The sequence below is a fragment of the Antennarius striatus genome, chromosome 18, assembly GCF_040054535.1.
Source record: "Antennarius striatus isolate MH-2024 chromosome 18, ASM4005453v1, whole genome shotgun sequence".
In the NCBI taxonomy this organism is placed as follows: domain Eukaryota; kingdom Metazoa; phylum Chordata; class Actinopteri; order Lophiiformes; family Antennariidae; genus Antennarius; species Antennarius striatus.
Genome location: NC_090793.1, coordinates 2358074 through 2429228, shown reverse-complemented (window position 1 = coordinate 2429228; position 71155 = coordinate 2358074). Strand labels below are relative to the sequence as shown.

At 42.9% G+C, this 71155-nt stretch overlaps 4 protein-coding genes and 3 long non-coding RNA genes across 10 annotated transcripts in view; all 7 read left to right on the top strand.

Annotated features, from left to right (window-relative positions):
- Window positions 1-1304, top strand: part of LOC137612021 (uncharacterized) — a 6276-nt gene extending 4972 nt beyond the window's left edge. The window contains exon 2 of the long non-coding RNA XR_011038818.1: window positions 1-1304. This exon is cut by the window's left edge and continues 3945 nt beyond it. This is a non-coding gene — a long non-coding RNA (uncharacterized lncRNA).
- A 1137-nt stretch (window positions 1305-2441) lies between these two features.
- LOC137612020 (major histocompatibility complex class I-related gene protein-like) lies at window positions 2442-6077 on the top strand. Of its 2 annotated transcripts, none has more exons than XM_068340317.1 (6): window positions 2442-2600; window positions 3414-3680; window positions 4357-4635; window positions 4824-5126; window positions 5219-5341; window positions 5438-6077. In XM_068340317.1, the coding sequence occupies exons 1-6, from the start codon at window positions 2528-2530 to the stop codon at window positions 5557-5559; spliced, it is 1167 nt and encodes a 388-aa protein (XP_068196418.1). In that variant the 5' UTR covers window positions 2442-2527; the 3' UTR covers window positions 5560-6077. The 2 variants fall into 2 exon arrangements, with proteins under 2 accessions (XP_068196418.1, XP_068196417.1); XM_068340316.1 differs by having other exon boundaries at window positions 4315-4635.
- Window positions 6078-13075: 6998 nt separating this feature from the next.
- LOC137612135 (uncharacterized) lies at window positions 13076-19641 on the top strand. Its single transcript, XR_011038823.1, has 2 exons — window positions 13076-13137; window positions 14098-19641. It is a non-coding gene; the product is annotated as an uncharacterized lncRNA (long non-coding RNA).
- Window positions 19642-20771: 1130 nt separating this feature from the next.
- On the top strand, window positions 20772-23904 carry LOC137612134 (BOLA class I histocompatibility antigen, alpha chain BL3-6-like). Of its 2 annotated transcripts, none has more exons than XM_068340503.1 (6): window positions 20772-20930; window positions 21512-21778; window positions 22171-22449; window positions 22521-22940; window positions 23033-23152; window positions 23265-23904. In XM_068340503.1, the coding sequence occupies exons 1-6, from the start codon at window positions 20858-20860 to the stop codon at window positions 23384-23386; spliced, it is 1281 nt and encodes a 426-aa protein (XP_068196604.1). In that variant the 5' UTR covers window positions 20772-20857; the 3' UTR covers window positions 23387-23904. The 2 variants fall into 2 exon arrangements, with proteins under 2 accessions (XP_068196604.1, XP_068196605.1); XM_068340504.1 differs by having other exon boundaries at window positions 20773-20930; window positions 22638-22940.
- Window positions 23905-31063: 7159 nt separating this feature from the next.
- LOC137612199 (uncharacterized) lies at window positions 31064-37328 on the top strand. Its single transcript, XR_011038830.1, has 2 exons — window positions 31064-31130; window positions 32091-37328. It is a non-coding gene; the product is annotated as an uncharacterized lncRNA (long non-coding RNA).
- Window positions 37329-38457: 1129 nt separating this feature from the next.
- On the top strand, window positions 38458-41716 carry LOC137612198 (BOLA class I histocompatibility antigen, alpha chain BL3-6-like). 2 transcript variants are annotated; one of them, XM_068340601.1, is made up of 7 exons: window positions 38458-38615; window positions 39148-39414; window positions 39981-40259; window positions 40331-40342; window positions 40448-40750; window positions 40843-40962; window positions 41059-41716. In XM_068340601.1, exons 1-7 carry the CDS (start codon window positions 38543-38545, stop codon window positions 41196-41198), a joined length of 1194 nt encoding a protein of 397 aa, XP_068196702.1. In that variant the 5' UTR covers window positions 38458-38542; the 3' UTR covers window positions 41199-41716. The 2 variants fall into 2 exon arrangements, with proteins under 2 accessions (XP_068196702.1, XP_068196703.1); XM_068340602.1 differs by lacking the exon at window positions 40331-40342.
- Window positions 41717-59871: 18155 nt separating this feature from the next.
- On the top strand, window positions 59872-63299 carry LOC137612742 (BOLA class I histocompatibility antigen, alpha chain BL3-6-like). The gene is made up of 6 exons (XM_068341420.1): window positions 59872-60030; window positions 60844-61110; window positions 61564-61842; window positions 62031-62333; window positions 62426-62545; window positions 62642-63299. Exons 1-6 carry the CDS (start codon window positions 59958-59960, stop codon window positions 62779-62781), a joined length of 1182 nt encoding a protein of 393 aa, XP_068197521.1. The 5' UTR covers window positions 59872-59957; the 3' UTR covers window positions 62782-63299.
- Window positions 63300-71155: the final 7856 nt, after the last annotated feature.

The following is a 71155-nucleotide window of genomic DNA, read 5'->3' as shown; positions in this document are numbered from 1 at the left end:
CTCCTCCATTCTTATAGTTAGACTTATGTTTTGATATGTTTAATGGCTGGCTCCATTTTATTATTTTGTGTACATACTAAGTAAGCAGTGTTACCCTCTACTGAAGGGAATGGTTTAAGACCATGAGGCAGCTATGCAATGTCAATATGTGTTCGGGGTGATTACTGGTACTGTTTTGTATTGAGTCCTGGTGCTAGTAGCATCTTTACATATTAAAAGTGCACTTTAAAATGCAAAGTAAATTAATGACAAGAAGAACTGATTTTGGAAAACGAGTAATGTTAAAGGGGAATGCCAAAGAGTTTCAGAACGTGTTTATTGTTGAAATGTCTTGTGAATCAGTATGATATATTGGATGTATTTTGGACTGATAATGAATGTTCTATGGACATGTAAATGTGAATGTCTAGATAGACAGTGAAAGATACAGTGATATGGATGCTGGGTAAAATAATTCAAATTAAAGGACAAATGCAGACAGTATTGGTTAGAGAGGGAATTTATGGTGAAATGTGAATGATTGTGAATAAAATATAACCGAGAAGGAGCTTCAGTGAAAACACTACACTACTCCACTGTCTCCTTCATTTATAACATTTTAACCTGTTTTCCTGGTATCATATTGTTGTGTCCTGTTACGATGTGTTACAGTGATTGACCGACTGTGGGCGCTGTGATTAGATTGATTAAAAAAAGAAGAGAGAGAAGAAAAATAAAGAGTAAGCACGTTGTCGATACCGAAGTCTCTCGGCTGCATTCTACATTTCATTGGCACCGAATACCACACATATATCTGTTGTTGGGTGCCACATCCTGGTACCTGCAACAATTAGAGTCTGTAGGAAACGCACTACAGATACTGAGCAAACATGTTCAAACTTAAAGGGTGTCATTAAAATATTTTAACACGTTTTCTTCACATTTTTCTTCCTGGAGACGTAAAACAGGATCTTTCCAACAGAATCATCACAGCTGTCTTCAAACCACATCGCTGGTTTAACAGGAGTTGATTCAAACACGTCACCATCATTCCAGTTCAACACTTCTGCTGCTGGCTTGTTGGTGGTTCTTCCAGCTTTCCCGTCGTCCTATTGGTCCTCCTAGGGTCAGGTGACCTGACGCTACCTTGAGATGAGATCTGACAACCACTAGAGAGTTGTCTCTGCTGTTTATCCTCAGAAAGTCTTTCTCTGCTGGTTGCTGCTAATCTAACTAGTTAACCAGGTGAAGGTTGGATCAAGTTGTTCTGCTGGTTGGTTTATTGTCACAACAAATTCTGCTTTGTAATAAAATCCCACATTTTACTCGTGTCTCATCATTCTCACTTCTTTCACTTTAAACAACGATGATTGAATTTATGGAGCTCAGAGGTTGATCCCATGATCATTGACATGATAAATAAATAACATGATAAATATTTATTTTGATGACTTTTTCTCATTTCATGTTTCTGACTAATTCAAACGTTCCTGTGAACCAGAGAACTGAAACGATTGTTTTTTTTTCCTGGTGCTTTGACGCCACCTGCTGGTTGGATCCAGATCGTCCTGGAGGATCGAAACGTTCTTTTATTTCCTCTTTAAATGCGTTTGAATCTTGTTTTTGTTTGTCTCACATCCCAAAATCTCCTGGAGAAAACGTTTCTAACTACTAACTATGTTTACTTCAAAGTTTAAGATGTTTTAAAGGAATAAAGATAAACTTGTTTGACGTTAAAAGTAGTTCTACAGAATGTCATGAAGCTCAGCGGCGGACACGGACATCACGGACCGTGGGAGGCGGCTGGGGAACACACTCTGGAGAAGGAACGATTCAGCACCTCTATGACATGTTCTAGAATGACGAGACGGACTCGCTATTCAGAGGAGTCAGCGCGGGGGCGGGGGGGGGTCCATCCATCAGGACCGCTTCACTGGGCCTGTCTTCACCGGACGCGTCCTGATGCAGCATCAACGCTACGGATCAGATGATGGGAGCAGATGTCAGAGGAACAGGTGATGCTGACCTGAAGAGTTACCTGAAGGGAAACCACGTGGACTGGAGGTTCCACTGGATCGGGGGGGGGTCAAACTCATTTTTACTGAGGGCCACATCAGTATAATGTCTGTCCTCAAAGGGCCAGATGTCACTAATAAATGTCAGTAAATGTAACTCAGTGTAAAGTGACATGAATGTAACTACTCCTCAGTGATCAGTAACAAGAGGAGCGTCAGCTGATCAAACATCAACAGGGGGGTCACATTTGTGTGGGTCCAGCAGTTTTCAGCGTCCACAGCTCCAACAACACGTCACCGTCAGCAAACTGATCCCCCACCCCCCCATCGTCTGGCGCACTTTAAAATCAGCTCCATTCACTTTCACTTTCGATTCACAGCCTGTGACGTCACCGCTCAGGACGAACTGCCATTGGCTCAGAAGGACGGGGAAGTCCGCTGCTCTCCGTGTTCCGTCCTCACTTCACCCTTGATGGTCGGACTGGAAGCTTCACCAGAGACTCCTGTCGGCTGTTGTGTGTTCGGAGCTGCAGATGCGACAGGTCACCATGACGACCTTGGTTCTGGTGGTTCTCCTGGGAACAGGTGTACCTGGTGCGGCGGGAGGTGAGGTCACGTGATTTCCCGATCGGGAAGGAGAACGACTTTGGTGTGTTTGTAGCCTGCTGGATGGATTCAGGGCTCTGTTGATGGACTTCCTGACATGTTAGCACCTGAGAAATGTTCAGGGGTGACCCAGCTGTCATCTGAAAGCTGAGCAGCTGATCCAGGATCCAGCAGGGGTAGATCCAGGGTAGATTTGTTCTAGGGTAGATCCAGGGTAGATTTGTTCTAGGGTAGATCCAGGGTAGATTTGTTCTAGGGTAGATCCAGGGTACATTTGTTCCAGGGTAGATCCAGGGTACATTTGTTCTAGGTTAGACCCAGGGTAGATTTGTTCTAGGGTAGATCCAGGGTAGATTTGTTCTAGGGTAGATCCAGGGTACATTTGTTCTAGGGTAGATCCAGGGTACATTTGTTCCAGGGTAGATCCAGGGTACATTTGTTCTAGGGTAGATCCAGGGTAGGTTTGTTCCAGGGTAGATTTGTTCTAGGTTAGATCCAGGGTAGATTTGCTCCAGAACCGGTTTGTCCAACATTCTTGACGTGACACAGAACACAGAAACATGACCTCCTTGTGTTCAGACAGCAGACGACAGGAAGGATTCTGATTGTAGAAATCCTTCCAGTTATCAGCTGATCATCAGAAACAACAAGAGCAACAGGAAGGAGACTTGATGAAACCAGAGAAGAACTGACTGAACAACAGACGCCATCAGAACCACTTTACTGGAGCCCAGTTCTTGTTGGTTCTGTGTGCAGGAAAATCAAATGTTTCACTGGTTTATGAAACACAAATCATGTTTCTGTTTCTTTCAGTGACTCACTCTCTGAAGTATTTCCGCACTGCATCTTCTGGAGTCCCAAACTTCCCAGAGTATGTGGTTGTTGGGATGATTGATGACGTTCAGATTGTTCATTATGACAGTAACACCAAGAGAGCAGAACCCAAACAGGACTGGATGGAGAAAATCACAGCAGATGATCCTGAGTACTGGAACCGACAGACCAGGATCGAAGAGGGGAACCAGGAGATGTTCAAAGTCAACATTGAAACTTTAAAGAAACGTTTCAACCAATCTGAAGGTTTGTTTATGTTTCTACTGATAAAATGTTGTTTATGTTTTCATGCTGGAGGAAGTAAACACACACACACACACACACACACACAGACACACACACACAGACACACACACATACACACACACACACACACACACACACACACACAGATACACATACACACACACACACACACAGACACACACACACACACATACACACACACACACACACACACACACAGACACATACACACACACACACAGACACACACACACACAGACACAGACACACACACACACACACACAAACACACACACACACACACAGACACACACACACACACACACAAACACACACACACATACACACACAGACACAGACACACACACAGACACACACACACACACACACACACACACACACAGACACACACAAACAGACACACACACACACACACACAGACACACACACACAGACACACACACACTGACACACACACACAGACACACACACACAGACACACACACACAGACACACAGACACACACACACACACACACACACGCACACAGACAGACACACACACACACACCCAGACGACTGGATGCTGCTGGACTTCACTGATCCAGTGTTTCTGTCCATCCCATAATAACCAGCACTGAGACTGGATCAGAATAACTCCATTGAGTCTCTCTCAGGTTTCCATATTGTCCAGAGGATGTATGGTTGTCAGTGGGACGATGAGACTGGAGAGGTTACTGGTTTTGATCAGTATGGTTATAATGGAGAAGACTTCCTGGTCCTGGACCTGAAGACAGAGACCTGGATCGCTCCCAGACCTCAGGCTCTCATCACCAAACACAGATGGGATCGTGACAAAGCTGACATGGACTACATCAAACATTACTACACCCAGGAGTGTCCTGAGTGGGGGAGGAAGCATTTGGAGAATGGGAGGAGCTCTCTGCTGAGAACAGGTAGGATCACATGACCTGATGGAGTTTCGTACCGACAACCTTCATGTTTCTCTGGTGTTTGTGATCAACAGTAAACAATAAAGGTGAACGACACACAGTCAACACTTCAGATCCATCCCATCAAACAGAAGAACAAACAGTGACTCCTGGTGAGGAGCATCTAAAGTGTGTTTGTGCTCCTCCTCCAGAGCTCCCCTCAGTGTTCCTCCTCCAGAAGACCCCCTCCTCTCCAGTCAGCTGCTTCGCTACAGGTTTCTACCCTGACAGAGCTGCACTCTTCTGGAGGAGAGATGGAGAGGAGCTTCATGAGGAGGTGGACCACGGAGAGATCCTCCCCAACCATGATGGAACCTTCCAGACCAGTGTTGACCTGAACCTTTCATCGGTGGCCCCTGAAGACTGGAGGAGGTACGACTGTGTGTTCCAGCTGGAAGGTGTGGAGGACGACTTGGTCACCAGACTGGACAAAGGAAAGATCTGGACCAACTGGGGTGAGACGGGGGTCGGGGGGTGGAGGTGGAGACACCTTTATTTCCTGCACTTCTGTTCAGGTTGTGACTCGTTGTTGTTTTCTTCTCTCCAGAGGAGCCCACTGACGTGACCCCCCCCACCACCACCACCATCATCATCATCATCATCGCTGTGGTGGTTCTTGCTCTCGTCGTCATGGCAGCCGTTGGGTTCAAGCGTTCCCGACAGAGGACAGGTGACGTCTCTTCCTCCCAGCTGTGACTCTTTGACCTGATGCTTTGACTCAGCGTGAAGCAAACTTCACGGTGGGATGACGAGTCTTTGTTTTCAGCTAAACGTGGTTCAGTTCCTGAGGACAGCTCTGAGCTCTCTGAGAGACTGCAGCCGGGGGTCGGGGAGCAGCCAGAGGTCGGGGCGCAGCCAGAGGTCGGGGAGCACCAGAATGTGATCTGATCAAATCCATCAGGATGAGGATCTAGTGATCGATGGTTATTGATTAGAGTCTGTAGGAAACGCACTACAGATACTGAGCAAACGTGTTCAAACTTAAAGGGTGTCATTAAAATATTTTATCACGTTTTCTTCACATTTTTCTTCCTGGAGACGTAAAACAGGATCTTTCCAACAGAATCATCACAGCTGTCTTCAAACCACATCGCTGGTTTAACAGGAGTTGATTCAAACACGTCACCATCATTCCAGTTCAACACTTCTGCTGCTGGCTTGTTGTTGGTTCTTCCAGCTTTCCCGTCGTCCTATTGGTCCTCCTAGGGTCAGGTGACCTGACGCTACCTTGAGATGAGATCTGACAACCACTAGAGAGTTGTCTCTGCTGTTTATCCTCAGAAAGTCTTTCTCTGCTGGTTGCTGCTAATCTAACTAGTTAACCAGGTGAAGGTTGGATCAAGTTGTTCTGCTGGTTGGTTTATTGTCACAACAAATTCTGCTTTGCAATAAAATCCCACATTTTACTCGTGTCTCATCATTCTCACTTCTTTCACTTTAAACAACGATGATTGAATTTATGGAGCTCAGAGGTTGATCCCATGATCAGTGACATGATAAATAAATAACATGACATGATAAATATTTATTTTGATGACTTTTTCTCATTTCACGTTTCTGACTAATTCAAACGTTCCTGTGAACCAGAGAACTGAAACGATTGGGGGGGGTTTTCCTGGTGCTTTGGCGCCACCTGCTGGTTGGATCCGGATCGTCCTGGAGGATCGAGACGTTCCTTTATTTCCTCTAAATGCGTTTGAATCTTGTTTTTGTTTGTCTCACATCCCAAAATCTCCTGGAGAAAACGTTTCTAACTACTAACTATGTTTACTTCAAAGTTTAAGATGTTTTAAAGGAATAAAGATAAACTTGTTTGACGTTAAAAGTAGTTCTTTCAACCATTTATTCAAACATCAGAACACAACCAATAAACAACTGGATTCTACCAATCAGATCAGGATGTGTTCCAATCAGCGGATGATCGATCAGTCTGTCTGTCAATGCAGGCGACAAGAACAGATGAGGAAAACGTGACGTCACGCGCCCCGTAACGTAACGTCAGCTGATGAGGTCAGAAGGCTGCAGCTCAGGTGACCTCATCCTCACTCAGTTCATGGATCAGTTCAGTCACGTGACTGCAGGTCCATCAGGTCATATCAAGTAAAGGTCTCTTTAATGTGACAAGTTAGGAATGATAATAAGCTGAAAGTTAGAAATTATAATAATAAGAATGACATGGTAAGTTTAAAAGACTGTTGTGAAGTGACGCTCTTATTTTGGGGACTTCCTATTGTGCCGGGAAGTGGTTTTATGTGAATGTAGTTCTCTTGTTCGATTGAGTATAATGTGTAATTTATGTACATGTGTTCAGGTGAGCGTGGCAGGCTCCGGTCTAATAAAAAGAAGATAAACTTGACGTTCTGCTTGTCGTTCGTTACGCCGATTCCGTATGAGCATTTCTGATATGGTAACAGGTTATGGGCCCAGGGCTGAAGATAAGCGAGCGTGAGTAGTAAGTTAGAAGTTCAGCGCAAAGTGTTACGCGATAAAGTTTGGAGCTGAGGAGAAAATTGGCGGGATACAAGATGGCTAGCCGAGCGACTGGACTTTCAGCACCGCAGCTGCTATTCGACGGGTCTGAGGAGAAATACGACCTGTGGGAAACACAGTTTTTAAGTTGCCTACACATCATGGAGCTGAAAGAGACTATCTTGCAAGAACCAGCTCAGCCAAACGATGATGACTGGCGGAAAATGCCGACTGCTACGCCAAATTGGTAAGGCTAATTGATGATAAGAGCCTTTCGCTAATCAGACATGAGGCTGCTGAGGATGGCAGAAAAGCACTCAAGATATTGCGAGAACATTATGCGGGAAAAAGCAAACCGCGAATCATAAACATGTACACATCGCTTACGAAGTTACGCATGTGTGAAAAAGAGACTGTGACAGACTACTTGATAAGGGTAGAGAATATCATTACAGCGTTAAGAGAAGCAGGTGAAACCCTGAGTGATGGACTGATTGTAGCCATGGTGCTAGGCAGGCTACCAGACTCATTCAAACCACTAGCTGTGCATGTGACACAGAACGAGGACAATGTCACTTTTGCCGACTTCAAGAGAAGACTGCGAATTTACGAAGAGTCTGAGAAAATGAGAATGACCGAACCCAGTACAGATAACGTGATGAAAACGCACGCAAGACAAAGCAAAGGCCAAATCAACAGAAAAGATGAAGATGCGGATATCACGTGCTACAAGTGTGGGACAAAGGGACACATGGCGCGAAAATGCTATAGGAGAGTGTGGTGCAATTACTGTAAGAATGCCACGCATGCAGAGTCAATGTGCAAGAAGAAGAATGGACGAGATGGCGCCAGAAAGTTTGTGGAGAAGCAAGACGGTGACCGCGATTCCCTCTTCATGGCCAAATACGTCCAGAAAGAAAGACCACTGGATAATCCACCTGCTAGACAGCGATGGACAGCAACGCAGAGCGCAGCTTCGGGATGCGCTCTACATGCCTTCATACCCACACGACATCTTCTCAGTGTCAAGAGCAACCAACGGAGGTGCGACGACGATCTTCGAGAAAGGGGACAGTCGCATACTTACCAAAGACTGTCGCAGGTTTGACATGCATGAGAGTTGTAACTTGTATTACTTACCAACTGTTGAAAATTATGCTGACCAATGTGAAGTGTGCCATGATGTACAGACCTGGCATCAGATATTAGGTCATTGTAATTATGAGGATGTGAAAAATTTACAAAGAGTGGTGAGAGGTATGGAGATTAAGGAAGGTTCATCTGGATTGAAACAGTCAGGTGAGGTGTGCACGCAAGGAAAATTCACACAGATGCGAAACAGAGAGCCAGATAGGAAAGCAAAGAAGCCCCTAGAGCTAGTACACACTGATTTAGCAGGCTCCATGCGAACTCCGAGCATGGAAGGGCATCGATATTCAGGTACTATGTTCGTGTACTTTCTCAGGTCCAAGAGTGACAGTCAAGGCCACAGAAAAATTCCTGGCAGACACAGCCCCATATGGGCAAGCCAAGTGTATTCGTTCGGATTTGAATTTAAATGTCACGATTTTCAGACAGTGTTAACCAAAAACAGGATTAGACACAAAACGTCAGCGCCTTACTCGCCCCACCAAAATGGTACTGCAGAAAGTGGTTGGCGAACACTTTATGAGATGAGTAGATGCCTACTAATTGAAAGCGGGTTACCTGATAACTTGTGGAACTACGCTGTTCAGACCTCTGCATATGTGAGGAATAGGTGCTACAATAGACGCACAAAGAAAACAGCATATGAGCTGTTCACAGGTAATGTACCCAACCTGTCCAAATTACAGAAATTCGGATCTACGTGTTTTGCTTACAAGCAAGAGAAAGGCAAAATGGAATCTCAATGTGAGCAAGGAGTTTTCATAGGCTATGACAAAAACAGCCCAGCGTATCTAGTGTACTACCCAGATGCAGAGAAGGTCCAAAAGTATAGGTTGGTGAAATTCACAACTAAAGCGACAAATGAAAAGGGAACGCAGACAGCTGAGTCACAAACAGCTTATGGGGATATATATATATATACCATGGTTGACAACACTGATGAGAGGGTTGATGAAAAACCTCAAAATGCACAAGGCCAGAGTGTTCAGAGCGGTGGTGTTAGTACTTCACCTAAAAAGATTGAACAGATGCAGCCAGGTGAAGTCACAGATATTGTAAACAGAAGGAACCCACCAAGAGTCAAAAGGAGACCAGCTCACCTGCAGGACTATGAGACAGGTAACACAGAGGACAATCTAAACACTTGCATAGACTTTTGTTACAGGGCAGTGTGCGATGTGCCTCATACTTACCAAGACGCTATTGTGTCAACCAAAGCAAGACAGTGGAAATCTGCTATGATAGAGGAGATGCAATCTCTCAAGGAGAAGGAAGCCTTCACCCTGACACAGTTGCCACCAGGCAAACAGACAGTGGGGGGTAGATGGGTTTATGCACTGAAAACAGAAGTAGATGGATCTAACAAATACAAGGCAAGGTTTGTAGCAAAAGGCTACAGTCAGAAACCGGGTACCGATTATGACGAAACATTCTCACCTACAGCTGACACGACGAGTGTAAGAGTTGTGATGCAAAAAGCAGTCCAGGATAACTTAGTGTTACATCAGATGGATGTGAAAACAGCTTATTTTCACGCTCCAATTGACTACGAAATTTATGTGGAGCAACCTGAAGATTTTGAAAAGGAATCAGAAACGGGTGAAAAACTAGTATGCAAGCTACAGAAATCCATTTACGGGTTAAAACAATCTGGGAGGAATTGGAATACGTTGTTGCATACATGTTTAGTTGAAAATTATTTTGTACAAAATTCCGCTGATACATGTGTCTACACACGGGAAAGAAACAACGAGAAAGTAATACTAATCATTTGGGTTGATGATCTCATCATTGCTGCCAACAGTAAGAGTGTGATGAAAAATGTGAAACGGATGCTAACTGAAAAGTTCAAAATGAAAGATATGGGGAAACATGTGTTAAACATGTGTTCAGGTACCTCAAAGGTACTTCAGGAGAAATGATAAAGAAAAACTAGGCCTAAGAGTCTATAGTGATGCTGACTGGGCATGTGATTTGGTCGATAGGAGAAGTACATCAGGGTATTGTGCCAGTCTAAATGAGGATAGCTCTTTGATTTCCTGGAAAACAAGAAAACAACCAACCGTGGCTTTATCAACTTGTGAGGCAGAATATATGGCTTTAGCATCAGCCATTCAGGAAGGTATTTACCTTGAGCAACTGCTTAGTGGTATTGACAATTATCAGTATGCACAAACAAAGGTGTATGAAGACAACCAAGGTGCAATAGCACTGGCCAAGAATCCAGTGAACAGACAAAGGTGCAAGCATATTAACATCAAGTACCATTTCATAAGGGAAATTGTTAATAATGGAAGATTCTTTTTGGAGTACTGTCCCACTGAGCAGGTGATTGCGGATGTTCTGACCAAGCCAGCTACTAAGCTGAAGTTGAAAATGTTTTCAAGAAACATATTTGGCAATTGAATGTCATGGATGTTTTACTTTTGATTGAATGAGTTGTTTTTGTTTTCCAATTTGATGTGGTAAGAAAAGAGCGAGTGGGGGTGTTAAGTGAGGCTCTTATTTTGGGGACTTTCTATTGTGCCCGGAAGGGGTTTTATGTGAATGTAGTACTCTTGTTCGATTGAGTATGACATGTGTAATTTATGTACAAGTGTTCAGGTGAGCGTGGCAGGCTCCGGTCTTATAAAAAGAAGATAAACTTGACGTTCCGCTTGTCGTTCGTTACGCCGATTCCGTATGAGCATTTCTGATATGGTAACAACTGTTATTTGAAGATTTATAATAAGATGAACATTTAGTTCAGAGAAATGAAATATAATAATTATGTGTTCTGAAAATGGGCTAAAAACATGAAAAACTCACAGATGTGTTTAAGAAGGGTTAAAAAGTTAAAAATGCTAAAAAGTCTAATTAATTCATTGTTTAATAATTCAATGTTATCATTGCTCATCAGTGCTGTCTTGATCCGATCATCTGAGATCGATTGCTTTGGAGCGCATTCTGACAAACACTGAAAAAAACTGAACAGTATCACACAGTGAGGAAAGCTTTTCCAAGTCTAAAAAGAAACAAGGTAAGAGCTTTTATACAGGCTGTTAGTGCAGAACAAGAAGATCAATATGCAGTCAAAACAAAGAGGGAGGAGGTTGTAGTTCTAAAACACAGTAGCATTCAGGTTAACTGTCGTGTAGTTGCACAGCCTTTTAAAGAGGACTAGACCTTCAGCTAGACCTGAACCCTCAGTGGCCAGATGGTCTTGAGTTCTATGATACACTAGTCAGAGTTCGGAAAGGTGTATTTCCAGTTATCGCTATAGATGTTTCTAACCCAACTGATCATGATGATGTTTTACCAGGGCGCACCTCAATTGGCACAGTGCAAACCATAATGTCGGTTCTGCCAGCCCAGGTCTTTGTGAAGGTTGCCAGACCAGTCACAGTGAGTCACACTAGAGCAAACTCTGAAAGTACCACCAGTGAAAGATGGGATCCCCCTGTAGATTTAAGTCACCTTAGTGAAGATCAGGGACAAGTAGTGGAGCAGGTGCTTCGAGAAGAATGTCATTCTTTCTCTAGGTCAGATAATGATATTGGCTGCATTGACCAATTGCAGATGACGATTTCTCTAAAAGACACCGAACCAGTCAAACGCACATACATTTCTGTACCAAGCCCCCTGTACCAGGAAATGAAAAGTTATCTCCACGACCTGATAGCACAAGGATGGGTTAGGAAGTCAAAGTCTTCATATTCTTCGCCTGTTTTGTATGTTCGGAAAAAAGATGGTACCCTTAGGTTGTGTTTAGATTATAGAGACTTGAATGGGAAAACTCATCCTGACCGTCAGCCTATCCCTGGGGCACAAGACATTTTAGATAGCTTGTGTGGTAAGTCCCGGTTCTCTCTTTTAGATCAAGGTAAAGCTTACCGCCAGGGTTTCATGACAGAGAAAGACAGCCCACTAATGGCGTGTGTTACACCACGGGGACTTTATGAGTGGATTCGCATCCCCTTTGGCCTCATGAATGCTCCTTCCTTATCTGGATGACACACTGGTTTTCAGTAGATCCTGCTGATTTTGAAGCTGTAAGAGCACTAAAAGACATCAGACCTCAGACTGTGGGCCGACTCAGAAAAACGCTTGGTCTACTCGGCAGACGATGTGAGCGCAGACGTGTGTAGCCGCGGTACCCCGGTCCCACTGGCTTAAGTTTATATTTAATTAGGTTTATGCCACTCAATGGATGTGAAATGCAAGTGAAAGGTTTATGACCACATAATCATTTGGAATGTGTCATTTTGAAGTAGCTTTACTTATGAACTGGACTGACTGCTCTCTGGAGAAGGTGTAGATGCAGTGTGATTGTTTGCACCTGGCCACCAGTTCAACGCTACGAGTTGCAAAAAACAATTGTGAAAGATGGCTACACGGTACAAGGCTTTCACGGCTGAAATGGCCGCTACAATGAGACAAATTATCCGTGAAGAAATAACAGCAGCATTGGCCAAAAGTTTCGAGCCAGTGAACAAATGTTTGGAGGAGTTGAAAGGTAACTTGACTAAATGCGAAGGCAAAGTAGCTGCACTGGAGAAAGCTGCGGGTTATACTGATGACAGACTGTCTGAACTTGAACGTATATGTGACATACACAAGAGTGTAGTTATATTTTTGTAATATTAGATAATTGTCTTGTACTTTGAATAGCCTTCATGTGAATTGAGAATAAATGGGGATCTATATTCTAGGAATACACCAATTCCACATTCCGCCACCAGGTGGCCGCTCCGTTTCCAGAGACAGGTTAGCTCGGTGCCCACGTGACGTTCTTCTCCAGATGACCAAGGAAGAGAGGATAACGAACACCGAAACTGACTCTGTCCCGTGTTTTCCCTGTTTATTCAGGTAGGTTTAACGTTGGCACATGAAAAACATTTATTATGAGCACTTTGTATTATAAAACAAAACTTGACTCAGTTTTATGCCAGAAATAACATTACTTTGTAGTAGTTTGATGTATGTAGCGGAATCTAGGGTTTTATGCTAACTTTCATGGCAGCAGCCATTCCGGCCGTCCGCTACGTGACATGTAGGTGGTTTTCACTGATGTTATTTTTGTTGCTCCTTTAGTCTTACAAGCTCCTGTTTTGTGTTGTGGATGTGTGATTTATTGTTTACATTGAAAGAGTACATTTCCGTATTTTGTATATTGTTAATTCTCTCCAGGTTTGCCTTGAAGTGCATCCAGTTGTCTTTATACACTATATTATACTGATACAGTGTTAGCCTGTTAGCAGAACAGAAGGGATATTGTGTTTTGTTCATGGTTATTTCTTGATTTATCTAGTTACATGATGATAGAAATGATTACATGATTCTATAAATACTTTAATAGTGATGTGATGATTAAAAACAATAGTCATTAGGGATGTGACGGTACGAAAACAGAATAGACTAATTCTATGCAATAAGCAACATGATTGGTAAAAATCAAACATTATTACAGTATATGGATGCTGACAAATGAAAACATATGGGAATATGGACGTGTATGCAAAGAAGAATGTATTGAATTGATGATGAACCTATGGAGAAAATATGTGTCATTGATATTTTGTGAACATGATTTATGATTGAAATGATTCGCATCTTTGATTTGGCAAAAGTTTTACGCCGGATGCCCTTCCTGATGCAACCCTCTGTATTTATCCGGGCTTGGGACCGGCACAATAAGACACTGGCTTGTGTCCTCTTGCCGCTACATTTGATTTAAGAAACATGATTGTTAATAAATTGAGATGACCAAGGAAGAGAGAATAACTTACACCGAAACTGACTGTCTCGTGTTTTTCCCTGTTTATTCAGGTCTACCTAGCAGAGCAGTTTAAAATATAATCTGTTTTACTAGCCACACCCCTGGGGCGTGTAACATATACAACAAATGATCATTGAAGAAAATAATACATCAAAGAAGAAGATTATCCAGCTGGGGAATCACAGCCGCAAAACCAACATCCGCATCTTTGGCCTGCCGTTGGGTGTGGAAGCAGGTAACCCGACTACGTTTACAGAAAGACTGCTGCGGGAAGTGTTTGCTGTGGATATGGTTGGAACCGGCCCAGTGATCAGCGTGGCACATCGCACTGGTCCCGAGAAAAATGGCTCGAGGTGCATGATCGCAAGGCTGCATAGCTTTGAGATCAAAAGGAAAATAACCCAGAAAGCAGCTGAGTTACGTTCGTTCACGTATAACGGGAAGAGAATCTGGATCCATTCTGATGTCAGCGCTGAAACAATGAACCTCCGAGCAGAGTTTAAAGATATAAAATCAGAGCTATTTGAACACAAAATAAGATGCGGCTTTATCCAGCCAACTGCAACATTGATCCTGACCTTTCGTGAGAAAGTGCACAAGTTCACTACTGCTAGAGAGGCAGAAGATTTCTTCGTTGGCTACATTAAAAACATTGAACCTGATGAAGAGGAGGACGTGAACGGGGCATCTGACAAGGATGAAGAAGGAGAAGAGAAGGGTGATGTAGCATCTCAAAAGGAGGATAGCGAGTCTGATAAAGTTGGCGAGGAAACTGACATGACAAAGTGATACAACATGGAATGGATGCACGGGTCCAAACTCAGGTACTGTCCTAATAATACTGTTTATAGAAGTTGGATCCTTCAAGTGAAATGAATGGGATGGAACACTAATCAATTTCTATCACTGGACTGAAAATGGAGATGAAATGAGGATATATATTTATTTATTTTTTCTGTTTTTACTTTATATTTTTTCCCCAATACTTATGCTAATTCATTTCTTTTCTTTTTCTTCCCAGTGCTCATTTATTTTATTTTTACGCTATAATTTTATTCGTTATTATTATAATTTTTTTTATTTTTTATATATTTATCTTTACTATTATATTTTTTTAAAGTTAGATAATTTTGATTTTGACAGAGGCTCAATAGCTATCAGGGTTGTGTCATGTTGCATGTGGTGGCATTAGTAGTTTACTGTTGAACATGATGAGCTGGTGGTGCTGCCGTATGTATCATACCATGAAATATCCTTTTGCATATGTCATAATGCCATGTTGGCTGATGGTGCTGGCATATGCAACATGCCATTTAATGTTGTGTTGCATGTGGCGGTATTATTAGTGATGTGGGAAACGAGAATTGGCCAAATGTAAAGTGGGATGGGGGTGGGGCGAGAAGACAAGGCTACACTATGCAAAGTGACAAATTATGTGTGTGATTGGTTGTGTGTGTGTGTGTGTGTGTGTGGTTGTGTGTGTGTGTGTTACGTGTCTTACACAATTACAAAATTATGTTACTTATCTAAATAAGACGAAAAAGCAATCGTTTTATGTGAATAAAATAGAAAATGTGAATAATGACAAAAAGAAAATGTGGAATGTAGTAAATTATATGATTGGTAGAAACCCTAAAGCCTGCCCGTCTTATATCGAAGTAGATGGAACATATTTAACTAAACCAGTTGATATTGCTAATTATTTTAATGATTTCTTTCAGTCAAAAATCAACAGTTTAAGAAGCAACATGAAGCATCTAAACACACACTCATCAACAACATTAATTGGGAATTTAATGCAAAATAAGGACTGTAGATTTAAAATTGAAAAGGTAACTGCTAATGAGGTTGAGGGTCTGCTTGGAAAATGTAAAGATAGACCACCAGGTGTGGATAACTTGGACATAAAATGTATTAGCTTGGTTTCCAGTTTAATTTCTGTTCCTGTTTGTCATATCATTAACTTGAGTATTGAGAGATGTAGATGTCCTGATGCTTGGAAAATAGCTAAAATTATTCCTCTGGACAAAAATACAGCTGCACCGTTCTCGGAGGCTAATAGCCACCCTATTGGTTTGTTACCAGCTTTAGGAAAGGTAATGGAGAGAATTATATTTCAGCAAATTCAATTTTATTTTGATGTATATGGTTTGAACACAGATTATCAACATGCTTACAGGCGTCACTCCACATGTACAGCATTGACACAGATGACAGATGATTGGCAATGTGATATTGATAATGGAAGACCGGAAGGGGCTGTTTTACTTGATTATAGTGCAGCGTTTGATCTGATTGATCATCCTTTACTATTAGGAAAGCTTAAAGAATATGGTTTGACTAGACCTGCATTAAAATGGATGGAGAGTTACTTAAGTAATAGAAGGCAAACTGTTTTTTTTAATGGTAGCTTATCTGATGTCAGTACTGTTAACTGTGGAGTCCCCCAGGGAAGTTGCCTAGGGCCTTTATTGTTCTCGATTTTTATGAATGATCTACCTTTAATACTACATGATGCTCAAATCTCAATGTATGCTGATGACTCAACCATATATGTTTCAGGAACTACTGTAGAAGAGATCAATTCTATTTTAGAACAAGAATTAAAGTCAATAGTCGAGTGGGTGGATAGTAATAAACTTGTGCTCAATGCTGGTAAGACAGAGTCTATATTAATGGGGACAAAGTATCAGTGGAGATCTGAGCCCAAATTGAATTTAAATGTCAATAATATTCCCATTCCCATATTCACATTTAACAACATTCTATCATGGTCACATCAGGTTGACAACATTGTTAGTGAAATGGGAAGAGCTGTATCAGTTGTTAGAAGAATCTCTAAAGATCTGCCACTAGATGTCACTAAACAGGTCTTGAATGCCTTAGTTTTGTCACAGCTTGATTATTGCTTTATCATTTGGTCCAGCGATACAAAGGTCGATATGAAGAAATTACAAATTGTTCAAAATAAAGCAGCACATTGTGCGTTAAACTGTTCCTACAGAACTAATGTAAAAGATATGCATGATAGATTACGATGGTTGACTGTTAGTCAAAGGTCTACCTATTGTTTAGTAAATTTCATTCGTAACATAATAGCCACTCAATCTCTACAAATAATTCATAAAAGTTTATTGAAACATTCTTCCAGTCATGAATATCAAACGAGACATGCAATAGAGGGGAGGTTCAATTTACCTAAAGCTAGGACTTCTGCTATACAGAAAACTGTCATGTATAGAGCTGTTGTAGGGTGGAACTCACTACCAGCATATATAATACAAGCGAACACAAAAGAAGGCTTCAAAACCATGGTAAAACGGTATCTTTCAATATTTCATGAACAAGACTGAATGCGTTTTAACTGTATTCATTTTTTATTTGTATTGATTTGTTTCTATATATGTACTTTGAATCTGGTTTTGTTTATTGAATTCTGTTTATTTGGAGGGAGAGAGATAAAGTAAGAAAATAGGAGGGGGAAAAAAAAGCTAGGAAAACCCTATCTGCTGATATATTTCATGATGCTGAAATTGTAATTTAAAGTATTAGTATTATCCTTCTGGAAGTGAACCATTGTATGTCTATGTATTGTATTTGTTGTATGAATGACCAGAATCAAAATGACAAACTAGGAGTCAGTGCTTATGGCTCTCACACCCTAATGACAGCTGGAAAGAACTATCATCTTCATGCAGGAAAGTTGGAATTCCTGGCTTTAAAATGGGAAATCACTGACAGGTTCCATGACTATTTGTGCTATGTTCCAAGTTTTACTGTTTACAGCGATAATAACCCACTCACATCTTGTCCACAGCAAAGTTGAACGCAACCACTTTTAGGTGGGGTGCAGAAGTGGCTGATTTCCATTTCACAATTAGGTACAGGCCTGGAAGAGATCCCAAAAACAACAGAACTTTGGTCACCAGGGGGCAGTGGTGGGATCACAGGTTAAACCTGTACCAGTCCGTATGACGTGCGCGCTAGCCGGGCTCCCTTCATAACCGAGAAGGAGCTTTGGTGAAAACGCTACACTACTCCACCGTCTCCTTCATTTATAACATTTCAACCTGTTTTCCAGGTGGGTAATCCTTCACAACCACACAAAGATATCACCTGATGTTTATGTCGCTTTTGGTAACGTTTGTGCTTTGATTTGGGTCGAATTTATGTATAAAATAAGCTTGTAGAGATTCAAGAACTGTCACTGTGTGTACTGGGTCTCGTTAAGATGGCGTCTCCCCACGTGTGGTTCCGTCATGGTTTTGGGGTATCACTCCTCCATTCTTATAGTTAGACTTATGTTTTGATATGTTTAATGGCTGGCTCCATTTTATTATTTTGTGTACATACTAAGTAAGCAGTGTTACCCTCTACTGAAGGGAATGGTTTAAGACCATGAGGCAGCTATGCAATGTCAATATGTGTTCGGGGTGATTACTGGTACTGTTTTGTATTGAGTCCTGGTGCTAGTAGCATCTTTACATAAACATTACATTACATTAAAAGTGCACTTTAAAATGCAAAGTAAATTAATGACAAGAAGAATGGATTTTGGAAAACGAGTAATGTTAAAGGGGAATGCCAAAGAGTTTCAGAACGTGTTTATTGTTGAAATGTCTTGTGAATCAGTATGATATATTGGATGTATTTTGGACTGATAATGAATGTTCTATGGACATGTAAATGTGAATGTCTAGATAGACAGTGAAAGATACAGTGATATGGATGCTGGGTAAAATAATTCAAATTAAAGGACAAATGCAGACAGTATTGGTTAGAGAGGGAATTTATGGTGAAATGTGAATGATTGTGAATAAAATATAACCGAGAAGGAGCTTCAGTGAAAACACTACACTACTCCACTGTCTCCTTCATTTATAACATTTTAACCTGTTTTCCTGGTATCATATTGTTGTGTCCTGTTACGATGTGTTACAGTGATTGACCGACTGTGGGCGCTGTGATTAGATTGATTAAAAAAAGAAGAGAGAGAAGAAAAATAAAGAGTAAGCACGTTGTCGATATCGAAGTCTCTCGGCTGCATTCTACATTTCATTGGCACCGAATACCACACATATATCTGTTGTTGGGTGCCACATCCTGGTACCTGCAACAATTAGAGTCTGTAGGAAACGCACTACAGATACTGAGCAAACGTGTTCAAACTTAAAGGGTGTCATTAAAATATTTTATCACGTTTTCTTCACATTTTTCTTCCTGGAGACGTAAAACAGGATCTTTCCAACAGAATCATCACAGCTGTCTTCAAACCACATCGCTGGTTTAACAGGAGTTGATTCAAACACGTCACCATCATTCCAGTTCAACACTTCTGCTGCTGGCTTGTTGTTGGTTCTTCCAGCTTTCCCGTCGTCTTATTGGTCCTCCTAGGGTCAGGTGACCTGACGCTACCTTGAGATGAGATCTGACAACCACTAGAGAGTTGTCTCTGCTGTTTATCCTCAGAAAGTCTTTCTCTGCTGGTTGCTGCTAATCTAACTAGTTAACCAGGTGAAGGTTGGATCAAGTTGTTCTGCTGGTTGGTTTATTGTCACAACAAATTCTGCTTTGCAATAAAATCCCACATTTTACTCGTGTCTCATCATTCTCACTTCTTTCACTTTAAACAACGATGATTGAATTTATGGAGCTCAGAGGTTGATCCCATGATCAGTGACATGATAAATAAATAACATGATAAATATTTATTTTGATGACTTTTTCTCATTTCATGTTTCTGACTAATTCAAACGTTCCTGTGAACCAGAGAACTGAAACGATTGTTTTTTTTTCCTGGTGCTTTGACGCCACCTGCTGGTTGGATCCAGATCGTCCTGGAGGATCGAAACGTTCTTTTATTTCCTCTTTAAATGCGTTTGAATCTTGTTTTTGTTTGTCTCACATCCCAAAATCTCCTGGAGAAAACGTTTCTAACTACTAACTATGTTTACTTCAAAGTTTAAGATGTTTTAAAGGAATAAAGATAAACTTGTTTGACGTTAAAAGTAGTTCTACAGAATGTCATGAAGCTCAGCGGCGGACACGGACATCACGGAGGGGAGGCGGCTGGGGAACACACTCTGGAGGAGGAACGATTCAGCACCTCTATGACATGTTCTAGAATGACGAGACGGACTCGCTATTCAGAGGAGTCAGCGCGGGGGCGGGGGGGTCCATCCATCAGGACCTCTTCACTGGGCCTGTCTTCACCGGACGCGTCCTGATGCAGCATCAACGCTACGGATCAGATGATGGGAGCAGATGTCAGAGGAACAGGTGATGCTGACCTGAAGAGTTACCTGAAGGGAAACCACGTGGACTGGAGGTTCCACTGGATCAGGGGGGGTCAAACTCATTTCTACTGAGGGCCACATCAGTATAATGTCTGTCCTCAAAGGGCCAGATGTCACTAATAAATGTCAGTAAATGTAACTCAGTGTAAAGTGACATGAATGTAACTACTCCTCAGTGATCAGTAACAAGAGGAGCGTCAGCTGATCAAACATCAACAGGGGGGTCACATTTGTGTGGGTCCAGCAGTTTTCAGCGTCCACAGCTCCAACAACACGTCACCGTCAGTAAACTGATCCCCCACCCCCCATCCTCTGGCGCACTTTAAACTCAGCTCCATTCACTTTCACTTTCGATTCACAGCCTGTGACGTCACCGCTCAGGACGAACTGCCATTGGCTCAGAAGGACGGGGAAGTCCGCTGCTCTCCGTGTTCCGTCCTCACTTCACCCTTGATGGTCGGACTGGAAGCTTCACCAGAGACTCCTGTCGGCTGTTGTGTGTTCGGAGCTGCAGATGCGACAGGTCACCATGACGACCTTGGTTCTGGTGGTTCTCCTGGGAACAGGTGTACCTGGTGCGGCGGGAGGTGAGGTCACGTGATTTCCCGATCGGGAAGGAGAACGACTTTGGTGTGTTTGTAGCCTGCTGGATGGATTCAGGGCTCTGTTGATGGACTTCCTGACATGTTAGCACCTGAGAAATGTTCAGGGGTGACCCAGCTGTCATCTGAAAGCTGAGCAGCTGATCCAGGATCCAGCAGGGGTAGATCCAGGGTAGATTTGTTCTAGGGTAGATCCAGGGTACATTTGTTCCAGGGTAGATCCAGGGTACATTTGTTCCAGGGTAGATCCAGGGTAGATTTGTTCCAGAACCGGTTTGTCCAACATTCTTGACGTGACACAGAACACAGAAACATGACCTCCTTGTGTTCAGTCAGCAGACGACAGGAAGGATTCTGATTGTAGAAATCCTTCCAGTTATCAGCTGATCATCAGAAACAACAAGAGCAACAGGAAGGAGAATTGATGAAACCAGAGAAGAACTGACTGAACAACAGACGCCATCAGAACCACTTTACTGGAGCCCAGTTCTTGTTGGTTCTGTGTGCAGGAAAATCAAATGTTTCACTGGTTTATGAAACACAAATCATGTTTCTGTTTCTTTCAGTGACTCACTCTCTGAAGTATTTCTTCACTGCATCTTCTGGAGTCCCAAACTTCCCAGAGTTTGTGGTTGTTGGGATGATTGATGACGTTCAGATTGTTCATTATGACAGTAACACCAAGAGAGCAGAACCCAAACAGGACTGGATGGAGAAAATCACAGCAGATGATCCTGAGTACTGGAACAGAGAGACCAGGATCAATCAGAGGAACCATGAGACGGACAAAGTCAACATTGAAACTTTCAAGAAACGTTTCAACCAATCTGAAGGTTTGTTTATGTTTCTACTGATAAAATGTTGTTTATGTTTTCATGCTGGAGGAAGTAAACACACACACACACACACACAGATACACACACACACACACACAGATACACACACACACACACACAGACACACACACAGGCACACACAGACACACACACACACACACACACACACACAGACACACACAGACACACACACACACACGTACACAGACACACACACACATATACACACACACACAGACACACACACACACACACGCACACAGACAGACACACACACACACACACAGACAACTGGATGCTGCTGGACTTCACTGATCCAGTGTTTCTGTCCATCCCATAATAACCAGCACTGAGACTGGATCAGAATAACTCCATTGAGTCTCTCTCAGGTTTCCATATCTACCAGTGGATGTCTGGTTGTCAGTGGGACGATGAGACTGGAGAGGTTACTGGTTTTAATCAACATGGTTATAATGGAGAAGACTTCCTGGTCCTGGACCTGAAGACAGAGACCTGGATCGCTCCCAGACCTCAGGCTCTCATCACCAAACACAGATGGGATCATGACAGAGGTTGGATGGACTACGTCAAACATTACTACACCCAGGAGTGTCCTGAGTGGGGGAGGAAGCATTTGGAGAATGGGAGGAGCTCTCTGCTGAGAACAGGTAGGATCACATGACCTGATGGAGTTTCGTACCGACAACCTTCATGTTTCTCTGGTGTTTGTGATCAACAGTAAACAATAAAGGTGAACGACACACAGACAACACTTCAGATCCATCCCATCAAACAGAAGAACAAACAGTGACTCCTGGTGAGGAGCATCTAAAGTGTGTTTGTGCTCCTCCTCCAGAGCTCCCCTCAGTGTTCCTCCTCCAGAAGACCCCCTCCTCTCCAGTCAGCTGCTTCGCTACAGGTTTCTACCCTGACAGAGCTGCACTCTTCTGGAGGAGAGATGGAGAGGAGCTTCATGAGGAGGTGGACCACGGAGAGATCCTCCCCAACCATAATGGAACCTTCCAGACCAGTGTTGACCTGAACCTTTCATCGGTGGCCCCTGAAGACTGGAGGAGGTACGACTGTGTGTTCCAGCTGGAAGGTGTGGAGGACGACTTGGTCACCAGACTGGACAAAGGAAAGATCTGGACCAACTGGGGTGAGACGGGGGTCGGGGGGTGGAGGTGGAGACACCTTTATTTCCTGCACTTCTGTTCAGGTTGTGACTCGTTGTTGTTTTCTTCTTTCCAGAGGAGCCCACTGACGTGACCCCCACCACCACCACCATCATCATCATCATCATCGCTGTGGTGGTTCTTGCTCTCGTCGTCATGGCAGCCGTTGGGTTCAAGCGTTCCCGACAGAGGACAGGTGAGGGGTCCGAACAGAAGCGTCTCTTCCTCCCAGCTGTGACTCTTTGACCTGATGCTTTGACTCAGCGTGAAGCAAACTTCACGGTGGGATGACGAGTCTTTGTTTTCAGCTAAACGTGGTTCAGTTCCTGAGGACAGCTCTGAGCTCTCTGAGAGACTGCAGCCGGGGGTCGGGGAGCAGCCAGAGGTCGGGGCGCAGCCAGAGGTCGGGGAGCACCAGAATGTGATCTGATCAAATCCATCAGGATGAGGATCTAGTGATCGATGGTTATTGATTAGAGTCTGTAGGAAACGCACTACAGATACTGAGCAAACGTGTTCAAACTTAAAGGGTGTCATTAAAATATTTTATCACGTTTTCTTCACATTTTTCTTCCTGGAGACGTAAAACAGGATCTTTCCAACAGAATCATCACAGCTGTCTTCAAACCACATCGCTGGTTTAACAGGAGTTGATTCAAACACGTCACCATCATTCCAGTTCAACACTTCTGCTGCTGGCTTGTTGTTGGTTCTTCCAGCTTTCCCGTCGTCCTATTGGTCCTCCTAGGGTCAGGTGACCTGACGCTACCTTGAGATGAGATCTGACAACCACTAGAGAGTTGTCTCTGCTGTTTATCCTCAGAAAGTCTTTCTCTGCTGGTTGCTGCTAATCTAACTAGTTAACCAGGTGAAGGTTGGATCAAGTTGTTCTGCTGGTTGGTTTATTGTCACAACAAATTCTGCTTTGCAATAAAATCCCACATTTTACTCGTGTCTCATCATTCTCACTTCTTTCACTTTAAACAACGATGATTGAATTTATGGAGCTCAGAGGTTGATCCCATGATCATTGACATGATAAATAAATAACATGACATGATATTTATTTTGATGACTTTTTCTCGTTTCATGTTTCTGACTAATTCAAACGTTCCTGTGAACCAGAGAACTGAAACGATTGGGGGGGTTTTTCCTGGTGCTTTGACGCCACCTGCTGGTTTGATCCGGATCGTCCTGGAGGATCGAAACGTTCCTTTATTTCCTCTTTAAATGCGTTTGAATCTTGTTTTTGTTTGTCTCACATCCCAAAATCTCCTGGAGAAAACCTTTCTAACTACTATGTTTACTTCAAAGTTTAAGATGTTTTAAAGGAATAAAGATAAACTTGTTTGACGTTAAAAGTAGTTCTTTCAACCATTTATTCAAACATCAGAACACAACCAATAAACAACTGGATTCTACCAATCAGATCAGGATGTGTTCCAATCAGCGGATGATCGATCAGTCTGTCTGTCAATGCAGGCGACAAGAACTGATGAGGAAAACGTGACGTCACGCGCCCCGTAACGTAACGTCAGCTGATGAGGTCAGAAGGCTGCAGCTCAGGTGACCTCATCCTCACTCAGTTCATGGATCAGTTCAGTCACGTGACTGCAGGTCCATCAGGTCATATCAAGTAAAGGTCTCTTTAATGTGACAAGTTAGGAATGATAATAAGCTGAAAGTTAGAAATTATAATAATAAGAATGACATGGTAAGTTTAAAAGACTGTTGTTAAGTGACGCTCTTATTTTGGGGACTTCCTATTGTGCCGGGAAGTGGTTTTATGTGAATGTAGTTCTCTTGTTCGATTGAGTATAATGTGTAATTTATGTACATGTGTTCAGGTGAGCGTGGCAGGCTCCGGTCTAATAAAAAGAAGATAAACTTGACGTTCTGCTTGTCGTTCGTTACGCCGATTCCGTATGAGCATTTCTGATATGGTAACAGGTTATGGGCCCAGGGCTGAAGATAAGCGAGCGTGAGTAGTAAGTTAGAAGTTCAGCGCAAAGTGTTACGCGATAAAGTTTGGAGCTGAGGAGAAAATTGGCGAGATACAAGATGGCTAGCCGAGCGACTGGACTTTCAGCACCGCAGCTGCTATTCGACGGGTCTGAGGAGAAATACGACCTGTGGGAAACACAGTTTTTAAGTTGCCTACACATCATGGAGCTGAAAGAGACTATCTTGCAAGAACCAGCTCAGCCAAACGATGATGACCGGCGGAAAAATGCCGACTGCTACGCCAAATTGGTAAGGCTAATTGATGATAAGAGCCTTTCGCTAATCAGACATGAGGCTGCTGAGGATGGCAGAAAAGCACTCAAGATATTGCGAGAACATTATGCGGGAAAAAGCAAACCGCGAATCATAAACATGTACACATCGCTTACGAAGTTACGCATGTGTGAAAAAGAGACTGTGACAGACTACTTGATAAGGGTAGAGAATATCATTACAGCGTTAAGAGAAGCAGGTGAAACCCTGAGTGATGGACTGATTGTAGCCATGGTGCTAGGCAGGCTACCAGACTCATTCAAACCACTAGCTGTGCATGTGACACAGAACGAGGACAATGTCACTTTTGCCGACTTCAAGAGAAGACTGCGAATTTACGAAGAGTCTGAGAAAATGAGAATGACCGAACCCAGTACAGATAACGTGATGAAAACGCACGCAAGACAAAGCAAAGGCCAAATCAACAGAAAAGATGAAGATGCGGATATCACGTGCTACAAGTGTGGGACAAAGGGACACATGGCGCGAAAATGCTATAGGAGAGTGTGGTGCAATTACTGTAAGAATGCCACGCATGCAGAGTCAATGTGCAAGAAGAAGAATGGACGAGATGGCGCCAGAAAGTTTGTGGAGAAGCAAGACGGTGACCGCGATTCCCTCTTCATGGCCAAATACGTCCAGAAAGAAAGACCACTGGATAATGTCAAGATGAAAGGGATTATGGTGGACGCAGGAGCAACTTCACACATCGTGAACGACATCGGCAAATTTGAGAGCTTCGACCACTCGTTCCAGCCAAGTTCTCACTCCGTGGCGTTAGCAGATGGAAGCAAGTGCAACGGAATGGCGCAACAAAGAGGCACCGCGGTGATCCACCTGCTAGACAGCGATGGACAGCAACGCAGAGCGCAGCTTCGGGATGCGCTCTACATGCCTTCATACCCACACGACATCTTCTCAGTGTCAAGAGCAACCAACGGAGGTGCGACGACGATCTTCGAGAAAGGGGACAGTCGCATACTTACCAAAGACTGTCGCAGGTTTGACATGCATGAGAGTTGTAACTTGTATTACTTACCAACTGTTGAAAATTATGCTGACCAATGTGAAGTGTGCCATGATGTACAGACCTGGCATCAGATATTAGGTCATTGTAATTATGAGGATGTGAAAAATTTACAAAGAGTGGTGAGAGGTATGGAGATTAAGGAAGGTTCATCTGGATTGAAACAGTCAGGTGAGGTGTGCACGCAAGGAAAATTCACACAGATGCGAAACAGAGAGCCAGATAGGAAAGCAAAGAAGCCCCTAGAGCTAGTACACACTGATTTAGCAGGCTCCATGCGAACTCCGAGCATGGAAGGGCATCGATATTCAGGTACTATGTTCGTGTACTTTCTCAGGTCCAAGAGTGACAGTCAAGGCCACAGAAAAATTCCTGGCAGACACAGCCCCATATGGGCAAGCCAAGTGTATTCGTTCGGATAACGGCACTGAATTTAAATGTCACGATTTTCAGACAATGTTAACCAAAAACAGGATTAGACACAAAACGTCAGCGCCTTACTCGCCCCACCAAAATGGTACTGCAGAAAGAGGTTGGCGAACACTTTATGAGATGAGTAGATGCCTACTAATTGAAAGCGGGTTACCTGATAACTTGTGGAACTACGCTGTTCAGACCTCTGCATATGTGAGGAATAGGTGCTACAATAGACGCACAAAGAAAACAGCATATGAGCTGTTCACAGGTAATGTACCCAACCTGTCCAAATTACAGAAATTCGGATCTACGTGTTTTGCTTACAAGCAAGAGAAAGGCAAAATGGAATCTCAATGTGAGCAAGGAGTTTTCATAGGCTATGACAAAAACAGCCCAGCGTATCTAGTGTACTACCCAGATGCAGAGAAGGTCCAAAAGTATAGGTTGGTGAAATTCACAACTAAAGCGACAAATGAAAAGGGAACGCAGACAGCTGAGTCACAAACAGCTTATGGGGATATATATATATATACCATGGTTGACAACACTGATGAGAGGGTTGATGAAAAACCTCAAAATGCACAAGGCCAGAGTGTTCAGAGCGGTGGTGTTAGTACTTCACCTAAAAAGATTGAACAGATGCAGCCAGGTGAAGTCACAGATATTGTAAACAGAAGGAACCCACCAAGAGTCAAAAGGAGACCAGCTCACCTACAGGACTATGAGACAGGTAACACAGAGGACAATCTAAACACTTGCATAGACTTTTGTTACAGGGCAGTGTGCGATGTGCCTCATACTTACCAAGACGCTATTGTGTCAACCAAAGCAAGACAGTGGAAATCTGCTATGATAGAGGAGATGCAATCTCTCAAGGAGAAGGAAGCCTTCACCCTGACACAGTTGCCACCAGGCAAACAGACAGTGGGGGGTAGATGGGTTTATGCACTGAAAACAGAAGTAGATGGATCTAACAAATACAAGGCAAGGTTTGTAGCAAAAGGCTACAGTCAGAAACCGGGTACCGATTATGACGAAACATTCTCACCTACAGCTGACATGACAAGTGTAAGAGTTGTGATGCAAAAAGCAGTCCAGGATAACTTAGTGTTACATCAGATGGATGTGAAAACAGCTTATTTTCACGCTCCAATTGACTACGAAATTTATGTGGAGCAACCTGAAGATTTTGAAAAGGAATCAGAAACGGGTGAAAAACTAGTATGCAAGCTACAGAAATCCATTTACGGGTTAAAACAATCTGGGAGGAATTGGAATGCATTGTTGCATACATTTTTAGTTGAAAATTATTTTGTACAAAATTCCGCTGATACATGTGTCGGGAAAGAAACAACGAGAAAGTAATACTAATCATTTGGGTTGATGATCTCATCATTGCTGCCAACAGTAAGAGTGTGATGAAAAATGTGAAACGGATGCTAACTGAAAAGTTCAAAATGAGAGATATGGGGAAACATGTGTTAAACATGTGTTCAGGTACCTCAAAGGTACTTCAGGAGAAATGATAAAGAAAAACTAGGCCTAAGAGTCTATAGTGATGCTGACTGGGCATGTGATTCGGCCGATAGGAGAAGTACATCAGGGTATTGTGCCAGTCTAAATGAGGATAGCTCTTTGATTTCCTGGAAAACAAGAAAACAACCAACCGTGGCTTTATCAACTTGTGAGGCAGAATATATGGCTTTAGCATCAGCCATTCAGGAAGGTATTTACCTTGAGCAACTGCTTAGTGGTATTGACAATTATCAGTATGCACAAACAAAGGTGTATGAAGACAACCAAGGTGCAATAGCACTGGCCAAGAATCCAGTGAACAGACAAAGGTGCAAGCATATTAACATCAAGTACCATTTCATAAGGGAAAATGTTAATAATGGAAGATTCTTTTTGGAGTACTGTCCCCCTGAGCAGGTGATTGCGGATGTTCTGACCAAGCCAGCTACTAAGCTGAAGTTGAAAATGTTTTCAAGAAACATATTTGGCAATTGAATGTCATGGATGTTTTACTTTTGATTGAATGAGTTGTTTTTGTTTTCCAATTTGATGTGGTAAGAAAAGAGCGAGTGGGGGTGTTAAGTGAGGCTCTTATTTTGGGGACTTTCTATTGTGCCCGGAAGGGGTTTTATGTGAATGTAGTACTCTTGTTCGATTGAGTATGACATGTGTAATTTATGTACAAGTGTTCAGGTGAGCGTGGCAGGCTCCGGTCTTATAAAAAGAAGATAAACTTGACGTTCCGCTTGTCGTTCGTTACGCCGATTCCGTATGAGCATTTCTGATATGGTAACAACTGTTATTTGAAGATTTATAATAAGATGAACATTTAGTTCAGAGAAATGAAATATAATAATTATGTGTTCTGAAAATGGGCTAAAAACTTGAAAAACTCACAGATGTGTTTAAGAAGGGTTAAAAAGTTAAAAATGCTAAAAAGTCTAATTAATTCATTGTTTAATAATTCAATGTTATCGTTGCTCATCAGTGCTGTCTTGATCCGATCGTCTGAGATCGATTGCTTTGGAGCGCATTCTGACAAACACTGAAAAAAACTGAACAGTATCACACAGTGAGGAAAGCTTTTCCAAGTCTAAAAAGAAACAAGGTAAGAGCTTTTATACAGGCTGTTAGTGCAGAACAAGAAGATCAATATGCAGTCAAAACAAAGAGGGAGGAGGTTGTAGTTCTAAAACACAGTAGCATTCAGGTTAACTGTCGTGTAGTTGCACAGCCTTTTAAAGAGGACTAGACCTTCAGCTAGACCTGAACCCTCAGTGGCCAGATGGTCTTGAGTTCTATAATACACTAGTCAGAGTTCGGAAAGGTGTATTTCCAGTTATCGCTATAGATGTTTCTAACCCAACTGATCATGATGATGTTTTACCAGGGCGCACCTCAATTGGCACAGTGCAAACCATAATGTGGGTTCTGCCAGCCCAGGTTTTTGTGAAGGTTGCCAGACCAGTCACAGTGAGTCACACTAGAGCAAACTCTGAAAGTACCACCAGTGAAAGATGGGATCCCCCTGTAGATTTAAGTCACCTTAGTGAAGATCAGGGACAAGTAGTGGAGCAGGTGCTTCGAGAAGAATGTCATTCTTTCTCTAGGTCAGATAATGATATTGGCTGCATTGACCAATTGCAGATGACGATTTCTCTAAAAGACACCGAACCAGTCAAACGCACATACATTTCTGTACCAAGCCCCCTGTACCAGGAAATGAAAAGTTACCTCCACGACCTGATAGCACAAGAATGGGTTAGGAAGTCAAAGTCTTCATATTCTTCGCCTGTTTTGTATGTTTGGAAAAAAGATGGTACCCTTAGGTTGTTTTTAGATTATAGAGACTTGAATGGGAAAACTCATCCTGACCGTCAGCCTATCCCTCGGGCACAAGACATTTTAGATAGCTTGTGTGGTAAGTCCCGGTTCTCTCTTTTAGATCAAGGTAAAGCTTACCGCCAGGGTTTCATGACAGAGAAAGACAGCCCACTAATGGCGTGTGTTACACCACGGGGACTTTATGAGTGGATTCGCATCCCCTTTGGCCTCATGAATGCTCCTTCTTTATCTGGATGACACACTGGTTTTCAGTAGATCCTGCTGATTTTGAAGCTGTAAGAGCACTAAAAGACATCAGACCTCAGACTGTGGGCCGACTCAGAAAAACGCTTGGTCTACTCGGCAGACGATGTGAGCGCAGACGTGTGTAGCCGCGGTACCCCGGTCCCACTGGCTTAAGTTTATATTTAATTAGGTTTATGCCACTCAATGCATGTGAAATGCAAGTGAAAGGTTTATGACCACATAATCATTTGGAATGTGTCATTTTGAAGTAGCTTTACTTATGAACTGGACTGACTGCTCTCTGGAGAAGGTGTAGATGCAGTGTGATTGTTTGCACCTGGCCACCAGTTCAACGCTACGAGTTGCAAAAAACAATTGTGAAAGATGGCTACACGGTACAAGGCTTTCACGGCTGAAATGGCCGCTACAATGAGACAAATTATCCGTGAAGAAATAACAGCAGCATTGGCCAAAAGTTTCGAGCCAGTGAACAAATGTTTGGAGGAGTTGAAAGGTAACTTGACTAAATGCGAAGGCAAAGTAGCTGCACTGGAGAAAGCTGCGGGTTATACTGATGACAGACTGTCTGAACTTGAACGTATATGTGACATACACAAGAGTGTAGTTATATTTTTGTAATATTAGATAATTGTCTTGTACTTTGAATAGCCTTCATGTGAATTGAGAATAAATGGGGATCTATATTCTAGGAATACACCAATTCCACATTCCGCCACCAGGTGGCCGCTCCGTTTCCAGAGACAGGTTAGCTCGGTGCCCACGTGACGTTCTTCTCCAGATGACCAAGGAAGAGAGGATAACGAACACCGAAACTGACTCTGTCCCGTGTTTTTCCCTGTTTATTCAGGTAGGTTTAACGTTGGCACATGAAAAACATTTATTATGAGCACTTTGTATTATAAAACAAAACTTGACTCAGTTTTATGCCAGAAATGACATTACTTTGTAGTAGTTTGATGTATGTAGCGGAATCTAGGGTTTTATGCTAACTTTCATGGCAGCAGCCATTCCGGCCGTCCGCTACGTGACATGTAGGTGGTTTTCACTGATGTTATTTTTGTTGCTCCTTTAGTCTTACAAGCTCCTGTTTTGTGTTGTGGATGTGTGATTTATTGTTTACATTGAAAGAGTACATTTCCGTATTTTGTATATTGTTAATTCTCTCCAGGTTTGCCTTGAAGTGCATCCAGTTGTCTTTATACACTATATTATACCGATACAGTGTTAGCCTGTTAGCAGAACAGAAGGGATATTGTGTTTTGTTCATGGTTATTTCTTGATTTATCTAGTTACATGATGATAGAAATGATTACATGATTCTATAAATACTTTAATAGTGATGTGATGATTAAAAACAATAGTCATTAGGGATGTGACGGTACGAAAACAGAATAGACTAATTCTATGCAATAAGCAACATGATTGGTAAAAATCAAACATTATTACAGTATATGGATGCTGACAAATGAAAACATATGGGAATATGGACGTGTATGCAAAGAAGAATGTATTGAATTGATGATGAACCTATGGAGAAAATATGTGTCATTGATATTTTGTGAACATGATTTATGATTGAAATGATTCGCATCTTTGATTTGGCAAAAGTTTTACGCCGGATGCCCTTCCTGATGCAACCCTCTGTATTTATCCGGGCTTGGGACCGGCACAATAAGACACTGGCTTGTGTCCTCTTGCCGCTACATTTGATTTAAGAAACATGATTGTTAATAAATTGAGATGACCAAGGAAGAGAGAATAACTTACACCGAAACTGACTGTCTCGTGTTTTTCCCTGTTTATTCAGGTCTACCTAGCAGAGCAGTTTAAAATATAATCTGTTTTACTAGCCACACCCCTGGGGCGTGTAACATATACAACAAATGATCATTGAAGAAAATAATACATCAAAGAAGAAGATTATCCAGCTGGGGAATCACAGCCGCAAAACCTTTGGCCTGCCGTTGGGTGTGGAAGCAGGTAACCCGACTACGTTTACAGAAAGACTACTGCGGGAAGTGTTTGGTGTGGATATGGTTGGAACCGGCCCAGTGATCAGCGTGGCACATCACACTGGTCCCGAGAAAAATGGCTCGAGGTGCATGATCGCAAGGCTGCATAGCTTTGAGATCAAAAGGAAAATAACCCAGAAAGCAGCTGAGTTACGTTCGTTCACGTATAACGGGAAGAGAATCTGGATCCATTCTGATGTCAGCGCTGAAACAATGAACCTCCGAGCAGAGTTTAAAGATATAAAATCAGAGCTATTTGAACACAAAATAAGATGCGGCTTTATCCAGCCAACTGCAACATTGATCCTGACCTTTCGTGAGAAAGTGCACAAGTTCACTACTGCTAGAGAGGCAGAAGATTTCTTCATTCGCTACATTAAAAACATTGAACCTGATGAAGAGGAGGACGTGAACGGGGCATCTGACAAGGATGAAGAAGGAGAAGAGAAGGGTGATGTAGCATCTCAAAAGGAGGATAGCGAGTCTGATAAAGTTGGCGAGGAAACTGACATGACAAAGTGATACAACATGGAATGGATGCACGGGTCCAAACTCAGGTACTGTCCTAATAATACTGTTTATAGAAGTTGGATCCTTCAAGTGAAATGAATGGGATGGAACACTAATCAATTTCTATCACTGGACTGAAAATGGAGATGAAATGAGGATATTTATTTATTTATTTTTTCTGTTTTTACTTTATATTTTTTCCCCAATACTTATGCTAATTCATTTCTTTTCTTTTTCTTCCCAGTGCTCATTTATTTTATTTTTACGCTATAATTTTATTCGTTATTATTATAATTTTTTTTTTTTTTTATATATTTATCTTTACTATTATATTTTTTTTTAAAGTTAGGTAATTTTGATTTTGACAGAGGCTCAATAGCTATAAGGGTTGTGTCATGTTGCATGTGGTGGCATTAGTGATGAGCTGGTGGTGCTGCCGTATGTATCATACCATGAAATATCCTTTTGCATATGTCATAATGCCATGTTGGCTGATGGTGCTGGCATATGCAACATGCCATTTAATGTTGTGTTGCATGTGGCGGTATTATTAGTGATGTGGGAAACGAGAATTGGCCAAATGTAAAGTGGGATGGGGGTGGGGCGAGAAGACAAGGCTACACTATGCAAAGTGACAAATTATGTGTGTGATTGGTTGTGTGTGTGTGTGTGTGTGTGTGTGTGTGTGTGTGGTTGTGTGTGTGTGTGTGTTTCGTGTCTTACACAATTACAAAATTATGTTACTTATCTAAATAAGACGAAAAAGCAATCGTTTTATGTGAATAAAATAGAAAATGTGAATAATGACAAAAAGAAAATGTGGAATGTAGTAAATGATATGATTGGTAGAAACCCTAAAGCCTGCCCGTCTTATATCGAAGTAGATGGAACATATTTAACTAAACCAGTTGATATTGCTAATTATTTTAATGATTTCTTTCAGTCAAAAATCAACAGTTTAAGAAGCAACATGAAGCATCTAAACACACACTCATCAACAACATTAATTGGGAATTTAATGCAAAATAAGGACTGTAGATTTAAAATTGAAAAGGTAACTGCTAATGAGGTTGAGGGTCTGCTTGGAAAATGTAAAGATAGACCACCAGGTGTGGATAACTTGGACATAAAATGTATTAGCTTGGTTTCCAGTTTAATTTCTGTTCCTGTTTGTCATATCATTAACTTGAGTATTGAGAGATGTAGATGTCCTGATGCTTGGAAAATAGCTAAAATTATTCCTCTGGACAAAAATACAGCTGCACCGTTCTCGGAGGCTAATAGCCACCCTATTGGTTTGTTACCAGCTTTAGGAAAGGTAATGGAGAGAATTATATTTCAGCAAATTCAATTTTATTTTGATGTATATGGTTTGAACACAGATTATCAACATGCTTACAGGCGTCACTCCACATGTACAGCATTGACACAGATGACAGATGATTGGCAATGTGATATTGATAATGGAAGACCGGAAGGGGCTGTTTTACTTGATTATAGTGCAGCGTTTGATCTGATTGATCATCCTTTACTATTAGGAAAGCTTAAAGAATATGGTTTGACTAGACCTGCATTAAAATGGATGGAGAGTTACTTAAGTAATAGAAGGCAAACTGTTTTTTTTAATGGTAGCTTATCTGATGTCAGTACTGTTAACTGTGGAGTCCCCCAGGGAAGTTGCCTAGGGCCTTTATTGTTCTCGATTTTTATGAATGATCTACCTTTAATACTACATGATGCTCAAATCTCAATGTATGCTGATGACTCAACCATATATGTTTCAGGAACTACTGTAGAAGAGATCAATTCTATTTTAGAACAAGAATTAAAGTCAATAGTCGAGTGGGTGGATAGTAATAAACTTGTGCTCAATGCTGGTAAGACAGAGTCTATATTAATGGGGACAAAGTATCAGTGGAGATCTGAGCCCAAATTGAATTTAAATGTCAATAATATTCCCATTCCCATATTCACATTTAACAACATTCTATCATGGTCACATCAGGTTGACAACATTGTTAGCGAAATGGGAAGAGCTGTATCAGTTGTTAGAAGAATCTCTAAAGATCTGCCACTAGATGTCACTAAACAGGTCTTGAATGCCTTAGTTTTGTCACAGCTTGATTATTGCTTTATCATTCGGTCCAGCGATACAAAGGTCGATATGAAGAAATTACAAATTGTTCAAAATAAAGCAGCACATTGTGCGTCAAACTGTTCCTACAGAACTAATGTAAAAGATATGCATGATAGATTACGATGGTTGACTGTTAGTCAAAGGTCTACCTATTGTTTCGTAAATTTCATTCGTAACATAATAGCCACTCAATCTCTAAAAATAATTCATAAAAGTTTATTGAAACATTCTTCCAGTCATGAATATCAAACGAGACATGCAATAGAGGGGAGGTTCAATTTACCTAAAGCTAGGACTTCTGCTATGCAGAGAACTGTCATGTATAGAGCTGTTGTAGGGTGGAACTCACTACCAGCATATATAACACAAGCGAACACAAAAGAAGGCTTCAAAACCATGGTAAAACGGTATCTTTCAATATTTCATGAACAAGACTGAATGCGTTTTAACTGTATTCATTTTTATTTGTATTGATTTGTTTCTATATATGTACTTTGAATCTTGTTTTGTTTATTGAATTCTGTTTATTTGGAGGGAGAGAGATAAAGTAAGAAAATAGGGGGGGGGGGGTTCCAAGTTTTACTGTTTACAGCGATAATAACCCACTCACATCTTGTCCACAGCAAAGTTGAACGCAACCACTTGTAGGTGGGGTGCAGAAGTGGCTGATTTCCATTTCACAATTAAGTACAGGCCTGGAAGAGATCCCAAAAACAATAGAACTTTGGTCACCAGGTGGCAGTGGTGGGATCACAGGTTAAACCTGTACCAGTCCGTATGACGTGCGCGCTAGCCGGGCTCCCTTCATAACCGAGAAGGAGCTTTGGTGAAAACGCTACACTACTCCACCCTCTCCTTCATTTATAACATTTCAACCTGTTTTCCAGGTGGGTAATCCTTCACAACCACACAAAGATATCACCTGATGTTTATGTCGCTTTTGGTAACGTTTGTGCTTTGATTTGGGTCGAATTTATGTATAAAATAAGCTTGTAGAGATTCAAGAACTGTCACTGTGTGTACTGGGTCTCGTTAAGATGGCGTCTCCCCACGTGGGGTTCCGTCATGGTTTTGGGGTATCACTCCTCCATTCTTATAGTTAGACTTATGTTTTGATATGTTTAATGGCTGGCTCCATTTTATTATTTTGTGTACATACTAAGTAAGCAGTGTTACCCTCTACTGAAGGGAATGGTTTAAGACCATGAGGCAGCTATGCAATGTCAATATGTGTTCGGGGTGATTACTGGTACTGTTTTGTATTGAGTCCTGGTGCTAGTAGCATCTTTACATATTAAAAGTGCACTTTAAAATGCAAAGTAAATTAATGACAAGAAGAACTGATTTTGGAAAACGAGTAATGTTAAAGGGGAATGCCAAAGAGTTTCAGAACGTGTTTATTGTTGAAATGTCTTGTGAATCAGTATGATATATTGGATGTATTTTGGACTGATAATGAATGTTCTATGGACATGTAAATGTGAATGTCTAGATAGACAGTGAAAGATACAGTGATATGGATGCTGGGTAAAATAATTCAAATTAAAGGACAAATGCAGACAGTATTGGTTAGAGAAGGAATTTATGGTGAAATGTGAATGATTGTGAATAAAATATAACCGAGAAGGAGCTTCAGTGAAAACACTACACTACTCCACTGTCTCCTTCATTTATAACATTTTAACCTGTTTTCCTGGTATCATATTGTTGTGTCCTGTTACGATGTGTTACAGTGATTGACCGACTGTGGGCGCTGTGATTAGATTGATTAAAAAAAGAAGAGAGAGAAGAAAAATAAAGAGTAAGCACGTTGTCGATACCGAAGTCTCTCGGCTGCATTCTACATTTCATTGGCACCGAATACCACACATATATCTGTTGTTGGGTGCCACATCCTGGTACCTGCAACAATTAGAGTCTGTAGAAAACGCACTACAGATACTGAGCAAACGTGTTCAAACTTAAAGGGTGTCATTAAAATATTTTATCACGTTTTCTTCACATTTTTCTTCCTGGAGACGTAAAACAGGATCTTTCCAACAGAATCATCACAGCTGTCTTCAAACCACATCGCTGGTTTAACAGGAGTTGATTCAAACACGTCACCATCATTCCAGTTCAACACTTCTGCTGCTGGCTTGTTGTTGGTTCTTCCAGCTTTCCCGTCGTCCTATTGGTCCTCCTAGGGTCAGGTGACCTGACGCTACCTTGAGATGAGATCTGACAACCACTAGAGAGTTGTCTCTGCTGTTTATCCTCAGAAAGTCTTTCTCTGCTGGTTGCTGCTAATCTAACTAGTTAACCAGGTGAAGGTTGGATCAAGTTGTTCTGCTGGTTGGTTTATTGTCACAACAAATTCTGCTTTGTAATAAAATCCCACATTTTACTCGTGTCTCATCATTCTCACTTCTTTCACTTTAAACAACGATGATTGAATTTATGGAGCTCAGAGGTTGATCCCATGATCATTGACATGATAAATAAATAACATGATAAATATTTATTTTGATGACTTTTTCTCATTTCATGTTTCTGACTAATTCAAACGTTCCTGTGAACCAGAGAACTGAAACGATTGGGGGGGTTTTTCCTGGTGCTTTGACGCCACCTGCTGGTTGGATCCAGATCGTCCTGGAGGATCGGAACGTTCCTTTATTTCCTCTTTAAATGCGTTTGAATCTTGTTTTTGTTTGTCTCACATCCCAAAATCTCCTGGAGAAAACGTTTCTAACTACTAACTATGTTTACTTCAAAGTTTAAGATGTTTTAAAGGAATAAAGATAAACTTGTTTGACGTTAAAACTAGTTCTACAGAATGTCATGAAGCTCAGACACGGACATCACGGAGGGGAGGCGGCTGGGGAACACACTCTGGAGAAGGAACGATTCAGCACCTCTATGACATGTTCTAGAATGACAAGACGGACTCGCTATTCAGAGGAGTCAGCGCGGGGGCGGGGGGGTCCATCCATCAGGACCGCTTCACTGGGCCTGTCTTCACCGGACGCGTCCTGATGCAGCATCAACGCTACGGATCAGATGATGGGAGCAGATGTCAGAGGAACAGGTGATGCTGACCTGAAGAGTTACCTGAAGGGAAACCACGGGGACTGGAGGTTCCACTGGATCGGGGGGGGGTCAAACTCATTTTTACTGAGGGCCACATCAGTATAATGTCTGTCCTCAAAGGGCCAGATGTCACTAATAAATGTCAGTAAATGTAACTCAGTGTAAAGTGACATGAATGTAACTACTCCTCAGTGATCAGTAACAAGAGGAGCGTCAGCTGATCAAACATCAACAGGGGGGTCACATTTGTGTGGGTCCAGCAGTTTTCAGCGTCCACAGCTCCAACAACACGTCACCGTCAGCAAACTGATCCCCCACCCCCCCATCCTCTGGCGCACTTTAAACTCAGCTCCATTCACTTTCACTTTCGATTCACAGCCTGTGACGTCACCGCTCAGGACGAACTGCCATTGGCTCAGAAGGACGGGGAAGTCCGCTGCTCTCCGTGTTCCGTCCTCACTTCACCCTTGATGGTCGGACTGGAAGCTTCACCAGAGACTCCTGTCGGCTGTTGTGTGTTCGGAGCTGCAGATGCGACAGGTCACCATGACGACCTTGGTTCTGGTGGTTCTCCTGGGAACAGGTGTACCTGGTGCGGCGGGAGGTGAGGTCACGTGATTTCCCGATCGGGAAGGAGAACGACTTTGGTGTGTTTGTAGCCTGCTGGATGGATTCAGGGCTCTGTTGATGGACTTCCTGACATGTTAGCACCAGAGAAATGTTCAGGGGTGACCCAGCTGTCATCTGAAAGCTGAGCAGCTGATCCAGGATCCAGCAGGGGTAGATCCAGGGTAGATTTGTTCCAGGGTAGATTTGTTCCAGGGTGGATTTGATCCAGAACCGGTTTGTCCAACATTCTTGACGTGACACAGAACACAGAAACATGACCTCCTTGTGTTCAGACAGCAGACGACAGGAAGGATTCTGATTGTAGAAATCCTTCCAGTTATCAGCTGATCATCAGAAACAACAAGAGCAACAGGAAGGAGACTTGATGAAACCAGAGAAGAACTGACTGAACAACAGACGCCATCAGAACCACTTTACTGGAGCCCAGTTCTTGTTGGTTCTGTGTGCAGAAAAATCAAATGTTTCACTGGTTTATGAAACACAAATCATGTTTCTGTTTCTTTCAGTGACTCACTCTCTGAAGTATTTCCTCACTGCATCTTCTGGAGTCCCAAACTTCCCAGAGTATGTGGTTGTTGGGATGATTGATGACGTTCAGATTGTTCATTATGACAGTAACACCAAGAGATCAGAACCCAAACAGGACTGGATGGAGAAAATCACAGCAGATGATCCTGAGTACTGGAACCAACAGACCAGGAGGAATGAGGGGAACCAGGAGAGGTTCAAAGTCAACATTGAAACTTTAAAGAAATGTTTCAACCAATCTGAAGGTTTGTTTATGTTTCTACTGATAAAATGTTGTTTATGTTTTCATGCTGGAGGAAGTAAACACACACACACACACACACACACACACACACACACACACACACACACACACACACACATACACACAGATACACACACACACACACACACAGATACACACACACACACACACACAGACACACACACGCACACAGACACACACACAGACACACACACACACACACACACACACACACAGACACACACACACAGACACACACACACACACACAGACACAGACACACACACAGACACACACACACAGACACACACACACACACACAGACACACACACGCACACAGACACACACACACACACACACAGACACACACACACAGACACACACACACACACAGACACACACACACACACACACACACAGACACACACAGACACACACACACACACACACACACACACACCCAGACAACTGGATGCTGCTGGACTTCACTGATCCAGTGTTTCTGTCCATCCCATAATAAGCAGCACTGAGACTGGATCAGAATAACTCCATTGAGTCTCTCTCAGGTTTCCATATCTACCAGATGATGACTGGTTGTCAGTGGGACGATGAGACTGGAGAGGTTACTGGTTTTGAGCAGCATGGTTATAATGGAGAAGACTTCCTGGTCCTGGACCTGAAGACAGAGACCTGGATCGCTCCCAGACCTCAGGCTCTCATCACCAAACACAGATTGGATCGTGACAGAGGTTGGATGGACTACGTCAAACATTACTACACCCAGGAGTGTCCTGAGTGGGGGAGGAAGTATTTGGAGAATGGGAGGAGCTCTCTGCTGAGAACAGGTAGGATCACATGACCTGATGGAGTTTCGTACCGACAACCTTCATGTTTCTCTGGTGTTTGTGATCAACAGTAAACAATAAAGGTGAACGACACACAGACAACACTTCAGATCCATCCCATCAAACAGAAGAACAAACAGTGACTCCTGGTGAGGAGCATCTAAAGTGTGTTTGTGCTCCTCCTCCAGAGCTCCCCTCAGTGTTCCTCCTCCAGAAGACCCCCTCCTCTCCAGTCAGCTGCTTCGCTACAGGTTTCTACCCTGACAGAGCTGCACTCTTCTGGAGGAGAGATGGAGAGGAGCTTCATGAGGAGGTGGACCACGGAGAGATCCTCCCCAACCATGATGGAACCTTCCAGACCAGTGTTGACCTGAACCTTTCATCGGTGGCCCCTGAAGACTGGAGGAGGTACGACTGTGTGTTCCAGCTGGAAGGTGTGGAGGACGACTTGGTCACCAGACTGGACAAAGGAAAGATCTGGACCAACTGGGGTGAGACGGGGGTCGGGGGGTGGAGGTGGAGACACCTTTATTTCCTGCACTTCTGTTCAGGTTGTGACTCGTTGTTGTTTTCTTCTCTCCAGAGGAGCCCACTGACGTGACCCCCCCCACCACCACCACCATCATCATCATCATCGCTGTGGTGGTTCTTGCTCTCGTCGTCATGGCAGCCGTTGGGTTCGAGCGTTCCCGACAGAGGACAGGTGACGTCTCTTCCTCCCAGCTGTGACTCTTTGACCTGATGCTTTGACTCAGCGTGAAGCAAACTTCACGGTGGGATGACGAGTCTTTGTTTTCAGCTAAACGTGGTTCAGTTCCTGAGGACAGCTCTGAGCTCTCTGAGAGACTGCAGCCGGGGATCGGGGAGCAGCCAGAGGTCGGGGCGCAGCCAGAGGTCGGGGCGCAGCCAGAGGTCGGGGAGCACCAGAATGTGATCTGATCAAATCCATCAGGATGAGGATCTAGTGATCGATGGTTATTGATTAGAGTCTGTAGGAAACGCACTACAGATACTGAGCAAACGTGTTCAAACTTAAAGGGTGTCATTAAAATATTTTATCACGTTTTCTTCACATTTTTCTTCCTGGAGACGTAAAACAGGATCTTTCCAACAGAATCATCACAGCTGTCTTCAAACCACATCGCTGGTTTAACAGGAGTTGATTCAAACACGTCACCATCATTCCAGTTCAACACTTCTGCTGCTGGCTTGTTGGTGGTTCTTCCAGCTTTCCCGTCGTCCTATTGGTCCTCCTAGGGTCAGGTGACCTGACGCTACCTTGAGATGAGATCTGACAACCACTAGAGAGTTGTCTCTGCTGTTTATCCTCAGAAAGTCTTTCTCTGCTGGTTGCTGCTAATCTAACTAGTTAACCAGGTGAAGGTTGGATCAAGTTGTTCTGCTGGTTGGTTTATTGTCACAACAAATTCTGCTTTGCAATAAAATCCCACATTTTACTCGTGTCTCATCATTCTCACTTCTTTCACTTTAAACAACGATGATTGAATTTATGGAGCTCAGAGGTTGATCCCATGATCAGTGACATGATAAATAAATGACATGACATGATAAATATTTATTTTGATGACTTTTTCTCATTTCATGTTTCTGACTAATTCAAACGTTCCTGTGAACCAGAGAACTGAAACGATTGGGGGGGTTTTTCCTGGTGCTTTGACGCCACCTGCTGGTTGGATCCGGATCGTCCTGGAGGATCGAAACGTTCCTTTATTTCCTCTTTAAATGCGTTTGAATCTTGTTTTTGTTTGTCTCACATCCCAAAATCTCCTGGAGAAAACGTTTCTAACTACTAACTATGTTTACTTCAAAGTTTAAGATGTTTTAAAGGAATAAAGATAAACTTGGTTGACGTTAAAAGTAGTTCTTTCAACCATTTATTCAAACATCAGAACACAACCAATAAACAACTGGATTCTACCAATCAGATCAGGATGTGTTCCAATCAGCGGATGATCGATCAGTCTGTCTGTCAATGCAGGCGACAAGAACTGATGAGGAAAACGTGAGGTCACGCGCCCCGTAACGTAACGTCAGCTGATGAGGTCAGAAGGCTGCAGCTCAGGTGACCTCATCCTCACTCAGTTCATGGATCAGTTCAGTCACGTGACTGCAGGTCCATCAGGTCATATCAAGTAAAGGTCTCTTTAATGTGACAAGTTAGGAATGATAATAAGCTGAAAGTTAGAAATTATAATAATAAGAATGACATGGTAAGTTGAAAAGACTGTTGTTAAGTGACGCTCTTATTTTGGGGACTTCCTATTGTGCCGGGAAGTGGTTTTATGTGAATGTAGTTCTCTTGTTCGATTGAGTATAATGTGTAATTTATGTACATGTGTTCAGGTGAGCGTGGCAGGCTCCGGTCTAATAAAAAGAAGATAAACTTGACGTTCTGCTTGTCGTCCGTTACGCCGATTCCGTATGAGCATTTCTGATATGGTAACAGGTTATGGGCCCAGGGCTGAAGATAAGCGAGCGTGAGTAGTAAGTTAGAAGTTCAGCGCAAAGTGTTACGCGATAAAGTTTGGAGCTGAGGAGAAAATTGGCGGGATACAAGATGGCTAGCCGAGCGACTGGACTTTCAGCACCGCAGCTGCTATTCGACGGGTCTGAGGAGAAATACGACCTGTGGGAAACACAGTTTTTAAGTTGCCTACACATCATGGAGCTGAAAGAGACTATCTTGCAAGAACCAGCTCAGCCAAACGATGATGACCGGCGGAAAAATGCCGACTGCTACGCCAAATTGGTAAGGCTAATTGATGATAAGAGCCTTTCGCTAATCAGACATGAGGCTGCTGAGGATGGCAGAAAAGCACTCAAGATATTGCGAGAACATTATGCGGGAAAAAGCAAACCGCGAATCATAAACATGTACACATCGCTTACGAAGTTACGCATGTGTGAAAAAGAGACTGTGACAGACTACTTGATAAGGGTAGAGAATATCATTACAGCGTTAAGAGAAGCAGGTGAAACCCTGAGTGATGGACTGATTGTAGCCATGGTGCTAGGCAGGCTACCAGACTCATTCAAACCACTAGCTGTGCATGTGACACAGAACGAGGACAATGTCACTTTTGCCGACTTCAAGAGAAGACTGCGAATTTACGAAGAGTCTGAGAAAATGAGAATGACCGAACCCAGTACAGATAACGTGATGAAAACGCACGCAAGACAAAGCAAAGGCCAAATCAACAGAAAAGATGAAGATGCGGATATCACGTGCTACAAGTGTGGGACAAAGGGACACATGGCGCGAAAATGCTATAGGAGAGTGTGGTGCAATTACTGTAAGAATGCCACGCATGCAGAGTCAATGTGCAAGAAGAAGAATGGACGAGATGGCGCCAGAAAGTTTGTGGAGAAGCAAGACGGTGACCGCGATTCCCTCTTCATGGCCAAATACGTCCAGAAAGAAAGACCACTGGATAATGTCAAGATGAAAGGGATTATGGTGGACGCAGGAGCAACTTCACACATCGTGAACGACATCGGCAAATTTGAGAGCTTCGACCACTCGTTCCAGCCAAGTTCTCACTCTGTGGAGTTAGCAGATGGAAGCAAGTGCAACGGAATGGCGCAACAAAGAGGCACCGCGGTGATCCACCTGCTAGACAGCGATGGACAGCAACGCAGAGCGCAGCTTCGGGATGCGCTCTACATGCCTTCATACCCACACGACATCTTCTCAGTGTCAAGAGCAACCAACGGAGGTGCGACGACGATCTTCGAGAAAGGGGACAGTCGCATACTTACCAAAGACTGTCGCAGGTTTGACATGCATGAGAGTTGTAACTTGTATTACTTTCCAACTGTTGAAAATTATGCTGACCAATGTGAAGTGTGCCATGATGTACAGACCTGGCATCAGATATTAGGTCATTGTAATTATGAGGATGTGAAAAATTTACAAAGAGTGGTGAGAGGTATGGAGATTAAGGAAGGTTCATCTGGATTGAAACAGTCAGGTGAGGTGTGCACGCAAGGAAAATTCACACAGATGCGAAACAGAGAGCCAGATAGGAAAGCAAAGAAGCCCCTAGAGCTAGTACACACTGATTTAGCAGGCTCCATGCGAACTCCGAGCATGGAAGGGCATCGATATTCAGGTACTATGTTCGTGTACTTTCTCAGGTCCAAGAGTGACAGTCAAGGCCACAGAAAAATTCCTGGCAGACACAGCCCCATATGGGCAAGCCAAGTGTATTCGTTCGGATTTGAATTTAAATGTCACGATTTTCAGACAGTGTTAACCAAAAACAGGATTAGACACAAAACGTCAGCGCCTTACTCGCCCCACCAAAATGGTACTGCAGAAAGTGGTTGGCGAACACTTTATGAGATGAGTAGATGCCTACTAATTGAAAGCGGGTTACCTGATAACTTGTGGAACTACGCTGTTCAGACCTCTGCATATGTGAGGAATAGGTGCTACAATAGACGCACAAAGAAAACAGCATATGAGCTGTTCACAGGTAATGTACCCAACCTGTCCAAATTACAGAAATTCGGATCTACGTGTTTTGCTTACAAGCAAGAGAAAGGCAAAAGGGAATCTCGATGTGAGCAAGGAGTTTTCATAGGCTATGACAAAAACAGCCCAGCGTATCTAGTGTACTACCCAGATGCAGAGAAGGTCCAAAAGTATAGGTTGGTGAAATTCACAACTAAAGCGACAAATGAAAAGGGAACGCAGACAGCTGAGTCACAAACAGCTTATGGGGATATATATATATATATACCATGGTTGACAACACTGATGAGAGGGTTGATGAAAAACCTCAAAATGCACAAGGCCAGAGTGTTCAGAGCGGTGGTGTTAGTACTTCACCTAAAAAGATTGAACAGATGCAGCCAGGTGAAGTCACAGATATTGTAAACAGAAGGAACCCACCAAGAGTCAAAAGGAGACCAGCTCACCTACAGGACTATGAGACAGGTAACATAGAGGACAATCTAAACACTTGCATAGACTTTTGTTACAGGGCAGTGTGCGATGTGCCTCATACTCACCAAGACGCTATTGCGTCAACCAAAGCAAGACAGTGGAAATCTGCTATGATAGAGGAGATGCAATCTCTCAAGGAGAAGGAAGCCTTCACCCTGACACAGTTGCCACCAGGCAAACAGACAGTGGGGGGTAGATGGGTTTATGCACTGAAAACAGAAGTAGATGGATCTAACAAATACAAGGCAAGGTTTGTAGCAAAAGGCTACAGTCAGAAACCGGGTACCGATTATGACGAAACATTCTCACCTACAGCTGACACGACGAGTGTAAGAGTTGTGATGCAAAAAGCAGTCCAGGATAACTTAGTGTTACATCAGATGGATGTGAAAACAGCTTATTTTCACGCTCCAATTGACTACGAAATTTATGTGGAGCAACCTGAAGATTTTGAAAAGGAATCAGAAACGGGTGAAAAACTAGTATGCAAGCTACAGAAATCCATTTACGGGTTAAAACAATCTGGGAGGAATTGGAATACGTTGTTGCATACATGTTTAGTTGAAAATTATTTTGTACAAAATTCCGCTGATACATGTGTCTACACACGGGAAAGAAACAACGAGAAAGTAATACTAATCATTTGGGTTGATGATCTCATCATTGCTGCCAACAGTAAGAGTGTGATGAAAAATGTGAAACGGATGCTAACTGAAAAGTTCAAAATGAGAGATATGGGGAAACATGTGTTAAACATGTGTTCAGGTACCTCAAAGGTACTTCAGGAGAAATGATAAAGAAAAACTAGGCCTAAGAGTCTATAGTGATGCTGACTGGGCATGTGATTCGGCCGATAGGAGAAGTACATCAGGGTATTGTGCCAGTCTAAATGAGGATAGCTCTTTGATTTCCTGGAAAACAAGAAAACAACCAACCATGGCTTTATCAACTTGTGAGGCAGAATATATGGCTTTAGCATCAGCCATACAGGAAGGTATTTACCTTGAGCAACTGCTTAGTGGTATTGACAATTATCAGTATGCACAAACAAAGGTGTATGAAGACAACCAAGGTGCAATAGCACTGGCCAAGAATCCAGTGAACAGACAAAGGTGCAAGCATATTAACATCAAGTACCATTTCATAAGGGAAATTGTTAATAATGGAAGATTCTTTTTGGAGTACTGTCCCCCTGAGCAGGTGATTGCGGATGTTCTGACCAAGCCAGCTACTAAGCTGAAGTTGAAAATGTTTTCAAGAAACATATTTGGCAATTGAATGTCATGGATGTTTTACTTTTGGTTGAATGAGTTGTTTTTGTTTTCCAATTTGATGTGGTAAGAAAAGAGCGAGTGGGGGTGTTAAGTGAGGCTCTTATTTTGGGGACTTCCTATTGTGCCCGGAAGGGGTTTTATGTGAATGTAGTACTCTTGTTCGATTGAGTATGACATGTGTAATTTATGTACAAGTGTTCAGGTGAGCGTGGAAGGCTCCGGTCTAATAAAAAGAAGATAAACTTGACGTTCCGCTTGTCGTTCGTTACGCCGATTCCGTATGAGCATTTCTGATATGGTAACAACTGTTATTTGAAGATTTATAATAAGATGAACATTTAGTTCAGAGAAATGAAATATAATAATTATGTGTTCTGAAAATGGGCTAAAAACATGAAAAACTCACAGATGTGTTTAAGAAGGGTTAAAAAGTTAAAAATGCTAAAAAAGTCTAATTAATTCATTGTTTAATAATTCAATGTTATCATCATTGCTCATCAGTGCTGTCTTGATCCGATCGTCTGAGATCGATTGCTTTGGAGCGCATTCTGACAAACACTGAAAAAAACTGAACAGTATCACACAGTGAGGAAAGCTTTTCCAAGTCTAAAAAGAAACAAGGTAAGAGCTTTTATACAGGCTGTTAGTGCAGAACAAGAAGATCAATATGCAGTCAAAACAAAGAGGGAGGAGGTTGTAGTTCTAAAACACAGTAGCATTCAGGTTAACTGTCGTGTAGTTGCACAGCCTTTTAAAGAGGACTAGACCTTCAGCTAGACCTGAACCCTCAGTGGCCAGATGGTCTTGAGTTCTATGATACACTAGTCAGAGTTCGGAAAGGTGTATTTCCAGTTATCGCTATAGATGTTTCTAACCCAACTGATCATGATGATGTTTTACCAGGGCGCACCTCAATTGGCACAGTGCAAACCATAATGTGGGTTCTGCCAGCCCAGGTCTTTGTGAAGGTTGCCAGACCAGTCACAGTGAGTCACACTAGAGCAAACTCTGAAAGTACCACCAGTGAAAGATGGGATCCCCCTGTAGATTTAAGTCACCTTAGTGAAGATCAGGGACAAGTAGTGGAGCAGGTGCTTCGAGAAGAATGTCATTCTTTCTCTAGGTCAGATAATGATATTGGCTGCATTGACCAATTGCAGATGACGATTTCTCTAAAAGACACCGAACCAGTCAAACGCACATACATTTCTGTACCAAGCCCCCTGTACCAGGAAATGAAAAGTTACCTCCACGACCTGATAGCACAAGGATGGGTTAGGAAGTCAAAGTCTTCATATTCTTCGCCTGTTTTGTATGTTCGGAAAAAAGATGGTACCCTTAGGTTGTGTTTAGATTATAGAGACTTGAATGGGAAAACTCATCCTGACCGTCAGCCTATCCCTCGGGCACAAGACATTTTAGATAGCTTGTGTGGTAAGTCCCGGTTCTCTCTTTTAGATCAAGGTAAAGCTTACCGCCAGGGTTTCATGACAGAGAAAGACAGCCCACTAATGGCGTGTGTTACACCACGGGGACTTTATGAGTGGATTCGCATCCCCTTTGGCCTCATGAATGCTCCTTCCTTATCTGGATGACACACTGGTTTTCAGTAGATCCTGCTGATTTTGAAGCTGTAAGAGCACTAAAAGACATCAGACCTCAGACTGTGGGCCGACTCAGAAAAACGCTTGGTCTACTCGGCAGACGATGTGAGCGCAGACGTGTGTAGCCGCGGTACCCCGGTCCCACTGGCTTAAGTTTATATTTAATTAGGTTTATGCCACTCAATGGATGTGAAATGCAAGTGAAAGGTTTATGACCACATAATCATTTGGAATGTGTCATTTTGAAGTAGCTTTACTTATGAACTGGACTGACTGCTCTCTGGAGAAGGTGTAGATGCAGTGTGATTGTTTGCACCTGGCCACCAGTTCAACGCTACGAGTTGCAAAAAACAATTGTGAAAGATGGCTACACGGTACAAGGCTTTCACGGCTGAAATGGCCGCTACAATGAGACAAATTATCCGTGAAGAAATAACAGCAGCATTGGCCAAAAGTTTCGAGCCAGTGAACAAATGTTTGGAGGAGTTGAAAGGTAACTTGACTAAATGCGAAGGCAAAGTAGCTGCACTGGAGAAAGCTGCGGGTTATACTGATGACAGACTGTCTGAACTTGAACGTATATGTGACATACACAAGAGTGTAGTTATATTTTTGTAATATTAGATAATTGTCTTGTACTTTGAATAGCCTTCATGTGAATTGAGAATAAATGGGGATCTATATTCTAGGAATACACCAATTCCACATTCCGCCACCAGGTGGCCGCTCCGTTTCCAGAGACAGGTTAGCTCGGTGCCCACGTGACGTTCTTCTCCAGATGACCAAGGAAGAGAGGATAACGAACACCGAAACTGACTCTGTCCCGTGTTTTCCCTGTTTATTCAGGTAGGTTTAACGTTGGCACATGAAAAACATTTATTATGAGCACTTTGTATTATAAAACAAAACTTGACTCAGTTTTATGCCAGAAATAACATTACTTTGTAGTAGTTTGATGTATGTAGCGGAATCTAGGGTTTTATGCTAACTTTCATGGCAGCAGCCATTCCGGCCGTTCACTACGTGACATGTAGGTGGTTTTCACTGATGTTATTTTTGTTGCTCCTTTAGTCTTACAAGCTCCTGTTTTGTGTTGTGGATGTGTGATTTATTGTTTACATTGAAAGAGTACATTTCCGTATTTTGTATATTGTTAATTCTCTCCAGGTTTGCCTTGAAGTGCATCCAGTTGTCTTTATACACTATATTATACTGATACAGTGTTAGCCTGTTAGCAGAACAGAAGGGATATTGTGTTTTGTTCATGGTTATTTCTTGATTTATCTAGTTACATGATGATAGAAATGATTACATGATTCTATAAATACTTTAATAGTGATGTGATGATTAAAAACAATAGTCATTAGGGATGTGACGGTACAAAAACAGAATAGACTAATTCTATGCAATAAGCAACATGATTGGTAAAAATCAAACATTATTACAGTATATGGATGCTGACAAATGAAAACATATGGGAATATGGACGTGTATGCAAAGAAGAATGTATTGAATTGATGATGAACCTATGGAGAAAATATGTGTCATTGATATTTTGTGAACATGATTTATGATTGAAATGATTCGCATCTTTGATTTGGCAAAAGTTTTACGCCGGATGCCCTTCCTGATGCAACCCTCTGTATTTATCCGGGCTTGGGACCGGCACAATAAGACACTGGCTTGTGTCCTCTTGCCGCTACATTTGATTTAAGAAACATGATTGTTAATAAATTGAGATGACCAAGGAAGAGAGAATAACTTACACCGAAACTGACTGTCTCGTGTTTTTCCCTGTTTATTCAGGTCTACCTAGCAGAGCAGTTTAAAATATAATCTGTTTTACTAGCCACACCCCTGGGGGGTGTAACATATACAACAAATGATCATTGAAGAAAATAATACATCAAAGAAGAAGATTATCCAGCTGGGGAATCACAGCCGCAAAACCTTTGGCCTGCCGTTGGGTGTGGAAGCAGGTAACCCGACTACGTTTACAGAAAGACTGCTGCGGGAAGTGTTTGCTGTGGATATGGTTGGAACCGGCCCAGTGATCAGCGTGGCACATCGCACTGGTCCCGAGAAAAATGGCTCGAGGTGCATGATCGCAAGGCTGCATAGCTTTGAGATCAAAAGGAAAATAACCCAGAAAGCAGCTGAGTTACGTTCGTTCACGTATAACGGGAAGAGAATCTGGATCCATTCTGATGTCAGCGCTGAAACAATGAACCTCCGAGCAGAGTTTAAAGATATAAAATCAGAGCTATTTGAACACAAAATAAGATGCGGCTTTATCCAGCCAACTGCAACATTGATCCTGACCTTTCGTGAGAAAGTGCACAAGTTCACTACTGCTAGAGAGGCAGAAGATTTCTTCGTTCGCTACATTAAAAACATTGAACCTGATGAAGAGGAGGACGTGAACGGGGCATCTGACTAGGATGAAGAAGGAGAAGAGAAGGGTGATGTCGCATCTCAAAAGGAGGATAGCGAGTCTGATAAAGTTGGCGAGGAAACTGACATGACAAAGTGATACAACATGGAATGGATGCAGGGGTCCAAACTCAGGTACTGTCCTAATAATACTGTTTATAGAAGTTGGATCCTTCAAGTGAAATGAATGGGATGGAACACTAATCAATTTCTATCACTGGACTGAAAATGGAGATGAAATGAGGATATTTATTTATTTATTTTTTCTGTTTTTACTTTATATTTTTTCCCCAATACTTATGCTAATTCATTTCTTTTCTTTTTCTTCCCAGTACTCATTTATTTTATTTTTACGCTATAATTTTATTTGTTATTATTATAATTTTTTTTATTTTTTATATATTTATCTTTACTATTATATTTTTTTAAAGTTAGATAATTTTGATTTTGACAGAGGCTCAATAGCTATAAGGGTTGTGTCATGTTGCATGTGGTGGCATTAGTAGTTTACTGTTGAACATGATGAGCTGGTGGTGCTGCGGTAGATAGATAGATAGATAGATAGATAGATACTTTATTAATCCCGGAGGAAATTGCATATATCCACTGCTCAGGCATTACGTAACAAATAATACTGGATAAACACCAGGAGAAAAAGGAAACACTGACATCACAGGACATACCACAAGACATACATTACACTAACAGACAGGCACATGCAGCACTAACAGGACTTATATACTAAACTATAACTAAAAAATAAACAGTATAAAATTTAAAAATATTACAGTATTAAAATATAAACAGTATAAAATAGAAATCTAAACAGTATAAAATTGAATTAAAATATAAAACAGTATAAAAAATAAATTTTATATATATATATACAACAGTATAAAATTAAATTTAAATTAAATTAAATCCATTTTCAACCCCGTGCTGACCTCGCCACCTCCCCCCCGTTCCTCCTGAGAGAGTCATTGTACCCCCTGATGGCACGGGGCACGAAGGAGGACCTCAGCCTCTCTGTGGAGGCGCTGTGTGACAGCAGTCTGCCGCTGAAGGTGCTTCTCTGCTGGGAGAAGGTGGTGTGTAGGGGGTGTCTGGTGTTGTTCATGATGGCCTTAATTTTAGACATGGTCCTGCTCTCTAGAAGCATATCCACAGACTCCAGGCTCAGCCCGACCACTGAGCCCGCTCTGCGGATGAGTCTGTTCAGACGGTCCATATCTCTTTTCCTGGCCCCCCCACCCCAACACACAATGGCGTATGACAGCACACTGGAGACTACGGACTGATAAAACATGAAAAGGAGCTTAGGACAGATGTTGAAGGAGGCCAGCCTCCTTAGGAAGTACATCCTGCTCTGCCCCTTCTTGTACACACAGTTGGAGTTGAGTGACCAGTCCAGTCTGCTGTCTAGCTGCAGTCCCAGGTACTTATAGCTTTCTACCACCTCCACCTCACTGCCTTTGATGATCACCGGCTGTGGAGAGGGAGGTGCCCGCCGGAAATCCAGAACCATCTCCTTTGTCTTGGAGACGTTGAGCTGGAGCTGGTTCTGTTGGCACCACTCCACGAAGTCAGCCACCAATGCCCTGTAACCCCCCTCATCACCCTCCCGGATACATGCCACTATCGCGGTGTCATCGGAGCACTTCTGTATGTGGCATGTATCCGAGTTGTGCTTGAAGTCTGATGTGTAGAGGGTGAAGAGAATGGGGGATAGAACGGTCCCCTGTGGCGCCCCCGTGCTGCTGGTCACCATAGAAGACAAACAGTCCCCCATACGGACGTACTGGGGTCTGTCCGTTAGGTAGTCCGTAATCCAGCTCACGAGGTAGGGGTCCACAGCCATGGAGGTCAGTTTATCCTGCAGGAGCTGGGGCTGGATGGTGTTGAAGGCACTCGAAAAGTCGAAGAAGACCACTCTGACGGCACAGCCCCCGGCGTCCAGGTAGGAGAGTGTGCGGTGGAGGAGGTACATGACAGCATCGTCAACCCCAACCTTGGCCTGATAGGCAAACTGGAGAGGGTCCATAGCACCCTGCACCTGTGGACGCATGAGCTCCAGGACCAGTCGCTCTAGGGTCTTCATTACGTGGGAGGTAAGAGCGACCGGTCGGTGGTCGTTGAGCTCAGTAGGGCGTCCTTTCTTGGGTACAGGGACAATGCAGGAGGTCTTCCACAGTGACGGGACCCTCCCCAGCCGCAGACTGAGGTTGAACAATTGTTGCAGGGGGTCCCCTAGTTCCGAAGCACAGGCTCGGAGGAGTCTTGGGGAGACCTTATCTGGTCCAGCCGCCTTGTAGAGGACGGAGCCTCCTCAGCGTTGTCGTCACCAGGTCTGCAGTGATGATGGTCTCGGTCGTGGTGGGAGCAGGAGGTTGTGGCGAGGTTGGAAGTCCAGTGGTTGAGGTGGGGCCGTTGAGCTTCGCAGTTCTTGGAGTGGGCTCGGGAGAAGTGGCAGGGGTGGAAGGAGAGGAAGCACAGGAGGAGGGAGCATCAGTGGAGCGGTCTGAAGGGCCAGGAGAGGCCTGTAGGCCAGGAGAGGTCTGTAGGCCAGGAGAGGCCTGGGACGAGGAGCCGGGAGTGGTGGGGGAGCTGAACCGATTGAAAAAGCTGTTAAGTTCATTCGCTCGTTCAATATTCCCCTCCACAGTGCTGCGCCCTTTCCCGTGTCCGGTGATGGTTCTCATCCCATTCCAGACCTCCCGCACTTGGTTGCGCCCCAGCTGCTTCTCCAGCTTCCTCCTGTACGCCTCCTTGGCCTCCCTCAGGCAGAGTCTCACTTCCTTCTGGGCCTTCCTCATCTCCTCCTCATTCTTGCTCCTGAACGCCCGCTTCTTCCTGTTCAGGACAGCCTTGACTTCCTTGGTTACCCATGGTTTGTTGTTGGGGTAACACCTGATTGTCCTGACAGGGGCCACGGTGTCCACACAGAAGTTCATGTAGTCTGTAAAACACTGAGCTGCCCCCTCAATGTCCTCCCCATGTGAGCCCACAATAACATCCCAGTCGGTGGTCTGGAAGCAGTCCCTCAGCATCTCCTCTGCTTCCGGGGACCACCTCCTGACCTGTCGTGTTGTTGCTGGCAGCCGTTTCACCAGCGGGATGTAGGTGGGCTGTAGGTACACTAGGTTATGGTCTGATTTACCTAGTGGAGGGAGGGGGGTGGCGGTGTATGCCTCCTTAGCATTAGTGTAGAACAGATCGATGGTTCTGTTCTTCCGTGTGGGACAGTCTACACACTGGACCATTGTGGGGAGAGATGAGTCCAGGGTGACGTGATTAAAGTCACCAGTGATGATGACGAGCGCCTCCGGGTGCCGGGTCCGAAGAGCAGAGGTGGTCCCACAGATGGTCTCTCGTGCCGTCTCTGGGTCCGCACGTGGAGGGATGTAGACGGCGAGGACGATGACGTGTGAGAATTCACGCGCCAGGTAGTAGGGTCTGATGCTAACAGCTGTTAGCTCCAGATCGCGGTTACACAGTGTTGATTTCACCGTCCCATGTCCCGGATGGCACCATCTATCGTTGGTATAGATGATTAGTCCACCTCCTTTCTTCTTACCGGCGGTGTTCGTGTCCCGGTCCGCTCGTACGGAGGAGAAGCCGGGTAGTCGGACGTTAGTGTCCGGCACGTCGCCAGTTAGCCACGTCTCTGAGAACACCAACAAGCTGGTCTCCCGGTAGCGATGATCAGTCCTGCACAGCGCCGTCAGTTCGTCCAACTTGTTGGGTAGAGAGTTCACGTTCCCCATGATGACGGAGGGGACGGAGGGCTTGACTCTCCTCCGGTTAGCGGCTCTAGCCGTTAGTCTAGTCCTTTCAACTTGACCCGCTCGGCATCCGCGATATCTCCGTCGGAGCTCAGCGGGGATGAGATCGCGTGTTGCTGGGTCTCCTTTGACCCTCAGAGACAACAACTCCTCCCTGGAGTACACTAGCATATTACTATACATTATCTAATTTAACGTTAGAAAAATACACGCAGAAACATAGAAGAAAAACGCAAAATTATGCAAACAAACTCGCTCTGAGCAGAGGAAACTGCAGCCTGCTCGCGCATGCGCAGAAGATGTATCATATATCATGTATCATACCATGAAATATCCTTTTCCATATGTCATAATGCCATGTTGGCTGATGGTGCTGGCATATGCAACATGCCATTTAATGTTGTGTTGCATGTGGCGGTATTATTAGTGATGTGGGAAACGAGAATTGGCCAAATGTAAAGTGGGATGGGGGTGGGGCGAGAAGACAAGGCTACACTATGCTAAGTGACAAATTATGTGTGTGATTGGTTGTGTGTATGTGTGTGTGTGGCTGTGTGTGTGTGTGTGTTTCGTGTCTTACACAATTACAAAATTATGTTACTTATCTAAATAAGAAGAAAAAGCAATCGTTTTATGTGAATAAAATAGAAAATGTGAATAATGACAAAAAGAAAATGTGGAATGTAGTAAATGATATGATTGGTAGAAACCCTAAAGCCTGCCCGTCTTATATCGAAGTAGATGGAACATATTTAACTAAACCAGTTGATATTGCTAATTATTTTAATGATTTCTTTCAGTCAAAAATCAACAGTTTAAGAAGCAACATGAAGCATCTAAACACACACTCATCAACAACATTAATTGGGAATTTAATGCAAAATAAGGACTGTAGATTTAAAATTGAAAAGGTAACTGCTAATGAGGTTGCGGGTCTGCTTGGAAAATGTAAAGATAGACCACCAGGTGTGGATAACTTGGACATAAAATGTATTAGCTTGGTTTCCAGTTTAATTTCTGTTCCTGTTTGTCATATTAACTTGAGTATTGAGAGATGTAGATGTCCTGATGCTTGGAAAATAGCTAAAATTATTCCTCTGGACAAAAATACAGCTGCACCGTTCTCGGAGGCTAATAGCCGCCCTATTGGTTTGTTACCAGCTTTAGGAAAGGTAATGGAGAGAATTATATTTCAGCAAATTCAATTTTATTTTGATGTATATGGTTTGAACACAGATTATCAACATGCTTACAGGCCACGTCACTCCACATGTACAGCATTGACACAGATGACAGATGATTGGCAATGTGATATTGATAATGGAAGACCGGAAGGGGCTGTTTTACTTGATTATAGTGCAGCGTTTGATCTGATTGATCATCCTTTACTATTAGGAAAGCTTAAAGAATATGGTTTGACTAGACCTGCATTAAAATGGATGGAGAGTTACTTAAGTAATAGAAGGTAAACTGTTTTTTTTAATGGTAGCTTATCTGATGTCAGTACTGTTAACTGTGGAGTCCCCCAGGGAAGTTGCCTAGGGCCTTTATTGTTCTCGATTTTTATGAATGATCTACCTTTAATACTACATGATGCTCAAATCTCAATGTATGCTGATGACTCAACCATATATGTTTCAGGAACTACTGTAGAAGAGATCAATTCTATTTTAGAACAAGAATTAAAGTCAATAGTCGAGTGGGTGGATAGTAATAAACTTGTGCTCAATGCTGGTAAGACAGAGTCTATATTAATGGGGACAAAGTATCAGTGGAGATCTGAGCCCAAATTGAATTTAAATGTCAATAATATTCCCATTGATCAAGTAAAAGAGACCAAACTGTTAGGTATTACATTTAACAACATTCTATCATGGTCACATCAGGTTGACAACATTGTTAGTGAAATGGGAAGAGCTGTATCAGTTGTTAGAAGAATCTCTAAAGATCTGCCACTAGATGTCACTAAACAGGTCTTGAATGCCTTAGTTTTGTCACAGCTTGATTATTGCTTTATCATTTGGTCCAGCGATACAAAGGTCGATATGAAGAAATTACAAATTGTTCAAAATAAAGCAGCACATTGTGCGTTAAACTGTTCCTACAGAACTAATGTAAAAGATATGCATGATAGATTACGATGGTTGACTGTTAGTCAAAGGTCTACCTATTGTTTAGTAAATTTCATTCGTAACATAATAGCCACTCAATCTCTAAAAATAATTCATAAAAGTTTATTGAAACATTCTTCCAGTCATGAATATCAAACGAGACATGCAATAGAGGGGAGGTTCAATTTACCTAAAGCTAGGACTTCTGCTATGCAGAGAACTGTCATGTATAGAGCTGTTGTAGGGTGGAACTCACTACCAGCATATATAATACAAGCGAACACAAAAGAAGGCTTCAAAACCATGGTAAAACGGTATCTTTCAATATTTCATGAACAAGACTGAATGCGTTTTAACTGTATTCATTTTTATTTGTATTGATTTGTTTCTATATATGTACTTTGAATCTTGTTTTGTTTATTGAATTCTGTTTATTTGGAGGGAGAGAGATAAAGTAAGAAAATAGGGGGGGAGGGGGTTCCAAGTTTTACTGTTTACAGCGATAATAACCCACTCACATCTTGTCCACAGCAAAGTTGAACGCAACCACTTGTAGGTGGGGTGCAGAAGTGGCTGATTTCCATTTCACAATTAGGTACAGGCCTGGAAGAGATCCCAAAAACAATAGAACTTTGGTCACCAGGGGGCAGTGGTGGGATCACAGGTTAAACCTGTACCAGTCCGTATGACGTGCGCGCTAGCCGGGCTCCCTTCATAACTGAGAAGGAGCTTTGGTGAAAACGCTACACTACTCCACCCTCTCCTTCATTTATAACATTTCAACCTGTTTTCCAGGTGGGTAATCCTTCACAACCACACAAAGATATCACCTGATGTTTATGTCGCTTTTGGTAACGTTTGTGCTTTGATTTGGGTCGAATTTATGTATAAAATAAGCTTATAGAGATTCAAGAACTGTCACTGTGTGTACTGGGGCTCGTTAAGATGGCGTCTCCCCACGTGGGGTTCCGTCATGGTTTTGGGGTATCACTCCTCCATTCTTATAGTTAGACTTATGTTTTGATATGTTTAATGGCTGGCTCCATTTTATTATTTTGTGTACATACTAAGTAAGCAGTGTTACCCTCTACTGAAGGGAATGGTTTAAGACCATGAGGCAGCTATGCAATGTCAATATGTGTTCGGGGTGATTACTGGTACTGTTTTGTATTGAGTCCTGGTGCTAGTAGCATCTTTACATAAACATTACATTACATTAAAAGTGCACTTTAAAATGCAAAGTAAATTAATGACAAGAAGAATGGATTTTGGAAAACGAGTAATGTTAAAGGGGAATGCCAAAGAGTTTCAGAACGTGTTTATTGTTGAAATGTCTTGTGAATCAGTATGATATATTGGATGTATTTTGGACTGATAATGAATGTTCTATGGACATGTAAATGTGAATGTCTAGATAGACAGTGAAAGATACAGTGATATGGATGCTGGGTAAAATAATTCAAATTAAAGGACAAATGCAGACAGTATTGGTTAGAGAGGGAATTTATGGTGAAATGTGAATGATTGTGAATAAAATATAACCGAGAAGGAGCTTCAGTGAAAACACTACACTACTCCACTGTCTCCTTCATTTATAACATTTTAACCTGTTTTCCTGGTATCATATTGTTGTGTCCTGTTACGATGTGTTACAGTGATTGACCGACTGTGGGCGCTGTGATTAGATTGATTAAAAAAAGAAGAGAGAGAAGAAAAATAAAGAGTAAGCACGTTGTCGATACCGAAGTCTCTCGGCTGCATTCTACATTTCATTGGCACCGAATACCACACATATATCTGTTGTTGGGTGCCACATCCTGGTACCTGCAACAATTAGAGTCTGTAGGAAACGCACTACAGATACTGAGCAAACATGTTCAAACTTAAAGGGTGTCATTAAAATATTTTATCACGTTTTCTTCACATTTTTCTTCCTGGAGACGTAAAACAGGATCTTTCCAACAGAATCATCACAGCTGTCTTCAAACCACATCGCTGGTTTAACAGGAGTTGATTCAAACACGTCACCATCATTCCAGTTCAACACTTCTGCTGCTGGCTTGTTGGTGGTTCTTCCAGCTTTCCCGTCGTCCTATTGGTCCTCCTAGGGTCAGGTGACCTGACGCTACCTTGAGATGAGATCTGACAACCACTAGAGAGTTGTCTCTGCTGTTTATCCTCAGAAAGTCTTTCTCTGCTGGTTGCTGCTAATCTAACTAGTTAACCAGGTGAAGGTTGGATCAAGTTGTTCTGCTGGTTGGTTTATTGTCACAACAAATTCTGCTTTGTAATAAAATCCCACATTTTACTCGTGTCTCATCATTCTCACTTCTTTCACTTTAAACAACGATGATTGAATTTATGGAGCTCAGAGGTTGATCCCATGATCATTGACATGATAAATAAATAACATGATAAATATTTATTTTGATGACTTTTTCTCATTTCATGTTTCTGACTAATTCAAACGTTCCTGTGAACCAGAGAACTGAAACGATTGGGGGGGGTTTTCCTGGTGCTTTGACGCCACCTGCTGGTTGGATCCAGATCGTCCTGGAGGATCGAAACGTTCCTTTATTTCCTCTTTAAATGCGTTTGAATCTTGTTTTTGTTTGTCTCACATCCCAAAATCTCCTGGAGAAAACGTTTCTAACTACTAACTATGTTTACTTCAAAGTTTAAGATGTTTTAAAGGAATAAAGATAAACTTGTTTGACGTTAAAAGTAGTTCTACAGAATGTCATGAAGCTCAGACACGGACATCACGGAGGGGAGGCGGCTGGGGAACACACTCTGGAGAAGGAACGATTCAGCACCTCTATGACATGTTCTAGAATGACAAGACGGACTCGCTATTCAGAGGAGTCAGCGCGGGGGCGGGGGGGTCCATCCATCAGGACCGCTTCACTGGGCCTGTCTTCACCGGACGCGTCCTGATGCAGCATCAACCCTACGGATCAGATGATGGGAGCAGATGTCAGAGGAACAGGTGATGCTGACCTGAAGAGTTACCTGAAGGGAAACCACGGGGACTGGAGGTTCCACTGGATCGGGGGGGGGTCAAACTCATTTTTACTGAGGGCCACATCAGTATAATGTCTGTCCTCAAAGGGCCAGATGTCACTAATAAATGTCAGTAAATGTAACTCAGTGTAAAGTGACATGAATGTAACTACTCCTCAGTGATCAGTAACAAGAGGAGCGTCAGCTGATCAAACATCAACAGGGGGGTCACATTTGTGTGGGTCCAGCAGTTTTCAGCGTCCACAGCTCCAACAACACGTCACCGTCAGCAAACTGATCCCCCACCCCCCCATCCTCTGGCGCACTTTAAACTCAGCTCCATTCACTTTCACTTTCGATTCACAGCCTGTGACGTCACCGCTCAGGACGAACTGCCATTGGCTCAGAAGGACGGGGAAGTCCGCTGCTCTCCGTGTTCCGTCCTCACTTCACCCTTGATGGTCGGACTGGAAGCTTCACCAGAGACTCCTGTCGGCTGTTGTGTGTTCGGAGCTGCAGATGCGACAGGTCACCATGACGACCTTGGTTCTGGTGGTTCTCCTGGGAACAGGTGTACCTGGTGCGGCGGGAGGTGAGGTCACGTGATTTCCCGATCGGGAAGGAGAACGACTTTGGTGTGTTTGTAGCCTGCTGGATGGATTCAGGGCTCTGTTGATGGACTTCCTGACATGTTAGCACCAGAGAAATGTTCAGGGGTGACCCAGCTGTCATCTGAAAGCTGAGCAGCTGATCCAGGATCCAGCAGGGGTAGATCCAGGGTAGATTTGTTCTAGGGTAGATCCAGGGTAGATTTGTTCTAGGGTAGATCCAGGGTAGATTTGTTCTAGGGTAGATCCAGGGTACATTTGTTCCAGGGTAGATCCAGGGTACATTTGTTCTAGGTTAGATCCAGGGTAGATTTGTTCTAGGGTAGATCCAGGGTAGATTTGTTCTAGGGTAGATCCAGGGTAGATTTGTTCTAGGGTAGATCCAGGGTACATTTGTTCCAGGGTAGATCCAGGGTACATTTGTTCTAGGTTAGATCCAGGGTAGGTTTGTTCCAGGGTAGATTTGTTCTAGGTTAGATCCAGGGTAGATTTGCTCCAGAACCGGTTTGTCCAACATTCTTGACGTGACACAGAACACAGAAACATGACCTCCTTGTGTTCAGTCAGCAGACGACAGGAAGGATTCTGATTGTAGAAATCCTTCCAGTTATCAGCTGATCATCAGAAACAACAAGAGCAACAGGAAGGAGACTTGATGAAACCAGAGAAGAACTGACTGAACAACAGACGCCATCAGAACCACTTTACTGGAGCTCAGTTCTTGTTGGTTCTGTGTGCAGGAAAATCAAATGTTTCACTGGTTTATGAAACACAAATCATGTTTCTGTTTCTTTCAGTGACTCACTCTCTGAAGTATTTCCTCACTGCATCTTCTGGAGTCCTAAACTTCCCAGAGTATGTTGAAGTTGGGATGATTGATGACGTTCAGATTGTTCATTATGACAGTAACACCAAGAGATCAGAACCCAAACAGGACTGGATGGAGAAAATCACAGCAGATGATCCTGAGTACTGGAACCAAGAGACCAGGAGGAATGAGGGGAACCAGGAGGGGTTCAAAGTCGACATTGAAACTTTAAAGAAACGTTTCAACCAATCTGAAGGTTTGTTTATGTTTCTACTGATAAAATGTTGTTTATGTTTTCATGCTGGAGGAAGTAAACACACACACACACACACACACACACACACACACACACACACACACACACACACACACACACATACACACATACACACACACACATACACACACACACACACACACATACACACACACACACACACATACACAGACACACACACATACACACACACACACACACACACACACACACATACACACACACACACACACATACACACACACATACACACACACACACAGACACACACACACACACACACACATACACACACACATACACACACACACACACACACACACACACACAGACAACTGGATGCTGCTGGACTTCACTGATCCAGTGTTTCTGTCCATCCCATAATAACCAGCACTGAGACTGGATCAGAATAACTCATTGAGTCTCTCTCAGGTTTCCATATTGTCCAGATGATGTCTGGTTGTCAGTGGGACGATGAGACTGGAGAGGTTACTGGTTTTCGTCAGTATGGTTATAATGGAGAAGACTTCCTGGTCCTGGACCTGAAGACAGAGACCTGGATCGCTCCCAGACCTCAGGCTCTCATCACCAAACACAGATGGGATCATAACAGAGCTTTGATGGACTACAACAAACATTACTACACCCAGGAGTGTCCTGAGTGGGGGAGGAAGCATTTGGAGAATGGGAGGAGCTCTCTGCTGAGAACAGGTAGGATCACATGACCTGATGGAGTTTCGTACCGACAACCTTCATGTTTCTCTGGTGTTTGTGATCAACAGTAAACAATAAAGGTGAACGACACACAGACAACACTTCAGATCCATCCCATCAAACAGAAGAACTAACAGTGACTCCTGGTGAGGAGCATCTAAAGTGTGTTTGTGCTCCTCCTCCAGAGCTCCCCTCAGTGTTCCTCCTCCAGAAGACCCCCTCCTCTCCAGTCAGCTGCTTCGCTACAGGTTTCTACCCTGACAGAGCTGCACTCTTCTGGAGGAGAGATGGAGAGGAGCTTCATGAGGAGGTGGACCACGGAGAGATCCTCCCCAACCATGATGGAACCTTCCAGACCAGTGTTGACCTGAACCTTTCATCGGTGGCCCCTGAAGACTGGAGGAGGTACGACTGTGTGTTCCAGCTGGAAGGTGTGGAGGACGACTTGGTCACCAGACTGGACAAAGGAAAGATCTGGACCAACTGGGGTGAGACGGGGGTCGGGGGGTGGAGGTGGAGACACCTTTATTTCCTGCACTTCTGTTCAGGTTGTGACTCGTTGTTGTTTTCTTCTCTCCAGAGGAGCCCACTGACGTGACCCCCACCACCACCACCATCATCATCATCATCATCGCTGTGGTGGTTCTTGCTCTCGTCGTCATGGCAGCCGTTGGGTTCAAGCGTTCCCGACAGAGGACAGGTGACGTCTCTTCCTCCCAGCTGTGACTCTTTGACCTGGTGCTTTGACTCAGCGTGAAGCAAACTTCACGGTGGGATGACGAGTCTTTGTTTTCAGCTAAACTTGGTTCAGTTCCTGAGGACAGCTCTGAGCTCTCTGAGAGACTGCAGCCGGGGGTCGGGGAGCAGCCAGAGGTCGGGGCGCAGCCAGAGGTCGGGGCGCAGCCAGAGGTCGGGGAGCACCAGAATGTGATCTGATCAAATCCATCAGGAGGAGGATCTAGTGATCGATGGTTATTGATTAGAGTCTGTAGGAAACGCACTACAGATACTGAGCAAACGTGTTCAAACTTAAAGGGTGTCATTAAAATATTTTATCACGTTTTCTTCACATTTTTCTTCCTGGAGACGTAAAACAGGATCTTTCCAACAGAATCATCACAGCTGTCTTCAAACCACATCGCTGGTTTAACAGGAGTTGATTCAAACACGTCACCATCATTCCAGTTCAACACTTCTGCTGCTGGCTTGTTGTTGGTTCTTCCAGCTTTCCCGTCGTCCTATTGGTCCTCCTAGGGTCAGGTGACCTGACGCTACCTTGAGATGAGATCTGACAACCACTAGAGAGTTGTCTCTGCTGTTTATCCTCAGAAAGTCTTTCTCTGCTGGTTGCTGCTAATCTAACTAGTTAACCAGGTGAAGGTTGGATCAAGTTGTTCTGCTGGTTGGTTTATTGTCACAACAAATTCTGCTTTGCAATAAAATCCCACATTTTACTCGTGTCTCATCATTCTCACTTCTTTCACTGTAAACAACGATGATTGAATTTATGGAGCTCAGAGGTTGATCCCATGATCAGTGACATGATAAATAAATAACATGATAAATATTTATTTTGATGACTTTTTCTCATTTCATGTTTCTGACTAATTCAAACGTTCCTGTGAACCAGAGAACTGAAACGATTGGGGGGTTTTTTCCTGGTGCTTTGACGCCACCTGCTGGTTGGATCCGGATCGTCCTGGAGGATCGAAACGTTCTTTTATTTCCTCTTTAAATGCGTTTGAATCTTGTTTTTGTTTGTCTCACATCCCAAAATCTCCTGGAGAAAACGTTTCTAACTACTAACTATGTTTACTTCAAAGTTTAAGATGTTTTAAAGGAATAAAGATAAACTTGTTTGATGTTAAAAGTAGTTCTTTCAACCATTTATTCAAACATCAGAACACAACCAATAAACAACTGGATTCTACCAATCAGATCAGGATGTGTTCCAATCAGCGGATGATCAATCAGTCTGTCTGTCAATGCAGGCGACAAGAACTGACGAGGAAAACGTGACGTCACGCGCCCCGTAACGTAACGTCAGCTGATGAGGTCAGAAGGCTGCAGCTCAGGTGACCTCATCCTCACTCAGTTCATGGATCAGTTCAGTCACGTGACTGCAGGTCCATCAGGTCATATCAAGTAAAGGTCTCTTTAATGTGACAAGTTAGGAATGATAATAAGCTGAAAGTTAGAAATTATAATAATAAGAATGACATGGTAAGTTTAAAAGACTGTTGTTAAGTGACGCTCTTATTTTGGGGACTTCCTATTGTGCCGGGAAGTGGTTTTATGTGAATGTAGTTCTCTTGTTCGATTGAGTATAATGTGTAATTTATGTACATGTGTTCAGGTGAGCGTGGCAGGCTCCGGTCTAATAAAAAGAAGATAAACTTGACGTTCTGCTTGTCGTTCGTTACGCCGATTCCGTATGAGCATTTCTGATATGGTAACAGGTTATGGGCCCAGGGCTGAAGATAAGCGAGCGTGAGTAGTAAGTTAGAAGTTCAGCGCAAAGTGTTACGCGATAAAGTTTGGAGCTGAGGAGAAAATTGGCGGGATACAAGATGGCTAGCCGAGCGACTGGACTTTCAGCACCGCAGCTGCTATTCGACGGGTCCGAGGAGAAATACGACCTGTGGGAAACACAGTTTTTAAGTTGCCTACACATCATGGAGCTGAAAGAGACTATCTTGCAAGAACCAGCTCAGCCAAACGAAGATGGCCGGCGGAAAAATGCCGACTGCTACGCCAAATTGGTAAGGCTAATTGATGATAAGAGCCTTTCGCTAATCAGACATGAGGCTGCTGAGGATGGCAGAAAAGCACTCAAGATATTGCGAGAACATTATGCGGGAAAAAGCAAACCGCGAATCATAAACATGTACACATCGCTTACGAAGTTACGCATGTGTGAAAAAGAGACTGTGACAGACTACTTGATAAGGGTAGAGAATATCATTACAGCGTTAAGAGAAGCAGGTGAAACCCTGAGTGATGGACTGATTGTAGCCATGGTGCTAGGCAGGCTACCAGACTCATTCAAACCACTAGCTGTGCATGTGACACAGAACGAGGACAATGTCACTTTTGCCGACTTCAAGAGAAGACTGCGAATTTACGAAGAGTCTGAGAAAATGAGAATGACCGAACCCAGTACAGATAACGTGATGAAAACGCACGCAAGACAAAGCAAAGGCCAAATCAACAGAAAAGATGAAGATGCGGATATCACGTGCTACAAGTGTGGGACAAAGGGACACATGGCGCGAAAATGCTATAGGAGAGTGTGGTGCAATTACTGTAAGAATGCCACACATGCAGAGTCAATGTGCAAGAAGAAGAATGGACGAGATGGCGCCAGAAAGTTTGTGGAGAAGCAAGACGGTGACCGCGATTCCCTCTTCATGGCCAAATACGTCCAGAAAGAAAGACCACTGGATAATGTCAAGATGAAAGGGATTATGGTGGACGCAGGAGCAACTTCACACATCGTGAACGACATCGGCAAATTTGAGAGCTTCGACCACTCGTTCCAGCCAAGTTCTCACTCTGTGGAGTTAGCAGATGGAAGCAAGTGCAACGGAATGGCGCAACAAAGAGGCACCGCGGTGATCCACCTGCTAGACAGCGATGGACAGCAACGCAGAGCGCAGCTTCGGGATGCGCTCTACATGCCTTCATACCCACACGACATCTTCTCAGTGTCAAGAGCAACCAACGGAGGTGCGACGACGATCTTCGAGAAAGGGGACAGTCGCATACTTACCAAAGACTGTCGCAGGTTTGACATGCATGAGAGTTGTAACTTGTATTACTTACCAACTGTTGAAAATTATGCTGACCAATGTGAAGTGCGCCATGATGTACAGACCTGGCATCAGATATTAGGTCATTGTAATTATGAGGATGTGAAAAATTTACAAAGAGTGGTGAGAGGTATGGAGATTAAGGAAGGTTCATCTGGATTGAAACAGTCAGGTGAGGTGTGCACGCAAGGAAAATTCACACAGATGCGAAACAGAGAGCCAGATAGGAAAGCAAAGAAGCCCCTAGAGCTAGTACACACTGATTTAGCAGGCTCCATGCGAACTCCGAGCATGGAAGGGCATCGATATTCAGGTACTATGTTCGTGTACTTTCTCAGGTCCAAGAGTGACAGTCAAGGCCACAGAAAAATTCCTGGCAGACACAGCCCCATATGGGCAAGCCAAGTGTATTCGTTCGGATTTGAATTTAAATGTCACGATTTTCAGACAGTGTTAACCAAAAACAGGATTAGACACAAAACGTCAGCGCCTTACTCGCCCCACCAAAATGGTACTGCAGAAAGTGGTTGGCGAACACTTTATGAGATGAGTAGATGCCTACTAATTGAAAGAGGGTTACCTGATAACTTGTGGAACTACGCTGTTCAGACCTCTGCATATGTGAGGAATAGGTGCTACAATAGACGCACAAAGAAAACAGCATATGAGCTGTTCACAGGTAATGTACCCAACCTGTCCAAATTACAGAAATTCGGATCTACGTGTTTTGCTTACAAGCAAGAGAAAGGCAAAATGGAATCTCGATGTGAGCAAGGAGTTTTCATAGGCTATGACAAAAACAGCCCAGCGTATCTAGTGTACTACCCAGATGCAGAGAAGGTCCAAAAGTATAGGTTGGTGAAATTCACAACTAAAGCGACAAATGAAAAGGGAACGCAGACAGCTGAGTCACAAACAGCTTATGGGGATATATATATATATATACCATGGTTGACAACACTGATGAGAGGGTTGATGAAAAACCTCAAAATGCACAAGGCCAGAGTGTTCAGAGCGGTGGTGTTAGTACTTCACCTAAAAAGATTGAACAGATGCAGCCAGGTGAAGTCACAGATATTGTAAACAGAAGGAACCCACCAAGAGTCAAAAGGAGACCAGCTCACCTACAGGACTATGAGACAGGTAACACAGAGGACAATCTAAACACTTGCATAGACTTTTGTTACAGGGCAGTGTGCGATGAGCCTCATACTCACCAAGACGCTACTGCGTCAACCAAAGCAAGACAGTGGAAATCTGCTACGATAGAGGAGATGCAATCTCTCAAGGAGAAGGAAGCCTTCACCCTGACACAGTTGCCACCAGGCAAACAGACAGTGGGGGGTAGATGGGTTTATGCACTGAAAACAGAAGTAGATGGATCTAACAAATACAAGGCAAGGTTTGTAGCAAAAGGCTACAGTCAGAAACCGGGTACCGATTATGACGAAACATTCTCACCTACAGCTGACACGACGAGTGTAAGAGTTGTGATGCAAAAAGCAGTCCAGGATAACTTAGTGTTACATCAGATGGATGTGAAAACAGCTTATTTTCACGCTCCAATTGACTACGAAATTTATGTGGAGCAACCTGAAGATTTTGAAAAGGAATCAGAAACGGGTGAAAAACTAGTATGCAAGCTACAGAAATCCATTTACGGGTTAAAACAATCTGGGAGGAATTGGAATGCATTGTTGCATACATTTTTAGTTGAAAATTATTTTGTACAAAATTCCGCTGATACATGTGTCTACACACGGGAAAGAAACAACGAGAAAGTAATACTAATCATTTGGGTTGATGATCTCATCATTGCTGCCAACAGTAAGAGTGTGATGAAAAATGTGAAACGGATGCTAACTGAAAAGTTCAAAATGAGAGATATGGGGAAACATGTGTTAAACATGTGTTCAGGTACCTCAAAGGTACTTCAGGAGAAATGATAAAGAAAAACTAGGCCTAAGAGTCTATAGTGATGCTGACTGGGCATGTGATTCGGCCGATAGGAGAAGTACATCAGGGTATTGTGCCAGTCTAAATGAGGATAGCTCTTTGATTTCCTGGAAAACAAGAAAACAACCAACCGTGGCTTTATCAACTTGTGAGGCAGAATATATGGCTTTAGCATCAGCCATACAGGAAGGTATTTACCTTGAGCAACTGCTTAGTGGTATTGACAATTATCAGTATGCACAAACAAAGGTGTATGAAGACAACCAAGGTGCAATAGCACTGGCCAAGAATCCAGTGAACAGACAAAGGTGCAAGCATATTAACATCAAGTACCATTTCATAAGGGAAATTGTTAATAATGGAAGATTCTTTTTGGAGTACTGTCCCCCTGAGCAGGTGATTGCGGATGTTCTGACCAAGCCAGCTACTAAGCTGAAGTTGAAAATGTTTTCAAGAAACATATTTGGCAATTGAATGTCATGGATGTTTTACTTTTGGTTGAATGAGTTGTTTTTGTTTTCCAATTTGATGTGATAAGAAAAGAGCGAGTGGGGGTGTTAAGTGAGGCTCTTATTTTGGGGACTTTCTATTGTGCCCGGAAGGGGTTTTATGTGAATGTAGTACTCTTGTTCGATTGAGTATGACATGTGTAATTTATGTACAAGTGTTCAGGTGAGCGTGGCAGGCTCCGGTCTTATAAAAAGAAGATAAACTTGACGTTCCGCTTGTCGTTCGTTACGCCGATTCCGTATGAGCATTTCTGATATGGTAACAACTGTTATTTGAAGATTTATAATAAGATGAACATTTAGTTCAGAGAAATGAAATATAATAATTATGTGTTCTGAAAATGGGCTAAAAACATGAAAAACTCACAGATGTGTTTAAGAAGGGTTAAAAAGTTAAAAATGCTAAAAAGTCTAATTAATTCATTGTTTAATAATTCAATGTTATCGTTGCTCATCAGTGCTGTCTTGATCCGATCGTCTGAGATCGATTGCTTTGGAGCGCATTCTGACAAACACTGAAAAAAACTGAACAGTATCACACAGTGAGGAAAGCTTTTCCAAGTCTAAAAAGAAACAAGGTAAGAGCTTTTATACAGGCTGTTAGTGCAGAACAAGAAGATCAATATGCAGTCAAAACAAAGAGGGAGGAGGTTGTAGTTCTAAAACACAGTAGCATTCAGGTTAACTGTCATGTAGTTGCACAGCCTTTTAAAGAGGACTAGACCTTCAGCTAGACCTGAACCCTCAGTGGCCAGATGGTCTTGAGTTCTATGATACACTAGTCAGAGTTCGGAAAGGTGTATTTCCAGTTATCGCTATAGATGTTTCTAACCCAACTGATCATGATGATGTTTTACCAGGGCGCACCTCAATTGGCACAGTGCAAACCATAATGTGGGTTCTGCCAGCCCAGGTTTTTGTGAAGGTTGCCAGACCAGTCACAGTGAGTCACACTAGAGCAAACTCTGAAAGTACCACCAGTGAAAGATGGGATCCCCCTGTAGATTTAAGTCACCTTAGTGAAGATCAGGGACAAGTAGTGGAGCAGGTGCTTCGAGAAGAATGTCATTCTTTCTCTAGGTCAGATAATGATATTGGCTGCATTGACCAATTGCAGATGACGATTTCTCTAAAAGACACCGAACCAGTCAAACGCACATACATTTCTGTACCAAGCCCCCTGTACCAGGAAATGAAAAGTTACCTCCACGACCTGATAGCACAGGGATGGGTTAGGAAGTCAAAGTCTTCATATTCTTCGCCTGTTTTGTATGTTCGGAAAAAAGATGGTACCCTTAGGTTGTGTTTAGATTATAGAGACTTGAATGGGAAAACTCATCCTGACCGTCAGCCTATCCCTCGGGCACAAGACATTTTAGATAGCTTGTGTGGTAAGTCCCGGTTCTCTCTTTTAGATCAAGGTAAAGCTTACCGCCAGGGTTTCATGACAGAGAAAGACAGCCCACTAATGGCGTGTGTTACACCACGGGGACTTTATGAGTGGATTCGCATCCCCTTTGGCCTCATGAATGCTCCTTCCTTATCTGGATGACACACTGGTTTTCAGTAGATCCTGCTGATTTTGAAGCTGTAAGAGCACTAAAAGACATCAGACCTCAGACTGTGGGCCGACTCAGAAAAACGCTTGGTCTACTCGGCAGACGATGTGAGCGCAGACGTGTGTAGCCGCGGTACCCCGGTCCCACTGGCTTAAGTTTATATTTAATTAGGTTTATGCCACTCAATGCATGTGAAATGCAAGTGAAAGGTTTATGACCACATAATCATTTGGAATGTGTCATTTTGAAGTAGCTTTACTTATGAACTGGACTGACTGCTCTCTGGAGAAGGTGTAGATGCAGTGTGATTGTTTGCACCTGGCCACCAGTTCAACGCTACGAGTTGCAACAAACAATTGTGAAAGATGGCTACACGGTACAAGGCTTTCACGGCTGAAATGGCCGCTACAATGAGACAAATTATCCGTGAAGAAATAACAGCAGCATTGGCCAAAAGTTTCGAGCCAGTGAACAAATGTTTGGAGGAGTTGAAAGGTAACCTGACTAAATGCAAAGGCAAAGTAGCTGCACTGGAGAAAGCTGCGGGTTATACTGATGACAGACTGTCTGAACTCGAATGTATACAACAAATGATCATTGAAGAAAATAATACATTAAAGAAGAAGATTATCCAGCTGGAGAATCACAGCCGAACTTATCGAAGTAGATGGAACATATTTAACTAAACCAGTTGATATTGCTAATTATTTTAATGATTTCTTTCAGTCAAAAATCAACAGTTTAAGAAGCAACATGAAGCATCTAAACACACACTCATCAACAACATTAATTGGGAATTTAATGCAAAATAAGGACTGTAGATTTAAAATTGAAAAGGTAACTGCTAATGAGGTTGAGGGTCTGCTTGGAAAATGTAAAGATAGACCACCAGGTGTGGATAACTTGGACATAAAATGTATTAGCTTGGTTTCCAGTTTAATTTCTGTTCCTGTTTGTCATATCATTAACTTGAGTATTGAGAGATGTAGATGTCCTGATGCTTGTAAATAGCTAAAATTATTCCTCTGGACAAAAATACAGCTGCACCGTTCTCGGAGGCTAATAGCCGCCCTATTGGTTTGTTACCAGCTTTAGGAAAGGTAATGGAGAGAATTATATTTCAGCAAATTCAATTTTATTTTGATGTATATGGTTTGAACACAGATTATCAACATGCTTACAGGCGTCACTCCACATGTACAGCATTGACACAGATGACAGATGATTGGCAATGTGATATTGATAATGGAAGACCGGAAGGGGCTGTTTTACTTGATTATAGTGCAGCGTTTGATCTGATTGATCATCCTTTACTATTAGGAAAGCTTAAAGAATATGGTTTGACTAGACCTGCATTAAAATGGCTGGTGAGTTACTTAAGTAATAGAAGGCAAACTGTTTTTTTTGATGGTAGCTTATCTGATGTCAGTACTGTTAACTGTGGAGTCCCCCAGGGAAGTTGCCTAGGGCCTTT

Coding starts and splice junctions, on each gene's coding strand:
- LOC137612134 (XM_068340503.1), top strand. CDS start 20,858: ATGCGACAGGTCACCATGACGACCTTGGTTCTGGTGGTTCTCCTGGGA. Junction 22,450..22,520: donor GAGCTCTCTGCTGAGAACAG/GTAGGATCACAT, acceptor TGTGATCAACAG/TAAACAATAAAGGTGAACGA. Junction 23,153..23,264: donor GCGTTCCCGACAGAGGACAG/GTGAGGGGTCCG, acceptor CTTTGTTTTCAG/CTAAACGTGGTTCAGTTCCT.
- LOC137612198 (XM_068340601.1), top strand. CDS start 38,543: ATGCGACAGGTCACCATGACGACCTTGGTTCTGGTGGTTCTCCTGGGA. Junction 40,751..40,842: donor AAAGATCTGGACCAACTGGG/GTGAGACGGGGG, acceptor TCTTCTCTCCAG/AGGAGCCCACTGACGTGACC. Junction 40,963..41,058: donor GCGTTCCCGACAGAGGACAG/GTGACGTCTCTT, acceptor CTTTGTTTTCAG/CTAAACGTGGTTCAGTTCCT.
- LOC137612020 (XM_068340316.1), top strand. CDS start 2,528: ATGCGACAGGTCACCATGACGACCTTGGTTCTGGTGGTTCTCCTGGGA. Junction 4,636..4,823: donor GAGCTCTCTGCTGAGAACAG/GTAGGATCACAT, acceptor CTCCTCCTCCAG/AGCTCCCCTCAGTGTTCCTC. Junction 5,342..5,437: donor GCGTTCCCGACAGAGGACAG/GTGACGTCTCTT, acceptor CTTTGTTTTCAG/CTAAACGTGGTTCAGTTCCT.
- LOC137612742 (XM_068341420.1), top strand. CDS start 59,958: ATGCGACAGGTCACCATGACGACCTTGGTTCTGGTGGTTCTCCTGGGA. Junction 60,031..60,843: donor TGTACCTGGTGCGGCGGGAG/GTGAGGTCACGT, acceptor TGTTTCTTTCAG/TGACTCACTCTCTGAAGTAT. Junction 61,843..62,030: donor GAGCTCTCTGCTGAGAACAG/GTAGGATCACAT, acceptor CTCCTCCTCCAG/AGCTCCCCTCAGTGTTCCTC.